This window comes from Ursus maritimus, unplaced genomic scaffold, assembly GCF_017311325.1.
Source record: "Ursus maritimus isolate PB19 unplaced genomic scaffold, ASM1731132v1 scaffold_3, whole genome shotgun sequence".
NCBI lineage: Eukaryota > Metazoa > Chordata > Mammalia > Carnivora > Ursidae > Ursus > Ursus maritimus.
In genome coordinates, this window is record NW_024425563.1 from 86,581,653 (window position 1) to 86,653,741 (window position 72,089).

A 72,089-nucleotide genomic window follows, 5' to 3' on the forward strand; every position below is an offset into this window, starting at 1 on the left:
TGATAAAGCAAAAGCGTAATTTTATGTTGTATAACCTTAGGCCTCTAACTTCCACAAAGCTCAAAAGAGAGGACATTAGCAGTACCGTGGATTCTTTCCATGTGATCACTCCCAATTACTTCCCCATCTCCCTGCCCAAACTTAATCAATATCCTGACTTATAACAACATAGGTCACATTTGTCCATGTTTGAATTTTATAAAAATATAATGAAACAATATGCATTATGTCTGGCTTCTTTCATTCCACATCAGGAGGCTCATCTATGCTGTTTTGAGTAGCTGTAAGTCAGCTTTCTATACTGCTATATTGTATCCCCTTGTATGAGTATTCCATGATTTCATTTTCCATTCTACTGTTGATGGACATTTGGCTTGTTTCCAGACAAGCTATTGTAATGAAGGCTACTATGAACTTTCCCATTCCACTGTGCTTAGACAGAAGCGTATCTGCTACAGCGTGTTAATGTTTAGTTAGCTGCCTTAGTCTCAAACCCTGGCTGCACAGTACAATCACCTTGGCATCTGGATGCCTGTTCCACAGATCATTCTAGTTTGACCTTTGGTTAAGAACCACTGAGCTAGATGTTGAAATCCCCAGACAAAAGGAGGAGAGGAATCCAGTTCAAGGAATTCTGAATGGTTTCCATAAGGAGAACAATAAAATGCAATATAAAAATTAGGCTGTGTCCATACTGACACTGTCTTTCCTTTTTTTCCTTTGAGCTCCTGAACAAAAAGACGACATGTACTGGCTTTATGATACTGCAAATGGCTTCCAGATTATTTTGAACATTCCCCAAATTCTCAAAGTAAAGAATTTAGACATGTTTTGAAGATGTGTGTGTCATGATTTGGCACACTTTGGATTGGGGTTTAGGGCATCAAAAATCTAGACAAACACTAGTTTGGTTTCCCAGCTCTATAAATACTGAGACTTGAAAAGGCAAGAGTTAATTTTCCGTGGTCCAGATCACAGCCCAGAATTGAATGAGATCTGCTTAATAGTTATTGTAACAACTGAAAATTTGGTTGGTGCTATTTAATTCCCTGGTTTCTTGAAACTGTTTTTTGGCTCCATGCCCAGAAGCTGTCTTGAATATATTTCAGAGAATGAAAAACAAAAACGAACAATGTGGCTCTAGAAAGTATAGGAACAGATAGCAGTGAAATATCACAAAGCTCTAAAAATATGTTCTCCTTCAAGCTCAATCTCTAACATACATTGATAGATAGGAGAAAACAGAAGCCACAATATAATTCTTTTGTGATATGTACAGAAACAATATTATTTATGTGTAGTCAGGCAGTTGCTTTTAATTTGTAGTATGGGTGTCTTAAGGTCCCACCTGACCCAAAATATTGCTTCACCAGGCTTCCCTCTCACCTAACTTGACATGAACTCAACCACTTGACCAAGAAACATTTTTAAACTCTCACCACGTGTGAGGAGGACTTATGAAAGTTTCTAGAGGCATACAAAGACCTCATCCTCGCCTTCAAGGAACTTACAATGTTTGGGGGCAGAAAAGACCCACACTCATACATATACAAAGAAAACTGAGATTACAAGGTCAAGTTTGATATATCAAAGGAAGCCCACTGAGCTGAGCTGATCCATAAGGGCTTCTCAGAGACAATAGCATAAACTGAATCTAAAAGGATGGTCAGACTTCAAATTGGCTGGCAGGCAGGCAGGATGAAGGCACTGCAGACAAGGACAAAGGCCTTGGTGGGGCAGAAAGGGGCAGATGGGGGCACCTGGGTAGCGCAGTCATTAAGGTGTCTGCCTTCGGCTCAGGGCATGATCCTGGCATCCCAGGATCAAGTCCCACATCAGGCTCCGCCGCTGGGAGCCTGCTTCTTCCTCTCCCACTCCCCCTGCTGTGTTCCCTCTCTCGCTGGCTGTCTCTCTGTCACATAAATAATAAATAAAATCTTTAAAAAAAAAAAAAAGATTTAAAAAAAAAGGGGCAGATGTTCAGAGACCAATGAGAACAATCCTGTTGGAGTCTGAGATTCTTCTAAAGCAGTGATTATTACAGATTTGTGATGATAACTAAGGCAGAGTGAAGACCAGTTCCATACTCTTGTGTAAGAAGATCTTACTGACAGCAAAGAATTGGAGACCATTAGCTAGACAATCAAGATGCTAACCACTAAGCGATTTGGTAGAAACAAAACAATCAAGAAAGAAAATCCTAAGCAAAATTCTCTAAGTATATGAATTAATACCCAAAATTGCAGCAATTGAAATCGATGACCAATGACCACTCTAGTGATGCTCTGTTAATGGGGCATTGTTTTCAGCTGCTCAAGCAGGAAACAGAACTCATCATCTGTCCCTCCCTCATCCTCTTTTCTGTGATCCGTCCAGCAGCAGGTGCTCTCGGCTCCGCCTCCACCCTATGCCAAGCCAGCTGGTCTCCACCTTCCACCTAGTCTTCCCGCTTTCTTTCTTAACCTCCTTGCCACCCTCATCCTTCCCACGCAAACCCAATTCCTTCTTTTTATTGTAGCTGAATGTCATCTAAAAATTCTGAATCTAAGCAGTTCATTTTCCTGCTTAAAACATTCCTATCATCCCCACTGTACACAAAATAACATACAGAACCTGTAACATGACCACAGGACCTTGGCGGTCCTGCAATGCCACCCCTCTGCCATCTTTCCTCATGCCCTTTTTCACTAGGTGATTGGGACTTTCTCGTCTCCTGGTTTCTTAAACTAGATTCAATTTCCCCAGGCTCCACTTAGAATGCATTTTGTATCCGTTCTTTTCCTGATTAGCTCCTGGCATAGGTCAAAGCTTGAACAACAGCCTGCTTTGACCAATCCTCCCATCTAAATTTTCTCCCCTGTGTCATTCCTTCTCATAGCCTTTCGTCTTTTATTTCATGGCACTTACACAATTTGTAATTAAAACATGCAACTTTTGTGTTAAAGTTTGACGCATCATGAAAATACGGACCATGTATGTTTGATTCATCACTGTGCACCTGAGCCCAGCAGCACCTGACACCCGAGGTGTTCCACATATAGATTCACAATGCATGCAATGGGAGAATTTCAACTACCTCTCTGGGCGCTACCCTACAATACAGATTCTAGGCTTTGATGATCTCTACCACCAAATTACGTGGCTCGTTTGACTGATTACTTGTAAGTATTCGTATATAGAAAAGGGAAGGGTCACATCCCTCAAGCACAGAAGACAAAATTTGCATTTGTGATAGCTTCAAACTCCCACGGATGACATTTTGACCTACAAAAAGGGCTTACCCTTGAGATACAGTACGTATGGAAGTAGTGGGAAATAAAAGGAAATCAAAACAATACTACAGTGTTTTTTGACTGTAATGTGCCAGGCTTTCTGCCACACCTTTTACAGGCATTCTCTATAATCTCACAGCTATCCTGAATTTAGGTATAATAATCTCCATTTACAAATGAGAAGAGTAAACTCTGAGAGATTATTTGCCCAAAACCTCAGAGCTAGTTGGCAGATGGAATTGATGGAGCAAGGTCTTTTTTAAAATCCACATTTTGCCCAATATAATCTTTGTGAAATTAGAAAACCAGTGTGGAGTTTCCACTTCTATAGATATTTCCCCTTCTGGTTGAAAGGACATTTAGCAATTCTCATCTTATTTTTCGTAAGAACCATAAATGCATTTTGAATAATAAAAAATACAATTCACAAATAAACATTTTCTGATCCCAAAGTTTTGGCTGGAGAAACTTTAGGATTCAAAAAAATCAAATTAAGATAAATTAATAAAGAGTATGTATCTGACCCAAATGATAAAAAATAGCCTTTGACCCATATACTTGGGAAATGCATGTGGCTCCCTGGTATGTGCCAGCGAGTCTGTGGGCTGGGTGAGCAAACATTTAAGCATGAGTAAGAGCAATAATGGCCCCTTTGGAAGTCCTAAATGCACTAGCATGCACTAAAACCATAAATATTCAACGAGATGCAGTACTGGAAAAGAGAGAAACCCAAGTTGACCTGGCATGAAGCAGATGGGACTGAGAGCTTTTGAAACTTCTTCAGACTAGGACATTCTAAGATTCCTGGAAAGGAGATAGTCTGCAAAAATCCAGGAGTCCTGCCAGGTAATCCTGACTTGGGGAATACAATTAAATTCCTTTCTTTACGAGTCTTAAACCAAAGTTCTAAACACCACCAGACTATGTTACAGAGAAATGCCATATTCCCGTTAGAGGGAAAAGTCTTCCTATAAGAATTAAGAGAAACAGAACTACTATAAGCAGGGATTTTATATATTTTATTTATTCTCTGAAGGTGGAATTATTTCTCACTTATGGATGAGGAAGCTGTGGTCTAGATAATTTAATTAATTAACCCAAATTCAAAAAACTTGTAACAGGGCTGGGATTTGAACATAGACTAATTGATTTCAGATACCTCTTTCTTTGGTAGTCAACTGTTGTGCATGGCTGAAGAAAGATTGGTGGATTTATCATCTAATGGGGAAAACTACAGAATCACAAGATTCTGCAGTTAAAAGATAATGTAATTTCAGCACTATGTCATATTTATCTTTGCATCTCTTAACAGTGCCGGATGCCTTATAGATAGATACTCAATGTGTTGGTAGGATGATGGATGGATGGATGGATGGATGGTTGGATGGATGGATGGATGGATGGATGGATGGATGGATGAACTCCCTATTCCTGGGCTATTCCAATTGCCTATCTTTTCCATCTTGAGAGACAATTTCCCAGAGGACAGCAGACAGTAGCCAATAGAATAATATTGTGTCTCTTCCTCTGGGCAAATGCACAGAGGTAAAATAGAAAAAATGTTTAACAATTTATCACTAATTTTTTTAACCACTTTTCTGGGAAGTTAAATAGTCATGTTGATTATTGTAGCTGTTTATGTCCTGTGAATAAAAAGAGCATCTCACCACTTAATTTAAAAAGGTGAACTATACCTTATCCGCAGCTGCTATAGTACAGTGAATGTAGGGAGTTTACTGCGCCTCCTTCTGTTAGGCTGTCCCACCTCCCTTTCTGGTCTCACTCCCTTTGGCAAAGTTCTACACCTAGCATTAGTCCTGGGAAGCCAGCTGTCTTCTCTCTTTCACTCAGTGCCACAGGTTAAATTCTTGCCAAAGCCATCCCCAAGGTGCCCAACCAATTCTGAATGTATCTAAGGTGGGCTTCATGTAAATATCACCATAGATGCTAAAGAACGTTCAATGAGATTCAGCCAGTATTATTCTTTCCTAGTCTTGCCATTGTCTAACACAGACTGGGTACAAGCAATGGGGAAAAGAGACAGCAACTGAGGCCATCATTAGAAGAGCTCCATCTTCATTCTGGTCTCGGCTCCCTTGTGGTCAGCAGAGAGGGTGTTCTTGGGAACAGGCCAGCATCACTATGCTTGCATGTGCATATGTCCTCTCTTCCCCCTCTCCCCCCACCGACATCCACATCTCATCATCATCCTTATTTCTCCCAGGAGACTGTGTTTCCTTCCTTGGTACTTATGTTGGGTCTCTGCAGACTAGATTATTCTCTCTTGGCCAAGGAGAGTCTTATTTCACAGTCTTTTCCAGGAGGAAGTTTTAAATTCTGCTCAGGAAGTGCTTGAGAATGGTAATAAATCTCATCTCTGAGTCTTTTTTTCTTAAAAAAAGTTCCAAGTCATCAATTTGAGATGGTATAATTAGTCATTCTTCTTAGTTACTTGATATTCACAAGCAATATTGTAAGTTCATCCAATGGCAAAGCCTGTGGGTCAGGAGACATGAGAACTAATCGTACCATTCTAAATAGCTCCAGCATCCCAACTATCATTTCCTGCTGGAATCGGAGCAGGCGGAGCATGTGGCCATAGCCAGAGTTGGCAAAAGGGTGGGGGTGGTCAAGAACCCTTTCACCATCACATTCAGGGAAGGAACATGTTGATAAGAGGCAACTCCTATCCCAAGGCTGATTTTGCCTTAAGGAATATAGGTAGGAGACACTCTTTGAAAAGGTAAACCATTTGTCCAATTCTAGGTGAAGGATGGAATGTCTTGTGAAAAACTGAGGGGAATTCACCTCAGAAAATGAGAAGATTATTTAAAGTAGAAAATTACAATAAAACTGTGTGTGTGTATGGAGAGAGACTCTAAATCCTCAATAATAAATAGTCTTCAGAGCACCAAATATGATCTTTCTAACCTTAAAGTTAGAGAGAAGCTATCTCTTGATTTACTCCAAATAGCCAATTATCAGATAAATCTTTTCTCTAGGTCACCACCTTGGTAGAACAACTGATGCTGGCCCTATCATGGGTGAAGAGTGGTCCCCGATAAAGACAGATCCAAGTCCTAACTCCTATACCTACAAATGTGACCGTATTTGGAAATAGGATTTTGCAGACATAATTAAGGATCTTGAGATCATCCTAGATTCAGGGCGGGCCCCAAATCCGATGATTGGTGTCCTTGTAAGAGAAAGGAAAGGGGGATTTAACACACAGACATGGGTAAGAAGAACTGTGAAGACGGAGGCAGACATTGGAGTTAGGCCAGAAGCCAAGGAATGCCAAGAGTGGCCAGCAGCCACCAGAACCTAGAGGAGAAGCACGGAATGGATACATTCGCACAGCCTCCAGAAAGAACTGACCTTGATGACACTTTTATTTTGGACTTCTGTCCTCTAGAATTGTAAGAGAATAAACGTCTGTTGTTTTAAGCCCTCCAGTTTTTTAATTAATGGTAGCAGCCCCAGGAAACAATACAGGCCCCAAACCTCAGGTCTGACTATAGAAGTGAATAGGAAATGACATACAGAAAATACTACTTTGAACTACTGCAGGAACCTGTTTTACCAGGATTTATACAATACTTGAACAAGAATAATTTCTATATTAGACAGAAGGATATGTCTAAATTCTAGCAATCTTATCTGAAAACTTTATGGCATTGAAGTAAGAGGCCAGTGAAAAGACTTATGCTCATACCCTTGGTTGACTTCAGGATGCCTGAGTGGGCCCATTAGGGTTTTATTTGCAGGAAAGCCCCAAAAGCTTGATGAGGACAGTGGTTGGAACCCAGTGGTGCTCGCAGGCATCCTGTAGGATGAATACTTCAAGTGGGTGGAGACTGGGAGCTGCTTCCTCTCCTCTAGGACTATATCCTGGCTGGAGAAGGTACTTGCATTAGGAGAGGAGGAGGAAGTGATGGAGAACAGGCTTAGCCTGCAAAGGGGGACAGTGATGGAATGCAGCCCGGTCTTGTAACTTCTACCTTATTTACTGGCCCTTCCCCTTGTGTCAGGTAGAGAGGGCACAACAGTAGACTGAAATGCATCAAATGATTGATTCAGTGGACAAGTGGAACCAGTGGAAAAGAGGCCGTGAGTATACAGTGGTGCTGCTGGGGACGGATGGGCAGTGGGAGGAGGGTGATTTCCTCACTCGGGGCTTGATGGCCATTGGAGCAGAACACACACTCTATCACGTTATCCCCACATTCGAACATGTGCAGCTAGGCTGACCTGCCGAAACACAGTTCACATTCCATGCTGCTGAGCAAAGCCTGAAGATACCTGCTCCTATGTGACTAAGTCTATAAAATAAATTGTCCTTTAATGTTTAGGGCCTGATGGGTATCTTAAGCCATCTGGCTGGAAAATAAAAAACCTGGAACTCAATCTGACTCCCTCTCTCCTTTGTATCTAGCACCCCTTGGCCAGGTCTTCTTCATTCTGCCTCCATGGTATGTTTAGATCTACCCCTTCCACTCTACTCACGAGTCTATTTCAAGTCTCCCAGTGGGGTTTAGCAACAGCCTCCTTACTCATCTCGCTGCCTCTAGGATCACTCCTTCTAGACTCATCTTTCCCAGGGCTGCCAGAGGGATTCTGCAAAAAAGCAAGTCTGAGCATGTCCCAGCTCTGAGAACCTTCCAGCAGCTGTCAGTTGGCTCCAGCATGTGCTCCCCAAGTCTTGAAAGGTTGAAAGAATCCCCCCACCAGCCCCATTCTTGGGACCAGCCTGACTCTCTATCTCACCTCCTACCTCCTGCCAATTCCCAACTCCTGATACATCTTCCAAATGTTACCCTCCAGCAATATTAATAATCATCTTCTGAACACGCTGTCTCATGTCTATGATTTTTCACATACTTTCCCTGAGTCGGAAAATGCCCTTCTGACTTGCCAACCTGACAAACTCTAGTTAGCTTTCCAAACTCAGCTAAGACCAGACACTTCTCTTAGCTCTCCATCCCACCTCCATCCCACTCTGAATAAATGAACCTCTCCTCCCTCGCTACTACCTCTTTCATTTAAACATTATTCTAGGTGCATGTCACATGGCTTGAGAATTTGAACTTTTTTTATATGCTTCACTTTCCTGTAGAACTGAGGTTTCCTGGGGCACCTGGGTGGCTCAGTCACTTAAGAGTCTGCCTTTGGCCTCAGGTCATGATCCCAGGGTCCTGTCGGACTCTCTGCTCAGCGGGGAGCCTGCTTCTCCCTCTCCCTGCCACTCCCCCAGCTTGTGCGCTTTCTTCCTCTCTCTCTCTCCCCCCCACAACCAAATCAACCAATCAACCCATCAATCTTTAAAAAAAAAAAAAGGAACTGAGGTTTCTTAAGAGTACTGCATACTTACTATGTGATAAATGTTTCTGTCAGTCAAGGAATTTCTACAGTTTCAAGGAACTCCAGACCTCACCTGGTCCTGTTTGTCAGCCAGTTGTATCAGAGTATCAGGATTTGGGGCCTGGGCATCAGCATTTTTAAAGCTAACTGGAAGAAAGGACTTCAAAACCACTGGTAGTCAAGTTTTAAAAACTCTGATCTTATCTATTCACCTATGAGTGGATAGTAACTTTCTGTATACATTCCAGGAAGACAGACATGTCATTACTTTTTTATCTTTTTAATCTATGGGGACACAATGCTAGACCCTCCCTTACCCTATAAAATAGCGTTCCTCTTTAAAATAAACAAATAAAATCAGGATTTAAAAGAAACTTGTGGCTATCAGAATTTATTTTTCAAATACAAGATTGTTTTTGTAATCTTAAAACAGTTTTGAAGTCCTTTTCTGAGCAGCTGATCTTTTATCCCCTGTTTGGCATGATGTTTTCTTAATTTGCTATCTGTTTGAAAAATACTTTCAGCATTACTGTTTCCTAAGAAGTATGGGGTCATGACAGAATGAGCTGGCTAGCAGTTTATTTTTAGCCTAGTGATTCTCATCCAAGATCCATAGCAAGTGGTAATGCTCAACTTCTTTCTCCTAACCTGACACTTTCTATGCCCGTGGGCAAATCATCCTTTTCAGGGAACATCCCATCTCTGAAATGTTTTCATGGCTACAAATATTTCTTAGCTTGCAAGCCGAAGTGAAGCCTTTACCACCCCTACATACAAAACTTTGAGAGGTCCTTTCAGCATGTTGTGTTCTGTATTACGAACAAGGGCATCTGTGTAGGAGGCCATCTGGAAGGAATGATGATTACGAAGATCACTCGGGAATGTTCTGAATCTGAAAAATTGCATGAAAATCCTAAGTTCTGTCATTAATTTAAGAAAACATCACCTTTTTCCTACAAACTTAAATCACTTTTATTTAAAATCTCAGGCCCAAACCAGAATTCATCTGTCTTTTACAATCATCTCCAAAACACATGCCTGGAACAGAACGGAAGCACAGAATGCTGTCTGACTTCTCATTCGCTCCAGGTGTACCGTCACCCATTCCTTCATGATCTTTCTTGCATCCATCCTTTCCTCCATTTCTCCACTGTTCCCCTCATTGCCCCCAAATGTTATCTCCCATTTCTCTACAGCTTCTCTCCCTTCAGCCATGACCAGGACTCACCCTCCTAGCTATAGGAACAAGTCCAGCTAGCTCTCTTTCTTGCTTTCTATGCTGCTGTGACAAATTACCACAAATTTAGCAAATTAAAACCATACACCATTATTCTCTTATGGTTCCGGGGGGTCAGAAGTCCAAAATGACTCTGATGAGGCTAAAACTGAGGTGTGGAGAGGGCTGCATTCCTTCTGGAAGCTCCACAAAGAAACCATTTCCTTTTCTCTTCCAGTTTCTGGAGGCGGCCAGCATTCCTTGGCTCATTGTCCCTTCTTCCTTCTTCAAAGCTCATCGTTCCCATTTCTGCTTCTGTCATTCCATCTTCTTCTACCTCCGACTCTCCTGTCACCCTCCTTTAAAGGCCCTTGTGACTACACTGGGCTCATCCAGATCCTCAAACACAATCTCCACGTGTGAAAGTCCTCAGCTGAATTACATCAGCAAAGTCCTCTTTGACATATAAAGCAACATGTTCACAGCTTTCAGAGATTAGAATGCGAATGCCTTGGGGAGAAGGAGCACTTTTCTCTCTTCTACATGTTCTGAAGATTTCTAGCCAAGAACCATTCTGATCACTTCCTCCTTTTACTGCTAAAATGAACTAAGTTGAATTGTGCCCCCCACCCCTGCCAAATTCATGTCTACTTACAACCTCGGAATGTGACTTTTGGAAATAGGGTCTTTGTAGGCGTAATCAGCTAAGATACAATGAAATCATACTGGACTGGAGTGGGCCCTAAATCCACATGACTGACACCGTTTCAAAAAGAGAAGATTTGGACACAGAGACACAGGGAAGACTTCACGTGACAGCAGAGGTAGAAACAGGAGCAATGAAGCTACAAACCTGAGGATTACTGGCAACCACCGGAAGCTAGACAGAGCCAAAATGGGATTCTTTTCTAGAACTTCAGAGGCAGCATGGCCCTCCCAACAACTTGATTTCAGACTGTTGGTCTCCAGAACTGGGGAGAATAAGTTTCTATTGTTTCAAGTCTCCAGTTTGTGGTACTCTGTTACAGTGGCTCTAAGAAACTAATACAGATGTGTTGAAAAAGAGGTCCCCTATTTTGTTCATGTGCCAGGTTTCACTGGGAGATAGTCTGACATGGTAGCTGACCAGCCCCTAAATGCTTTCTTTGTTCCATTTATAACGTATAAGGATCTTTGTAGATTATTGCCTCTGTGTCTGGGGCTTCTTCATTTGAGGCCCACAGATCGTCTTCTAGCACACAGGAAGTCAAGAGTGTCTAAGTCAGGGGTCAGCAAACAGTTTCTATAAAGGGACAGATAGTAAATATTTTAGGCTTTGTGGACCAAGAAGCAAAATCAATAATGTTATAGAGATACTTAGATAGAGAGAAAGAAACAAATTTCCACACGTTTTTTACCGACAAAATTTAAAACATAATAATAACTTGGTACATTTTTTTGGTAACAAGCCTAGAACGTAATTTTTTGTATAGGTCTATAATGAGTAGAAAAAATTCTTTCTGGGGTGCTAACATTTCATTTAATTGGGGCTCAAATGTAACTGGCGCATCATCATTGCTAACGCTCATCTGGTAACACCGATCTGTAACGAGATTTTACCTCACTATTTCGATTCAAAAATGAATATTGCATCTTTGAAAATGTCTTCTCACACAGGAAAGTCTTGACAAATACTGATATCAATTCATGAGCAGACAATTTTAATTGAGCATACTGACTGCTTGAAAGGCATTTATAGAGTTCTACTAAATTTTTTCTGTTGATATTTGTCTTTTAGCATATCATTACTTTGCAGATTAATCACTTCCAATTGAAGGTAAGATGGAAACTCCTCAATTGCTCAGTTAAATTGATTCTGAAATATGGAAATCTTTGCACTTGCATTTGGGTCCAAAACCTGCTGCTGGAACCCAAGTTTGAACTCAGAAAACATACCCACTGCAAATTTGCATGGAACTGAAGATCTCACTTCTTGTTTTATCTTTTGACACCACTGTAAGTGCATAAGGCAGCCCGAGGCGAACGATGTTAATTGTCAAAATGACTTAGAGCACTCTAAGTTTCTCATACCAGCGTTTGGCTTTGTGATTTCAGTTTGAATTCATTAAAAAACATCAAGAAAGCAGCAAAAACTAATTTTCAGAGCCACTCAGTGTTCAAGAGTGGCAGCTGAAGGCAGTGCTTCTCATTTCAAAAAATTTCAATCTCAGCCCCGAGCTCAAAAAATTGCAATAAAACCTTACCACTGCCATTGAACTGCTGTTTGGCACAAGTCAGGGTATTCAGTTTCTTTTTCTGGCAAAAATTTATGGACCCAACTATGGTTACATCCATGAGAGTAAATGAGTTCAGCAATGGCGCTACTGGATGGAGCTACCCATGATAGATTCAAGTATTTTCTGCCAAGTACCAGCTAATGAATAACACAATAAATAACCACAGGCTCTGAACACTTCACAGTCATTCCATTGCACTGAAAGGCTAAAAGTCTCAAGTTTATTTTCTCTGGACACACTTCTTTGCTGCAATCAATCATAATTTAGTTAACTCACCACTGGAAAGCAGCTTTCCTTGCTTGGCTAACAAGTGGGACACTCAGAAATGTTCTTTGGTAATAGGCTCGTTTTCATTGTATTATTTATTTATTTTTAAAAGATTTTATTTATTTATTTGACAGAGAGAGCACAAACGGGGAGGGGCAGGCAGAGAGAGAAAGAGAGAGAGAGAGAGAAAAGCAGGCTCCCCGCTGAGCAGGGAGCCCAATGTGGGGCTCAATCCCAGGGTCCCAGGATCGTAACCTGAGCCAAAGGCAGACACCCAACCAACTGAGCCACCCAGGAGCCCCCCACTGTTTTATTTTTGTGAAGAAATTCTACTGTGATGAGAAACTGTGTTACGTTTTTCTAATTTTTCTAACCATTGCTTTCCTCTGAGCTAAAGATACTGTGATGATGAGTCTGGCTGACAAGACACTGAATTCTTTTAGTATAACTATGTCATTGCGCAATACACAGAATGCTTTGCCGCCTAATTCTGTGAGAAAATCATGCGAACTCCATTTTGTCTTACAAGCATGATTCGAAGTCCACTTTTCGTTTCTTGTTTTGACTTAATGGATATTTATGGTAAATGTAAATGAATAAATGAGGGGAAGAGAAAGAAAGAAGGAAAGGAAAGAAAGGAGGAAAAGAAGGAAGAAAGAAACAAAAGAAGAAGGAAGGTAGGTGGCAGGGAGGGAGGAAGGGCAAAAGGGAGGGACAGATGTCATCATATGACATTTAAAATTCTGTGGAGCTGTAACTGCACCACTGCAATCTGCAGGGTCCCAAGCATCAGTCCAAAGTGATGAGAGTGCCACACAGACTCTCACAGGACAACTACTCAATTCTGCCAGTATAGCTTGAGAGCATACAGACAAAATGTAAACAAATGAATATGGCTAGTCCCAATAAAACAGTACTTGTGGACAATGAAATTTGAATTTCATGTAACTTTCATGTGTCATACAATTTTTTTATTTTCTAATCATTTATATATATAAGTCACTCTCAGCCTGTCAACCACATAAAAGCAGATGGTATACAAGATGTGGCTGGTGGGTTAGAGTTTGGTGACTCCTCTGTAGGTTCTTCGGTCATTTCCAAAGTTCATCCAGCTCAATATCCTAAGATGCCCTTGAGAGAGCAGTCACTGTCGTCACTTCCTTTGCACCGGGCACCTGTATACTACTGTTACTTGACTATTTCAAACAAAGAGCTATGAGATTTGTTTTAAAACTGAACTTTGTTTTTTACCATTTTGTCTATTTGTTTAAACTTTTGCTGAATTTATTCTTTATTTTATTTCTGTTTGCTAATTGTTTACTTTTTTTTTTTTTTAAGTGACAGCACAGGGGGCGCCCGGGTAGCTCTGTTGGTTAAGGGTCTGCCTTCGGCTTGGGTTCTGGGATTGAGCCCTCGGTTGGGCTCCCTGTTCAGCTGGGAGTCTGCTTCTCCCTCTCCCTCTGCCTGCTGCTCCACCTACCTGTGCTCTCTCTCTCTGTGTCAAATAAATAAATAAAATCTCTAAATAAATAAATTAAATAAATAAATAAATAAATAAATAAATAAATAAATAAAGTGACAGCACAGAGTTGGAAGCCATAGTGCAGTACATTACCTGGGATTTACACAAAGGAGGTTTCCTTTTTGAGCTATTTCATGTCCCAAAATACACATCCCATGACAGTCCCAGAAGGTTCCCAGTCCCAACTTGCAAAGAATTTGAAAGCCATCACTCCCGCCCTCACAACAAGATAAAAACTGAACTGAAAACGAATGACTTCTTAGATCCATCAGAAGACTGAGGTCACATGGCAAACACTAACCAAGCTAACACTAGAGAGACGGGAGAATACAAAGAACCAAGGTTGAGATCAGGTTACTGGGAGCAGAAGACATTAGAGCTAGTAACTGGTAGGAACATTTAAACCATAATTGATGCATTCCTGGAGGCTGAGTGTGGACTAACTTCAGACTTAAAAACCCTGGGGGCTTAGTCTTAGGAAACCTCCACATTTTCATGGGTCTATCTCTAGAAGCCCAACATGCTCTCAAGATAAAAATGGGAGAAAAAAGTTCTCTTGTATCTTTCTGGCACAGAGGGAAGAAGCAAACATTTTTGAACTACACCCTGATTTTCTCCATAACAAAGGCCAACCCTAAAGGGAAACTATCAGAGGCTTAGCCACCTGGTGAGAGGGCAATTAAGACAACTCCTGTCCCCTCTAGCCTTCCTATCTCCTCTAAGAGGAGAAAAAAGGCTGAGAAATGCTTCAGAGGGTCATAACCTAGAGACTGGGACCACTAAAAAAAATTGAGATTTAATATAAAATTATAACATTTTCCTGCTCTCTTTTACCACATCACCTGGGCTCTAATATAATAAAAATAGATTACAACAGAGAGAAACACAAGACACAAACTCTGTTTATGAAGAAAGTCTTAGGGAAACCCAAAGACAATAAGTTGGGGTGGGGGATGGGCACCAAGTGGGGAAACAAAGAAACTTAAACCTCTGGAACCTATAGCTACAGAAAACATTAAACACAGCCAGTCTAAAAAGACAAAACAAGCATCAGAACCTGAATTAAAGATGGCATCGATTTTGGAATTTAAAGGTAGGGAGTTTAACTATGACTAATATGTCAAGGACTCTAATGGAAAAAGAAAAAGCAGACAACATCCAAGAACAGATGGGTAATGTAAACAGAAATGAAAATTGTAAGAAAGAAAGAAAACACCTTATCTATAGAGAAAAAAAGATAAGAATTACATAGGATATCTCTTCAGAAACCATGCAAGCAAGAAGACAGTGTAATGGAATATTTAAAGTGTTGAAAGGACAATTGAGAATTTTATATCCAGCAACATTATCTTTCAAAATTGAAGGAAAAACACTTTCTCAAACAAAAATGGAGGGACTTTATCACTACTAGGCCTGCTTTCAAGAAATGTTAAAGGTCTTTAGAGAAAAGGAAAACTACATAGATCAGAAAGTCAAATCTACATTAAAAGAAGATTAGAGAAGGAATAAAAGAAGATAAAATAAAGTCTTTCATTTTTCTCATTCCTAATCAATCTAATAGATAACCTTTCATTTAAAGTAATAACAGCAGCAATATATTGGGTGATTATAGCATGTGGATAAGTGAAGCAGATGACATCAGTATTAAAAGGGACGGGAGGGAGGAATCGGGAACGCTCTGTTGTAAGTTACCTGCACTACCTGTGAAGTCGTATAGTGTTATTTAAAAGTGGACTTTGATTAGTTGTAAATGTGTAACGCAAACAAAAAGGAAACTATTACAACTTTTTAAAACAGAAGTATAATCAAGACGCTAAGAGAAAGAAAAAAAGGAAATAATATAAACTACTCAATTAGAATCAGATAAGGCAGAAAAAAGGGAAAGATTAAAAAGAAGCAAAGTATAAATGCAGTAAATACAAAAAAAGTTACAAATGTTATATTAATCCAACTATATCAACAATCACATCAAATGTGAATGGTCTAAATATCCCAATTAAGAATCAGAGATTGTCAGAGGAAATACAAAAACAAGATCCAACTACACATTGTCTTCAAGAAACTCACTTCAAATATAAAGATACAGATAGATTAAAGGTAAAAGGATGAAGATATACCATGGTAACACTAATTAAAAGAAAGCTGGAGGGGCGCCTGGGTGGCACAGCGGTTAAGCAGCTGCCTTCAGCTCAGGGTGTGATCCCGGCGTTATGGGATCAAGCCCCACATCAGGCTCCTCTGCTATGAGCCTGCTTCTTCCTCTCCCACTCCCCCTGCTCGTGTTCCCTCTCTCACTGGCTGTCTCTATCTCTGTCAAATAAATAAATAAAATCTTTAAAAAAAAAAAAAAAAGAAAGCTGGAGTAATTATATTAATTTCAGGCAAAGCAGACTTCAGAACAAAAAAATTCAGAGAGTAAAGAGGGTCATCATATAATGATAAAGGGGTCAGTTCTCCAAGAAGATGTAACAATCCCTAACTTATCTATACCCAACAATAGAGTATCAAAAAATTTAATGGAAAAACTCATAGAACTTCAAGGAGAAAGAGAAAAATCCATTATTATAGTTGGAGACTTCAACACCCCTCTGTCAGTGATTGGCAGCTCCAGAAGCATATAGGTAAGGATACAGGTGAACTAAACAACAGCATCAATTAACCAGATCCAACCGATATGTACAGAATATTTCATCCAATAGTTGATCAAACATTTTTCTCAAGTTCGCACAAAACATTCACCAAGACAGACCACATTCTGGGCCATAAAACATGTCTGAGCAAATTTGGAACAGAAACCATACAAAATATGTTCTCAGGCCACACTGGAATTAAACTGGAAATCAATAACCAAAAGATACCTGGAAAAATCCCCAAATATTTGGAGATTGAACAACACACTACTAAATAACACACAGGTCAAAGAAGGAATTTAAAAGTAGTTTGGACTTGACTGCAGCTGTAGCAACTCCTTACTAGACACATCTCTGGAGGCAAGGGAAACAAAAGCAAAAGTGAACTACTGGGACTTCACCAAGACAAAAGCTTCTGCACAGTGAAAGAAACAATCAACAAAACAAAAAGGCAGCCTGTGGAATGGAGAAGATATTTGCAAATGACATGATGGATAAAGGGCTAGTATCCAGAATCTATAAAGAACTTACCAAACTCAACACCCAAAAATAAATAAGCCAGTTAAGACGTGGGCAGAAGACATGAACAGACATTTCTCCAAAAAAAGGCATACAAATGGCAAACACACACGTGAAAAAATGCTCCATATGACTCAACATCAGGGAAATACAAATCAAAACCACAAGATACCACCTCACACCTGTCAGAATGGCTAAAATTAACAACACAAAAACAACAGATGTTGGTGAGGATGCAGAAAAAGGGGAACCCTCTTACACTGTTGGTGGGAATGCAAACTGGTGCAGCCACTGTGGAAAACAGTATGGAGGTTCCTCAAAAAGTTAAAAATAGAGCTACCCAATGACCCAGTAATTGCACTACTAGGTATTTATCCAAAAGATACAAAAATACTGATTCAAATGGGCACATGCACCCCAATATTTACAGCAGCAATGTCCACAATAGCCAAACTATGGAAAGAGCCCAGATGTCCATCGACAGATGAATGGATAAAGAAGATGTGGTGTATATATATATATACAATGGAATATTACTCGGCCATCAGAAAGAATGAAATCTTGCCATCCGCAATAACTGGATAGAACTAGAGGGTATTATGCTAAGCAAAATAAGTCAGAGAAAGACAAATATCAGATGATTTCACTCATGTAATTTAAGAAACAAAACAGATGAACATAGGGGAAGGGAAGGAAAAATGAAATATGATAAAAAACAGTGAGGGAGACAAACCCTAAGAAACTCTTGACTACAGAGAACAAACTGAAGGTTGATGGAGGGAAGTGGGCGGGGCATGGGCTAAATGGGTGATGGGGATTAAGGGGGCACTTGTTGTGATGAGCACTGGGTATTACATTAAGTGATGAATCACTAAATTCTACTCCCGAAACTAATACTGCACTATATGTTGACTAACTTTAAATAAAATCTTGGAAGAAAAAAAAGTAGTTTGGACTACATGAAAATGAAAATACAATGTATTAAAATGTGTGAGAGGCAGTGAAAGCTAAGAGTGAAACTTACAGCATTGAATGCATATATTAGAAAAGAAGAAAGATCTTACAGGAGTAGCCTAAATTTCCACCTTAGGAAACTAGAGGAGGAGGTACAAATGAAGGCTGAACCAAGCAGAAGAAAATAAATAATAAAAATTAGAACAGGTATCAGTAAAATGAAAGACAGGAAATTAGAAAAGAAAATCAACAGAGGCCCCGAGTTGGGCTCCCTGCTCAAAGAAGAGTCTGCTTCTCCCTCTTCCTCTCCCTCGCCCTTCCCCCCACCCACTTGTGTGCTCTCTCTCTCAAATAAATAAATCAAATCTTTAAAAAAAAAAAAAAAAGAAAGTCAATAGAGAATCAAAAGCTGGTTCTTTGAAAAGATCAATAATATTAATAAACCCCTAGGAAGGCTATCCAAAAAAAAAAAAAAAGGCACAAATTGCTAATATCAGAAATGAAAGCGGGGGAACCACTACTAATTCCATAGACATCAAAAGGATAATAAAAAATGTTATGAACAACTCTATGCCCCCAAATGTCATAACTTAGATGAAAGAGATCAATTCTTTAAAAGACACAAACTACTAAAACTCACACAAGGAAAAATAGATTAATTAGATAGGTCTATACATATTAAAAAATACAATCAAGAATTAATAACCTTCCAAAAAGAAAAGTACCAGGTCCGGATGCTTTCACTGATGAATTCTACCAAACATTTAAAGGAAAAATGACGCTAGTCCTCTACAATCTCCTCCCGAAAATAAAAGCAGAGGGAATACGTCCTAACTCATTCTAGGAGGCCAGCATTCACAAAACAAGATAAAGACATTATAAGAAAGGAAAACCAGAGACCAGTATCGTTCATTTACACAGATGCAAAATCCCCAATAAAATGTTAGCAAATCAAATCCAACAATACATAAAAAGCATTATACACCCATAACCAAGTCTGCAAGACTGCCTCAATATCCAAAAATCAATTAGTGTAATCCATCACAACAACAGGCTAAAGAAGAAAAATCATATGATCTTAACAAGAGATGCAAAGAAAACAACTGGCAAAACCTAACACCCATTGATAAAAAGTAAAAAAATACTCTCAGTAAACTAGGAATACAGGGAGACGTAACTTGATAAAGGACATGTCTATTTAAAACACACACACACACACACACACACACACACACACACACAGCCTAAGACTCCAGGTCATGGTGAAAAATGATCTGAAATCACACTGTCGCTAATTACAAAGAGGCCAGCTAGGTGGAAGACACTAGGAAAGATCACCTTTCCTGTAATAACTTCCTGGGCTTACTTACCAAACAAAAAACACCTGTTGGTTCCACCATTTTGTATGCTACCATTTCTTAGAGTGGGATCAATAGCCCCCCAGTAAACAAGTCCCTACCCTCATCCCTCAAATCACTTCTTTGGATTCTCCATGCAGTGATCCCTTCTTTATTATTACTATTAATAATTTTCATTTATTTATGAGAGAGAAAGAATGAGCCAGGGGAGGGTCAGATGGAGAGGGAGAAGCAGTGTCCCCACTGAGCAGGATTATGACCTGAGCCAAAGGCAGAAGCTTAACCCAGGCACCCCAGTGATCTCTTCTTACATATCTTTTTACTTCCTGTGATATTAGACACCCACTCCTCCCAAACCTTAAGCCCTCTTTACCAACGTCTCCATTTAACTTAAACTCATTCCCAAGATACAACCTTATTATGGGCCTTCTCTACGTAAAAACACAATCCACCTGATTTTGAATAAAAACAACTCAAAAGCAGGATGCTTGCTCATCCTTCCCTATCCCTGCGTCTGGAGCCTGTACTGATGAAGATGATGACGCTGTAACATATCTAGAGCAGCTCTGATCTGTTGACTCCTCCTGGTCCTGCTGCAACACTATTGATTAATTAACAGTTTGTGATCCCATCTTTAACTGGGAGCAAGTATTCAGACTATACTAAATCTCACAGTACTGAATGGTACATTCATATTGTCAGAGGGAAGTCATGTGCCACCTCAGAGTTCACTCAGAGCTACTCAGAGTTAATAATGAATTACTCATGGCCAAAATAGTCCCTGGAAAGGGCATTTCTGTCTTTATATTCTGTTTCTTTTTTTCCTTTTTATATTCTGATTTTTTTTTTTTTTTTTTTTTGCAAATCCAGAAGTGCATAATGGATGATGCTACAAATCTTAAGTTTTTAGTCATTTATTTAGACATGAGTTTCAAAACCATGGCTGTCTAGACAGTAAAAAATGGCTGGCTGCTCAGAGTTTCCAATTTCCATAAATGCGAATTAATAGGAAGAGAAAGCTAAGGACACAAGCCTGACAGCATGATGTTGCTGGAACCCCAAGGATGGGCCATCGCCTAGTTGAGAGTCAGCAGGAACAAGTTAGCTTTAGACGGTTAATCTACAGGAGCTTCTTAAATATAGCTTCCATATGGACTCCACATAAGAAATAAACGGCAAGAGAAGTAAAACAGAATCACAGCAATCAAAGCAGTCTGTGGAGTAGAGAAGACACCCAAAGAGATAATGTATGGTTGTACAAGTTGTACACTTACAGCTTTTGGGGTTACCATTCACACTGTAGTCCATATAAATCATGCCTTCTAGAATTGTGCAGTGCACAACTTGTGCAACTATAAGCAACAACCTGAAAACATCCTGATGCTAGTATTTAATAACAAATGCATGGCCATAAAGAGCACGAATTTATGTCTAAGGTTATAAGCTTTATAAATTGGATTTATTTAAAAGAAAAAATTCAATAAATTGGACTTCAACAATATTTAAACTTTTGATGTGTAAAAGACACTGTTAAAAGAACAAAAAGACAAGCTACAGACTGGGAGAATATTTGCAAACCATATACCCAACAAAGGTCCCATATCCAGAATATCATATATTGAAGTTCGTGAAAAGATGCTCAACATCATTAGGCTTTAGGGGAAACGCAAATTAAAACCACAATGAGATACCACTATACACCTACTGAAATAATTTCTTTTTAAGGCAATACCAAATACTTGCAAGGATGCAGACCAGCTGCAACCTTCATGCACTGCTGGTGGGAACACAAAATGCTACATCCATCCACCTTGGAAAATAGTTTGGCAGTTTCTCATAAAGTTAAACATACACATCATATGACCCATTAATCCCACTCCTAGCTATTTACTCTAAGATGTGAAAACGTATGTTTATACAAAAACACGCACACAAACGTTTACAGCAGTTCTACTCCTAACTGCCAAAACGGAATAACACAAATGTCCTTCAGGAAATAGCTACACGAAGCCCAGTATGTCCATACAATGAAATACTAAGAAATTGATATACTGTAAAAGGCATTCTGTTGAATGAAAGAAACCCATCTCAAAAAGTTAACTAAAGTAAGGTTCCATTTATATGACATTACAGATGGAGATGGGCGGTTGTCAGGACTTAGCGGTGGGGCAGGGGTTGACCACAACATGAGGGAATTCTGGGAGGTGACGGAACTGTTCCACAGTATGACTGGGGTGGTGTCTACGTGACTCTATACATTTGTTAAAACTCAAAGCACTATACGCCAAAAAGAAAGTTATTTTCATAGAATATTAATTAAATGACAAAAACATTTTTTTTTAAATCCCAAGCTTCCTCATCTCTCCATTTCCTGCCCCTCACATCAGCCCTGTCATTTTCAGTTCTCCTGGCCAACTTTAATAACTCCTTACTGGATTTCCTCCCAATTACAATCTTCAAATCTGTTTTTCTAATTAATTAATTACAAAATTAACTACTGTACAAAAGGTTATGAAGAAAAAAAAAAGTCAGTCACAGATCTAAACAGCTGCACCCCCTTTAGACTAAGCATGTACCCACTCCCTATGGTATCTCTGAAACTGAGACCCAATGTGAAATCAAAATAAGCAGCCAAAGTAACATGGGTTTGTGGTATGTTACACACTTACCCCATAGTTCAACAAAAGCAAAGAAAACTTGACTGTCATTCTGGAAAGAGTTTTTTTCTTATACCCAGCCCATCTTGGTCACTTCTGGTTCATTTCTGGTCTCCTGCTCTGAACATGGTGCCCACTGCCTCTAGTAGGTGCTAACCTAATTCTAGCTGAGTTGAATTTCTAGCTGTTTCAACTCAGTAGCTTCTTTATCCTGTTGGCTTTGTCATGCGACGTGGAGCAAAAGTCAGTGAAAGAATTAATACCCCAGGCCAGGCATGACAATACTACGCCTGGCAAAGAGCAACACCTCCCAGAGAGAGCAACTATTAAAAAATGAACTGTCTGTTTAGGAAACATGAGCCAGAAGAAAGAAGAAATAGAACTTCCCAAAGGAATGCTTAAAAAAAAAAAAAAAGCAAAAAAAAAAAAAAAAAAAAAGCACCAGAGTTAAAAAGTGAAGAAAAGTAAAACAAAAGAATTTCATCTCAATGTTATTGCAGGTGTTTCTGGTTTGACTAGATGAACCTGAGGCGAATGATTTCAAAAGTACAACAAAAAAACGTTTTTAAATGTGCATTGTTATAATTTAGCAGGAAATCAGAGCTGCAGAAAACTACCTTTATGTGGGAATAATTAGTACACCAGAGCTACTCAGAGGAAACTCACTCACTGCTCTAACTGACGCTCAGGTGGTGCTGATGATTCTATCACCCAAAACTAATTAAAGGTCTTAAAAAGGAGGAGGGAACCCGCACAGGAAAACAGAGATGACTGAACAGATGGGGTGGCTCAAGGGCTCAGTGAAACGGGAAGCCTTCATGGCAAAGTGAACAATTAGCCTGAGAATGCAGGCAGTTCAGGCACACACACAGGCCTCCAGGTCCCCTGGCCTGAGAGATGGGGATACACGGAGCAAAGGGATGAACTGACTGACAGCGACTGACCACTTCCTCTGGGTGCGTGAGCGGACAGGAGCCGCCCAAATGCCCCCCTGGGCAGAAGAAGAATTGAGGCCATAGGAGGCTTTGTAATCTGCTCAAGGTCACACAGCTAAGAAAGTTCCGGAGATGGCCTTTAAACACAGGCACTCTGACTCCTTAGTCCATGACCTTCACCATCACATGCTATGTGTCAAGTATGCAAAACCAGGGGTGCCTGGGTGGCACAGCGGTTAAGCGCCTGCCTTCGGCTCAGGGCGTGATCCCGGTGTTACGGGATCGAGCCCCACATCAGGCTCCTCCGCTATGAGCCTGCTTCTTCCTCTCCCACTCCCCCTGCTTGTGTTCCCTCTCTCGCTGGCTGTCTCTATCTCTGCCAAATAAATAAATAACAGATTTAAAAAAAAAAAAAGTATGCAAAACCAAGCCTTGGTAACCCTTTTACCATCTTTGATAACCAGTTTCACAAGTACAAGTCTTGGCCTCTGTTCAGAAAATTTCTACCTGCAACCCTCTCTTTCAGAATTTACTCGTTTTCAGAGCTCTGGTCTTTGAGCTGGGATAATATGCAAAATACATTTAAAAATCAGTAATTGGTTAACATATTAGTATATTATCCCTTGATCTTAGCAATGTATTTACAACTCTCAGAAATATAACGTTATAATAAAAGAGCTCTAATTTCACACATGGAAGCAAAACCCTGGAGGAGAAATTTTGGGGCCAGCACACGATTTTCTTTAGTCATTCATCCTCACCCCATAAAAGCCAGAAAATAGAAGAAACAGAACTTCCCAATGGATGCTTTAAAAAACTGCACTGCAGTTAAAAATCGAATTTTTTTTTTTTTTTTTTTTTTTTTTTTACTGTGTTAGGTTTGCTAGTAAGTTTCCTTTAGGTTGCAAGAAACAGAGATCCACTCAAGTTGTCTTAAGTAATGAGGGTTTATTGTAAGGGTAGATGCGGAAGTAGAAGGTACAGGATTCTCAACTTCTGGACTAAACCACATGGAAAAAGAGGAACCACAACACAGGCTTTTTTATATTTAGGAGAAGGAAGGGAAAAACGAAGGGGGGAAATCAGAGGGGGAGACCAACCATGAGAGACTATGGACTCCAGGAAGCAAACTGAGGGTTTTGGGGGGGGAGGGGCTAGCCTGTTGATGGGTATTAAGGAGGGCACGTACTGCATGGAGCACTGGGTATTATACACAAACAATGAATCATGGAACACTACATCCAAAACTAATGATGTACTACATGGTGACTAACATAATTTAAATATATATATATTAATATATATAAATTATATACAAATTATACGTAAATATATATTTATATACATATAAATATATGCAAATATAAATTATATGTTATAGTTATATATACAAATGTTTTATTATATAATAAAATAAAAATATATAATATATGTGATATAAATATATATATTAATAAAAGGTCTATTCAGCAAATAGTGCTAGAAAAACTGAATGCCACACAGGAAAAAAAATAAATCTCAACATTACTTCAGATCATACACAAAAATTAATTGAAAATGTATCATAGACCAAAACCTGAAAGCTAAAACTATACAATTTCTACATAAAACCATCCTACAGAAAATTTCTACCATAAATCATTGTGACTTTGGGACAAAGACTTCCTAGATAAGACACGAAAAACATAAACCATATTCGTTTCTTGTGACAAATGAACCATATTTACATTAATACAGGGAAAGTGGGTTGGGGTGTATGAGATCTCTTTGTGTTATTTTCACAATTTCTTTTATAAATCTAAAACTATTCAAACTAAGAAGTTCATTACAAAAAAGTATGAACCATAAAATTAAAAATAGCTAAGCTGATAAAATAAAAACTTGTGCTCATTAAAAAGACACTATTAGGAAACTGAAAAGACAAGCCATAAACTAGGAAAACTATCTGCAAATCACATATCTGACAAAGGAATTATATACAGCATATATAAAGAACTCTCAAAACTCAATAAAAAACCAACTACATTTTAAGAGCTTTAAAATAGACATTTCACTAGAGAAAATATATGGATCGCTTATAAGCACATGGAAAGATACTTGGCATTAATTACTAGGAAAATGAGAGTTTTGGATATAGTGTTCCATGATTCATTGTTTGTTCATTACACACCTACTAGAATGGCTAAAATTTTTAAACAGACAATTCCATGAGTGTAGAGGATGAAAGCAATTGGAACTCTCATTACTGGTAGGAATGCAAAATGGTATAGACACTCTTTAACAGAGATAGCATTATCTTAAACTTACACTCACCCTATGACCCAGTAATCTTCCCATGGTGTCTACCCAAGAGAAATAAAAATGTTATGTCGTCTACTCAATGGTTCACCATCCCCAGAACCTGGAAACAATTCAAATGTCTGTGGCCCAGTGATTGAACAAATGTCTATACAATGTCATGGCGCTCTACAACAGAAGGAGTGAAGGGACGCCTGGGTGGCTCGGCTGGTTAAGCAACCAACCCCTGATTTCAGCTCAGGTCATGATCTCAGGGTTGTGAGACCAAGCCCCACATGGGGCTCCGTGCTGGGCATGTGTGGAGCCTGCTTAGGATTCTCTCCCGCTCCCTCTGCCCCTCCCCCTTCCTTCCCTCTTTAAAAAAAAAAAAGAAAGAAAGAAAGGAATGAAATACTGATGTGCACAATACAGGTAAATCTCAGAGATGAAGGAAGCCAGATGCACGGGGCAACATACTGCAGGATTCTATCTACCTGACATTCTGGAAAACACAAAACTGTAGTTTGCCAAGGACTGAGAGCAGAGGAAGAGTATTGGCTACAAAGGACAAGAGGAAACTTTTTGGGGTGGTAGAGTCTGTATCTCGACTGTGGTGGTTATTAAATGACTGTACACATTTGTCAAAACTAATCAAAGTATATACCTGAACAGGGAACATTATACTGTATGTAAATCATACCTCAGACTACTTTGGTTAAAAGAAAACTGGGAATGTATCTCCTATATTACTACTTCACATACTTTACATACTTCTTCCCTTTTTTCATTTAACATCAGAGCACCAAATGGGCTATAGAAACGGGACTTTAACGACCACATGCAATTTCACGGTGTGGGTATATTGTGACATGATCATTGTCCCACTACTGGATGTTGTTCGTTTCCAGTTTTCCTATGTATGATCTTACATGAACATCTCTGTACACCAGTTTAGTCTTTAATCTCTGATTATTGCATTAGAACAAAATTCCAGATGTGAAATTACTGAGCTGAAGCATGTGCAGCAGATTAAGTTTCTGAATATTTATTGTCAATTTGCTCTCCAGAAAAGGCGGAGAACAGCTTCCATGCCCATCATGTAACAGTGGGTCTATCTTAGAAGTCTTCAATACATCTTTTTATAAAATATGAAGCAATCATACAAGACTTACTCTACACATCTGAGGGACACAGCACCCCGTCAGATCTAGAACGCCAAACTGAAACATCAGAAAAAGGTCTATGGGGGAGTGAGAAAATGAACAAATCTACAGAAAAGAGGACCCTCTGTGAAATTTCCAGGAGCCCTTTTTAAGCACAGTTTTCTCTAACAACATTTTTTCTCAAGAAGAGAGATTAGTTTTTCCATTTATAATATATTATTTTGTGTAATAGAGAACAATTAGCAAAATAATTGATCGGAATCCTTTTTTTTAAAAAAGATAGTATTTATTTGAGAGAGCACAGGAACGGGGGGAGCAGCAGAGGGAGAGGGAGAAGCAGGCCCCTGTTAGAATCCTAATTATGCTCCTATTTTCAAGAGCAATCATGTACTTCAACCAAGATCTCCCTCTCCTTTTACCCATCAGTGCTACTCAGTCAGAATGCTGGAATTTTGGGGCACCTGGGTGGCTCAGCCAGTTAAGCATCTGCCTTCGGCTCAGGTCATGATCCCAGGTTCCTGGGACTGAGGCCCGCATCGGGCTCCTTGCTCAGTGGGGAGCCTGCTTAAAAAAAAAAAAAAAAAACCAAAAAAAAAAAAAAAAAAGAACGTTGGAATTCTGATAATCATCTTTCACCATAACAAATACCGCATTCCACAACAGAATCCTAGACTGACAATATTTTTTCCATGTGCTGGTTCCTATCTTCAAAGCACAGTTTATGCTAATAGAGGACTCCTTTATATTAGAAACAGAAAAACCTTATGCATTAATTTTCTAGTGATGTCTCTATTCAGACATTAGCTCTGCCATTACTAAGATAAACATGGCTTACCAAACACTGTAACTAACAAGTGACCAAAACAAAAGACCTAAACCCGGACAATGTTAAATTCAGTTTCAAAATGTCCTCATGGTGAATGAATCACATTTCTGAACCTTGGCCATCTGATCCTGGAGTTCCAATCATCATTTTCCATCACTGCCTTGAAAGATGAACACTGTCTGTCTGAATAATTCTATCGGAAACCCTCTTCTCTCAATGACTCATGCAGATGGGAATTTTGATTGTACAGAATTCATGTAAAACTTTAACCTGCGTCATGAAATTCTAGAATAGAAAGAACCCTATGTCGCTAAAATCCTCACAGTGGGTTGGTAGTTGTGCTGACTGTGAACTCAGCTTCCAAACCCTTCACTTTCTGTACTCACCCCATCCCGCCTTGCTCTCTGCTCCACTCCGACTGGAATAATTCATTTGACTGTACGTTTCAGGTTTCTCCTGCCAGAATGCTCCATCTCTGAAATGAATAAAAAATCACACCAATAAATACAGAAAAACAAAATGATCGTTGCCAGAGGGGAGGAAGATAGGAGGATGGGCGAAATGGGTGAAGGGGAGTGGGAGGCACAGGCTTCCAGTGATGGAATGAATAAGTCATGACGATAGAAGGTACAGTGCAGAGAATATAGTCAATGATACTGTATCAGCGTTGCGTGGGGACAGATGGTAGCCATGCTTGTGGTGAGCACAGCATCATGGACAGAGTTGTCAAATCACGATGTTGCATACCTGAAACTAGTTTAACACTGTGTATCAACTATACTCAAAAAAAAAAAAAAAAAATCACACCATGAAGGTGCCATTCCAGACCATCTTTAATATTCCATTACGTCTTCTGGGATTCAGAGACAAAAGCCAACTTCTAAAATCAAAGAAACATATTTAGAAGGATTTTTTTAAACAATGCACTTCAAGTTCTAGGTCTCATTTTATTATTTATTAACATTATTATTTTTTTAGGACTTCCTTTTATTTTTAGGAAAATGCCCCATGATTTGAATCATTTAAAAATGATTTGAATAGGCAATCAGAATAAATATCACACCCCCCTACTGTGATCTCCTTTCCTTCTCTCTCTCTCTCTCTCTCTCTCACACACACACACACACACACACACACACACACGCATATCTATTTCCCACAGACTGTCAGGAACATACACAAGGTGCCCTATCCCCGAGGCCATTGCCAGTACACAAAATCCACCAGCACTCAGGACCAGACATCCTGACCAAGGCCAGCCCAGAACAAAATAGAAGGAAACAAAGCGTCCCTCAAACCCACTCTCCTGCCGCTTCCCTGTTCTCTCTGCTGCCAGGTCTCCCTGCCTCCCACCCGACTTCGCTATCACAGCCCATTCTATAAGCACCTGAGAAACCTACCTTGTGTTTGATTCCTGCAGCAAAACACAATAAATGTCCAAAAAGGGCTAAGCCCTCCTAGGCAAATGAGTCAGCAGAAAAAAACACTAGACTGAGAACGAGACTATGAGAATTCTCATTCCAGCTGTACTGCTTCCTCGCTGAGGACAGACAGTGAGGCTCTCAGCCAACAGCAGTCTAGCTCCACATTCGGAGGCCCTAGAGCCCAACTGCATTTGCTCCCAGGTTTGGGGACTCATCCAACAACTTTGTCTCTTGAGCCCCCTCTGGACTGTTTCCCTCTAAAATATCTAGCTCCAGAGTAAACTAACTTTTGAAAAAAAAAGTATGCACGATTCACCAAGATAATAGACCCATCTGGGAGCCCGTTCACTATAATCATCCATATCCCCGAAGCACTGAATTCCACCCTGTACATAATTAGAGAGAAGAAGCAGGCAGACACCTGCCAAATGACAAAGAAAAAGCAACAGGTGGTTATGCAGTGACCTGCCTGGTAGAGTAGCTGCAAGCACCGGACACAAGAGTCACCCCCCAGCACCACCGAGGCAAGCGTTTACCTCTACAACGGGTCCTGGCACAGAGAGGCCCTCAATCAATGTTTGCTGAGTGGCTGCATAAAGCCATGCGTGAATAAATCACCAGAAGAAAGCCTGCAAAGTCTGGCAGAGGAAAATCTACCTGTTCCATGGTGTGATAAAGAAAGTGCCCTTAGCAATAGCAGCCAGAGGGTCAACAGTATAGGGCAGGAGGAGGAGTGGATTCTGTCGATGGTGTTTTCTCCCCTGATCGCTGGGGCAGCCAAGCCAGCCTCTGGCCGTGAAGTGGATACCATGCTCCAGGGACAAGAGGTTCTGGCGCAAAGGGACACAAGTGGCAACTTCCCCCTTTGCCAGAGCATCAGCTTCCATTCAAAGACCCTCCGAGTGCCCCCTCTGCCTCTCTTACCTCCCCGCTTATCCCCACACATCCCATCCTTACTGCAGCACACCCCTGCTTCCACGTCTATACTCCCTTTTGTTTTGTTGTGTTTGTCAGCTCCGTAGTTCATCAAAGTGAAACCTGTATTTCTCAGAGTATACAGCATAAGTGTTCGGTATTTGTGAAATGAGTAGAACTTTACGAAGGTGTTCAGGAGGCAGAAGGGAACTGGGATACACTCAGAACCTAGCCCACGTGCTCCCCTGTAGCGGCCTACGGAGCTGATGTCGTCATCAATCAGGACAGGTGTGTGCAGTGGGGCGTGCAGGGTTCCAGGACACAGCAGCTTTGGGACGGCATCTGTGCGGTGGGGGGAAGAAGGGTTTCAAACAGCACATGATCCCACTGATTACATCTGTGGTCTGCTTTTTTACTGGCCTACAAGTAATTTGAGACAAACGTTATATTAAATAACCTTCTCTTTCACCTGCTAAGACAGCTACAGCAGGAAGCACATACGATGGCTTCAGACGTAAGCCAGACTGCCCTGAGAGCCTCAGCCAAACTAAACAATCTCATCACAGAGGCATGGAATCACACTCCTGGTCATTCATTTATAAACTTACTCACTTCACAAATACTGCACACCAATGCTGTATACCATGAGAAATACAACGGTGAACAGAATAGCGTTCTTAAATTGGTTGTTTCCACCTTGGGATCTCATTGTCCTATAGTATCCAGTCATATTACCGCCCAGGGCACGATTACTTTATTTCACTTCCAAAGATGTTTATAACGATTAGCGGAAGGAGGGCATATGACAGATGCAGGTTCAAATCCTAGCTCTACTGCATAGATGTGATATTTGGCCGATTTCTCAACCTTTCTAAGTTTTAGTTTGTCTATTAAATGGGAATAATAATAGCTATCTCATAGGACTATGAGTTTTGCTTGAAAGAAAAACAAACCTAAAGTGCAGAGAATAGTACCTGGTAATCAAAGTGAGTTTGTTCCTTCTATCCTATGATTTCTGACCATCTTGCGATCAGTTTGTACCGAGGGCAAGTCCTACGCATCCCTGTGCCTTAGTGCCCCCTTTTGTACTTACCACCATCAGTCAACTTGACCTCATTCTCCCAAAGAACCTTGACGCTAACATGGTGCTTTACACACCGTGGCTGTTCTTTGCTTCCAACACATGCCAATATGAAAATTTTAAGTAAGCAAGCAGAGACTTCCTAAAGTTTTTTAATTACTACTAATAAAGGCTGACACTTACTGACTTGAAGCTCACAGAGTTCCGGGCACGACTCTAGGTCTTTTGCCTGTGTTACCTCACTGAATCCACTAAGAGCGCTATGAGGTGGGTGCTATGTTGTGCCTATTTTTACAGCTGAGGAAACTGAGTAGCTTGGCCAAAGATCTGCCACTAGTCAGAGAGCGAGGCAGGATTTTAGAACCCAGGCAGCCTGGCTCCAGGGGCCACCGTCTCCATCACTGTACTGTATTGCTTCTTAAGGGACCCGAGGAGAGTGATTATGAAGTGTTACTGGGAAGCAAGTAAGATGGTAAGAGGTGGCAAGGTTTTCAGCCAATTCATTTGACCACAAAATGCAAAGAATTAATCAAAAGTTTATTATACAGGTGTTTGTAAAGAGAGAGAGAGAGAGGATCTCCATTACAGATGGCTCTGTTACACATAAAAAGGAAGTGACTCCAATGGTTCTGTAAAATTGCGAAGCCTATGTTCTGGGTTTGTCTGAACTCCGTAAGCGCACTGTCTTCATTCCATATCTACCAGGTCTTCAGCACATGGCTGGCACCGTTGTGATAATACAAAAGACAGAGGTGAGTCCTACCAGTGAGGGACACCTGGTCTAGGAGGGGCACGAGAGCTCCATGATGGGGTTAATCGCAACACAACTGGTGTGAAGAAGTATTGTGGACACACAAAGGTGAAGTGAGTATCCCCCAAGACCATTTACTTAACAAAGCAAAGGAACAAGTCCTCTTGGAGTTCTAGAAGCATCCTTCATGTGGGTTCTCATGAGTGTATTATTCACTAATTCCACAACAATGGAGAGCTGAGCCCTGCTGAGCCAAGAGACAGGACCTTCCTCTGCTCACGCTCAGTTGGCTTCAAGTAAACCTGAGTATTCTGCACTTCTGCAGTCTCCCTCTCCCACCACCCAACCTCCAGTCCTCTCCATGCAACATGTAAGGTCAAATCAGACAGTTCCCTCCAGAGACAGTGTCTCCACCATGTTATGCATTATTTCAATGGAATCCTGCCCTAAGGGCTGGACAAGGAACTCCAAGATAGAAATGCAAAGTCTCCTCAAATGCTAGGTTTTATGAGATGTTAAATTCACTGGGCTCGGGTTAGCAATAGTCAATGTTATTCCCAATCTTAGAGCTGGTTTTGTACAAACGATGGAGAGAAAAGGAATTAATACATAAAAGACTTTTTAAACAGCTCAGCTTTATAAATGGCAAGAAGAAAATATAGGGGGAAAATGTCTTTTCATTTCATGTTAAAAGCCGAAGAAAAAAACTTCTCCAGCTTTGAAGAACAAAGGAGTAGCAGTATACAAAGCAAACTTTAAAGATAAGTTTTATAATCTTATTAGCAGCAACTTTTTAGTACAAAATTTATAGATTATGGTATTTCTCGTAACTCCTTGCTGCCCTAGGGAAAAAATACTTAATTGCCTAATTTTATCTGAGTTCATGGCTATCTCTCCTTTTATTTTTTTAAAGAACAGCTTATTTTAATTAATCACATTAAAAGTTTATCTTTTTTGATGACAGAAATCTGATTTACACCCCTGACCTTCTTGTTCCCTTGTTCCCTCCTGGCAGTACCTAGCATGCTGCCTTCCTTATGTGCAAAGAAGAAAAAAAGAAAAAGAAAAAGACATTGGTTTACTTATTCACCTTCCACAGAGAGAACTAACTCCTATCAGAAATAATAAGATATTTGGGTACTGAACCTGTCAGCACTCTTAAATGTTCATATTCAATTTGAGGAAAAGTTTATTTGACAAGTTTGGCCAAATGCCTAACAGAACAATGCAAAGGAAGTAAAGAAAGCTCTGGAGAAAACAGCAGTGAAAGGTAATGAAAAACTGGAGAGCAGGATTCAGATCTCAAAAAATCTTGAAATTTATACTCACAAAGACCTTACAGAACTTTGCTAACCAGGTTAATAACAGGGCTTTGAAGACCCAAAGAGCTAAAACTTTCTAAGGCAGGGTTTCTTGAAGCATGATACCCCTCCCCCCTCAACAGAACCGTGGAGTGCTTAATAAAGGTACAGATTCCAAGGTCTCACCCCTACATTTTTAGGTAATTCACCATTTTGGGGTAAGATACCCAAAACTGGTACCAGCATTCCCACCTGCAAAGGATACACAAGCCCCATTTTTTTTTTTATCATAAAGTTTAGGTTCATTTGATAAATGGATGAAGATGACAAAAATACATCAGCTGGCAGGGAGAAGCGAAACCTTGAAATGCTTGAAACTCAGACTGCCCCTTTCTCAGGCAGGGCACAGACACTGCTCGATGGCCCCCAAACCAGGTGCTTCTGTGAGAACTAGCCCCGCTCCTCAGGCCACAGCCAACCATAAAGATTATCAGGGAAACGATCTGTATCCGAATCTGCTCGAGACTCACCGGAGACTCACAGCAGATGCTCACTGCTGAAGGGGCTGGGAGGGAGACAAAGGGAGAGAAGCAGACAAGCCCAAGTGGCCAAGAACGGGATGGAGTCCACCCTAACTGCTACCATGACCACATCGAAGTTTCCAGAGCTGATGCTACACCTGGGCCACTATCGTTCTATAATGACATCACAGTGGTTATATGATGGTAAAATTAAACCCAATGAAACTTGTTAACTTAGCAAACATTAGAAAATGTCACCAAGAAGACAAAGTAAAATCCTTTGTTTTTACTTTGATAATTATTAATAGATATGTAAAAGTTACAGCGCCTCCTGGGAGGCAAGGTTCTTGCCAATCAACAGAACTATGTCCACAAGAGCACCTTCCGAGGGTCCATTCTGAAAGTATACTGAACAGCGTAGATCTTTAATGTGATCTGAAAAGTCTGGACTGGTTTCTCCACAATCCGTAAGTATCAGATTCTTAGAATTCTTCTAAATTTGATGCATTGATAAGCAAAGGAAACCTGGGAGGGATTTTGGTGAAGCCATGTGCCCTTAAAAATACTACAGCTAATTTTTGACTTGGAGAAGAAGAAAAGGGATGACTTCCAAAGACATTACCCATTCCACCTCACCGACTAGCTGTGGGCCTGAAATGCTCATGCACGTAATGCACCCGGAAGAGGGCAAATGGTAAATGACCAGTAAATATTGGTATTATTAGTATTAATGATTGCTAACATTTTTTCTAATATTTTACAGTAAATCATAAAGAAGTTGGCGGTTCTGCCATTCCCTGCGGTGTGCTGCGGATGACATTACTGCCTGAATGTAATGCAGCCTGCCACCTTTTTGTAAGTAAAACTCTCTTTGTGTAAGCCACTGGTGGCAGCTTTCTGTGACTTTCAGCTGAACACATCCCTAATGATACTACTTGCATTTAGTCAGTACCATTGAAATATAGCCTTAGATTTCAGTAGCACAAATACAATCAACAATATAACCTTTATTGAAGGTGAAATTATTAACTTAACAACAAAACCTAACAGATGGGGTGCCTGGGTGGCTCAGTCGGTTAAGCATCTGCCTTCAGCTCAGGTCATGATCCCAGGGTCCCAGGATCGAGCCCCACATCAGGCTCCCTGCTTAGCAAGGAGTCTGCTTCTCCCTCTCCCACTGCCCCTCCTCCTGCTTGTGCTCTCTCACTCACTCTCTCAAATAAATAAAATCTTTAAAGAAAACAAAAAACAGATGACATTTGAAAAAAAGATGCCAGAAAAGTTTCCTAAATGAAGTAGAGTCTTGGAGAAACCCAATATCCTGTGACATAAGCACACCCTCACAGAGTCAACTGTAGGGCCTATGGTTCTCTTTGTTACTACACAACTGGAAGGTCAGGAGTATTGTTCTTCATCAGTCTTAGCAGATGGTACAGAAGGGTTTACTTAGAAGAATCCCAGAGTGTAACATCAACGAGGGCTTTTGACCCACAAACCCCTACAATCAGTAAGTACACTGAGAGAACCATGCGGCTGCAGACACAGACTACCTTTCATGAGAAAGAAGGAATGACTTAGAGGGTGAAAGCAAGATCCCAGCAGGAGTTAGAATCATAGAAAATTATTCCCAGGCCTTGAGTCCCTGTGAAGGGACTGCCTCTCTGTGCCCGCTGAATTTCATTTCTTTTTTTTTTTTTTTTAAAGATTTTATTTATTTGACAGAGATAGAGACAGCCAGTGAGAGAGGGAACACAAGCAGGGGGAATGGGAGAGGAAGAAGCAGGCTCACAGCAGAGGAGCCTGATGTGGGGCTCGATCCCGTAATGCCGGGATCACGCCCTGAGCCGAAGGCAGGCGCTTAACCGCTGTGCCACCCAGGCGCCCCCCGCTGAATTTCAGAATTGCTATGGACCAGTGATTCATGAGAACCTCCTACTTCCCTCCTTTTTGAACAGTAGTGTCTACTCTGCTTATCCTGTGCCTGTTCCACCACTAAGTGTTGGTTGTACCCTTAATTCATAGGTCTTCAGATTGAGAGAAATGTATGAAACTGCACCAGGAAACTCATCCACACCTGGACCTAATTTAGATGACAGCATTCTGATCTTTGAGCTTATGTTATAAAGGGTTGGGCCTTGGGGATTGTTGGGGCCAGCTGAAGACATTTTGCATGTAGGATGAAAGTAAGTCATTTGAGGCCAGAGGGCAGACTCTGTCCGTCCAAACTACGTTAATAAATCCTCTTTTAAAGCCCTTCAAAAAGTAGACCTTCATTCCATTTGACTTGAGCGGAGGCTGGATTTAGTGAATGATTCTGAAAACAACAGGAGAAGGTGAAAGTCACAGTGAGTTAGAATCACTATAAAGAGTAGATATGGTAGTTCCAGTGGTGTTATAGTGTGGGGCCATTTGGGAAGGGACAACTAGTCATTACAACCTAGAATTCTAAACCTATCAAAATTGTCAATTTAATGTGAGAACAGAATAAAGATATTTTCAGACATGCAAAGTCTCAGAACATTTGACTCTATTCATTCTATTTTAGAAAGTTATCTGAGGATGTACTCCTGCAAAACAAGGGGAGGAGAAATAACAAAAAAATATAATTAAGAATAGTTAACATTAACTGAGTGCTTATTTTTTGTGCCAGGCACTCAGTTCTGAGTGCTTTTCACACATTACTGCATTTAACCATACAACAAGCCTATGAAGTATATACTATTACTATTATTATCTTACAGATGAGAAAATTGTGTTATAAAGAAGCCAAATAACTTATCTAAGGTCACACAGTTGGTGAGTGATAGAACTAAGGTTTAATCCTAGGCAGTCTGGCTCAAGAGCCCAGACTCTTCAATACTCCCTACCTTCCCCGAGACTCATGTTATCATAACTAAGGAACCAAACTGGGACAGCCGCAAAGGAAAGCCCAGTACGAGAGCTATGAAGCAGATCTACCGAGTCACCAGGCTAACCTGGGGCAAGAAGACAGAAGGGTCCAATAAGACAACTCTAAGGGAGAAATGAGATGTCTTCATACGTGGCATGATTTGAGAACACTGGAAGAGTGCAAGAAAACAAAGAAATGCAATCAGAAAATTAAGGAAAGCCAAAAAATATGCATAAGATGGTCTTAGTCTGAATGAGCCAACCAAAATATGGCATGGGTTTTCTTTGTTTTGCTTTTTCTAAAGATTTTGTTTATTTGAGAGAAACCACACATGCGAGAGTGAAAGCATGAGCAGGGTGGGGGGAGGAGCTGAGGGACAGGGAAAAGCAGGCTCTCCACTGAACAGGGAGCCCTATGCGGGGCTCAATCCCAGGATCCCCTGTCACCCAGGTACCCCTGCCTGGTTTAAAGCACTGATGGAGCACAAAGAAAAAGAATCCATTTCACCTTGATGCTAGAGCTGTCCTCATTCAAGAGGTCCAAGGGTTGTAAGAAAAGATCAGTAATTCTAAGATTTGAATACTATTTACATAATTCAGTAATGTGAACCATTTATTGGTTTTCAAGTTTTAGAATCAACCTATGAACAATCTGAGAGAGACTTGATTGCAGGGCAAAAAAATGATGTTGACATGACAACGAAGTCCAAAGTTGGGGCACCTGGGTGGCTCAGCTGGTTAAGCATCTGCCTTTGACTCAGGTCATGATCTCAGAGTCCTGGGTCAAACTCCCTGTTCAGCAGAAAGTCTACTTCTCCCTCTCCCTCTGTCTCCCTCTCCCTCTCCCTCAAGTAAATAAAATCTTAAAAAAAAAAAAAAAAGTAAGTCCAAAGCTGATGGAGGTGGGAGAGAAAGTGCCAAAAGGATAAGGAAGACCTTTATCTTACAAGGTAGGGAATGAAAACTGATACAAGTAAGAGAAATTTAAGTATCTAGTTTAAAACTACATCTTGTGATGGTTAATTTCATGTTTCATGTGACTAAGCCACAGGGTGCCCAGATATTTGGTAAACATTATTTCTAGTGAGTCTATGAGGATGTTTCTGGGTACAATTAACCACTGAATCAGTAGACTAAGCGAAACAGATTGCCCTCCCAAATACAGGTGGGCCTCGTCTCATCTATTGAAGACCTGAGTAGAACAAAAGGCTGTGTAAAAAGAACCCACTCTCTCTGTCTTCAAGCAGGGATATTGGTCTTTTGCTGCCTTCAGACAGACTTGGACTGCAACATATATCATAAGCTCTTCTGATTCGTAGGCTTTTGGACTCAGACTGGAACTACACCATTGGCTCTGCTGGGTCTGCCCCTCTCAGCCTCCATGATCATGTGAGCCTATTCCTATTGATCCTGATTCTCTGGAGAACCCTACCTAATACATATATGGAACCTCATCCATTTGCCCACAGATCCAGTTCCCACACTTCTCCTACAAACTCTATTTCCTAGGTTCCTTGCCAACTGGCTATAGAGTGGTTTGACCAACGGAAGCTTGACTGGAGAGAGGGAGGAAGGTATAAGCTCAAATAGTTCCCCCTCTCCCATTCCATTTTCTAGCAAGGATTTTATCTCCTCAGAGATTCTAGCGCCTCTCCAAGCAGCCTCTCGTCCTATATTCCCAGCTCCTACCAGGCATGGTTCTATGTTTCTGCAGCCCTGGGGCTGGAAACAGCTTTCTGATGATGCTAATTCCTGATTGCTTCACCATCCTTCGTTTGGCTTCTGGGGCGTCCCATCACATGTGTAACTGTTTAAAATACCTATAGTGACTCATTTTCTGGCTAGACCCTGACTGAAACAGTAATAAAGACAAGAATTCAGTAATATAAGTATATCGGAAGGTGAAGAGAGAGAAGAAAGGTGGTGTGAGTGAACTATATATCGTCTTCATAGAGGAAGTCAGCAGATGGTGCCTACAACTGATAAATCATAAATAGCAGTAAGTATACTATTTAGAATTACGAAGATAACCAACAAAAGAATAAAAACCTGAAACAGTTAAAAGCGTTGCCTCAAATTATTGAGACAGTAAAGAGACCTGTGGTTGCCAGGGACTGGGGGTGTGGGGGTGGGGAGGAAGAGATGAACAGATGAAGCATAGCACATTTTTACGGCAGTGAAACTAGACTGTATGATAGTGAAATGCTTAGAAACATGACATTATACATTAGTCAAAACTCACAAAACTTCACAACACGAACAGTGCACTCTAAGATAAACTATGGACTTCAATTAATAATAGTCTTAATATTGGCTCATCAATTGTAACAAATGCACTACACTAATGCAAGATGTTTATAATAGGGGGAAATATGTGTTGGCGGGGGGCAGGAGGGAGAACAGGGGAACTCTCTGTACTTTCCAGTCAATTTGTCTGTAAACCTAAAACTGTTTTAAAAACTAAACTCCCTTAATGAAAAAGGAAGGAAGGAAGGGAGGGAGGAGGAGGAGGAGGGAGGGAGGGAGGAAGGAAGGGAGCTATCTAAAAGCCATGGAGGAAACTTAAATGCATATTACTAAGGGAAGGAAGCCCATCTGAAAAAGCTACATGCTTTATGATTCCAACTATAATGACATTCTGAAAAAAGCAAAACTACGGAGACAGTTAAAGAGACCAGTGGTTTTCAGGGTTTAGGGGGAGAGAGGAAGTGGTGAATAGGTGGAGCACAGGGCATTTTTAGGGTGGTGTAACTATTCTGAATAATACTGTAATGGTAGATACATGACATTACGTATTTGTCAAAACTTAAGAAACTATACAACGCATGGAGTCAATCCTAACATTAATGATAATGTGCCAATAATGGCTTACCCATCAGTTGTAACAAAGAAACCCACGTGAATGCATGGTGTAACTGTAGAAACTCGTGGGGGTGGGGAGACTGTACTTTCTTTGCAATTGATCTTTAAACTTAAAACTGTCCTTTAAAAAACAGCCTGTTTGAAAAAAGCCTGAGTTGTTTTTTTTTTTAAAGTGTTGCCTCTAAGGGAAGAGGTGTTTGTGGGTGAAACAGAGCCTTTTGTTTTTCTTACTGCAGTCCTTCTGTGCAATTTAAGGTGTTGTGTTTGTTTTTTGGTTGGTTTGTTTTTTTCCATTTGTATACATTACTCAGATTGAAATTTTTAATTAAAAAAATCTGTTTATCTGCCGGGATAGCTAAAATGAAAAAGACCAAAGACAGCAAGTGTCACAAGGCTATGAAGTATCCAGAACTCTCGGGCACTACTATAGAAGTCCATGTAAATTGTTATAACCACTATGGAAAACTGTTTGGCAGTATCTTACCAAAACTGATCATTTGTAAAACATGTGACCCAGCGAATTCACTTCTAGATTAATACTATTTTAAAAAAAGGTTCACCAAAGGACATGTTCTAATGTTCACTGAAGCTTTATTCGTAATTGCCCTAAAACAGAATCTATCTAAATGCCCACCAAGAGTTGCAGAAACATTGTAGATTATTCACACAATGGAATTCTGCACACCAACAAGAATAAAAGATTTAATGCTACATACAATAACATGAATATCACAAACATAATTTTGAGTGAAAGAAGCTAGGACACATAATTCCATTTCTATAAAGTCCAAAAACAGGCAAAAGTTATCTATGTTGTAAGAGGTCAGAATAAATGTTATCCTCAAGGGGATACAGATAGTGACTGAAAGAGGCATGGGGGGGGGTCCCCTGGGGTACTGGTAATGCTCTGTTGTTGTTTTTAATGAGTGCTGGTTCTACGAGTATATTGAATTTATGCAATTTCATCAAGCCATGCTTACAATACTTTTAATATATGTACATTTTATATGTATACCATGCTTCAATAATTTCATTAACCTGAGAATGCAGACCCCCTAAGTCACACCCTTTTTTCTCTATTCTATTAACCTTTAAAATTAAAAATATATATACTTGTAAAAAATCCCAGGAGAGAGAAATATATATACATTTTACATAGTTAATTTCAGTACTTGGAAGAATCTCAACATTAACATTTCTATGAATACTTTCAAAAGCAAGAGAAGTCCAGTTTTGAGTCCAGTAGAGTATTTATTCGAACTTGCTGGGAAGCCATACTGTTTGGTGTTGTTATGAGTACTGCCTTCCAGTTGGGCTCTGGATATGTTCATCATGTTATAAATTACAGTTTAGGGTGACATTTACCAAGACAAGTGAGCGCTGACAATGAGAAGTCATTGCTCTTGCGAAATCTGCAATCAGGCTCAGTTCTGGGCTTCTTACCACTGGATAATGTCCATCTAGGGAAATTCTTTTTGTGTTAATTTCAGAAACTGCAACTTTGGCTTGCTCACCAAGTTAGAATACATTGTTATTCTTTGTGCTGGGAGGAATCAGAGCTAAATCACAAGCACGAGACCCAAAATCTAAAGATGAGTGTGTCAATGCTTCAAATATAAGGATATTTTTTTACTTTTGGTAATAAAGTAATAACATTCTGCTGTTTCAAACCTAACTACTGCACTCATTCATTTCCTTTGACACAGGAAGTACAAAGCTCACACAAATTGATTCTACGTTAGTTCTGTAGTGTAAATTAACATGGTTTTTAAGCGAGCCTTACTGAGCTTACTCTAAGTGAAAATTTAGTGTTGAAATTTGGCAAGTTCTTGATCAGTAACTATTACTTTTATTAAGTCTCAGCATATACATAACAGCATATTTCAAGTATCTTTCAGAGATATGATAAGAGGGCCCAACATTTTTAAGAAAGCCTGGAAAACCTCCAACAGTGAAAACTACCTAATAAATCAACTTAATCCAACCTCCTGCTGCCCCTGAATTAAATGTAATTCACCCACAAATTACCTTCTCATAATTTGTCTTTTGGGTTTCCCAGACCACACTCTACTTTCAGGATGCTAAACTCCCAAAGGACCACTCAGCATATATACTTATTCTCAGCACACATGCCTCCAATTAATAGCATTTATTAAGCATTTCCTATGTGTTCCCCCATTAACACTTTTTAATCCTTTCAATGACCCAATAGTTTCCTTTACTAACCACATTTGATACTTAAGGAAACTAAAGCACAGAACGTTCTTGTAACTTACCTAAAGTTCTAATGCTTGTTTAAGTGGTAAAGCTTTAATCCCATCCCAGGCAATGCGACCCATAGCCATTACACCACCGCCGCCGATTATTGGTAGGAACTCAGATAACAAAGGGAAATTCAGACCACAACGTACTATTAATCCTTGCCTTTGCTAGCACTCCACTTCTACCCTCTAGACTGCAATGAAAATTCTGGCTCTACTCTATTCTATAGAACAGCCCTACAGCTGCTACTCACATAGAGCATGCCTACTTTCTTCCGTAATATGCAAAAACATGAGCATTAGACCTTTTATCACTACCACGGGGGGGGGGGGGGGGAGATCGGGGTCAGGACTCAAAAGTGAATTTTGAGGCATTTTTAAAGTCTTTATTGATGGCAAACTGGGTAATGGCTTGCGTTTGGGCATGAAGGACTGTTCTGGAGACTGACTAGATCGTCGGAGTTGATGTAACACTGACTCCGAACATAGCAGAAAACATTATCTCAGGACTTCCTGGATTCTGAAGTCCACAAAAGAAATCAAAATATATCACACTGTAAAAATCCTTCCCAATTCACATGCAAACATAAAATACCGTTTCAAAAACTTTCAACATCATTAGAAAAACCAGACACTGTATATTCTCTAAAATTTATTTACAGTTAATAAATTAAAAAGAAAAGTACAACCAGATTGTAAATCTTAATCATATGCGCACATCAAACTGTCCAAGAAAACAATTCAGTTCCATTACAAACAATTGCCTTCTAATGCACTTAAGACATAACAGTCTATCAAAAAATATTTTAAACACATCAATAAAGTAAATATATGTATATATGTCCATTAAAAAACACCAATGTAAAGAGTGCTGTGGCAATCCTTAAAACAACAAAAACTTTGAGTTCAAAATTACTCAGATTTTTTGTATTCAAATATTTTTCATGTGTTTTTATTGAATAGTTTCCAGAAAAATAGTACTATTATTTGCACATAGCAAATCAGTATGTGTCAGCCACCAGCTTAAATTACACTTGTCCAATCGGGTACTCCAACTTGGACAAAATAAATACACACCACAACAGTGACACTTTGCACTAACAACAATGAAGCTTGCCTTCAACAATCAGAACATTACTGGATTCGGTAAGGAAAAATAAGTTGCTGGTTGACAAGCAGGAGGATAAAAATGACATCAGGAATTCAAAAGGTTATTTGAGGTGCCGCTCACCACATTTAGGCACTCGAGATTCAATAAGAGCATAGCAAGGTGATAAACTTCCTCCTAGCTTCCCCCTTTACTTGTGCCATGTGAGATATAAAGGGAAGAGAATGAATAAAGATCATGAGACTTCCAAAAAACTATATACAAGCTAAGCTACAGACTCACTTTAGAAGACAGTTAAATGAATGCCTCATCATAAAGGCCACCGTGCCAAGTTCCTTTTCACATTCTGCCCAAAAGTATCCATAAAATACTTTCATTTTCCTATTATATACTAATCAACTATATTAGTTGTTTCTTCACATTTTATACGTTGTAAAACAACTAACTTTAGCAAGGTTTTGCTAAAGAAAACTTGGCAAAAATAAAGATTTGTTTACATATTATTTCGCCAACTAGAAATGGCATGATTTTTCAATAGACCAGATAAATAGCATAGTGAATTTAGGATGGGCAATCAGATCCAAACTGAAATCAGATAGCCCAAATAATCCGAAGCATTATGCAAGTTCAAGTGCACTAAAGTAACAAGGCATAAGAGGAAAAAAATAAGATTCTCAGTTAAAATAAATGCATGGTGTCAATGGTTATGTTTCAATTTTGTGCTGAGCAAAGTTATCCTCCCAGCTACATCTAATTTCAAAATCCTCTGGGAAGCTATCTAGATAAGCTATATGTTGAAATTACATTCTAATATGGCCATTGGATTTATTTTTTAATTATAAAATTATATACAATAGTGAAGTGGTACAAATACATATTTTTTCCTCAGGTGCTAATTAGCTAAAAAAGTTAACAATTTGGGAAGAGGGGAAGAAAACCCTATGCATTTAAGTACAATTGGCAATGGAAGCTAATAACCAAAAGAATATATATAAGCTTCCTATCACACAAATATAATTTAACACTCTCCATTTTCTAAGTAATTATTCACTTTTATTTACTCATGTGACAGTATTTGTAACAACACATTATCATTGAGTAGTGAATAAAAGAATATGAGGCTTACTGGGAAACTGGCATAAAGTCATATATATCTTTTTTCTTTTCTTCTTCTTTTTTTTTTTTTTTTACAAAACAGGAACACTGAAATTAAAGTCACAAAACTCCTACTATGAACTATTAAACTTGAAAAATTCATTTCAGAAAGCTATGCCATTTGAATTCTAAAAACACAAGAGTCAAAATCGCAACTCTCATTATTCCCCTAAGAAGCTGCCAAGCAGAGAGAAACCTTAATATTGAAGATTTCATATGTCATGTTCCAGCCTGGTATGGATGGTTCCATGGCAGAATACTTAAATTTGAAATAATAGTGGTACAAAATCACTACTTGACCCTTTAGATATTGCAGTAAAATCTGGCTGCGGCACCACTGGCTAAAAACCATTAAGTCTTGCTGCCACCAATGACCAAAGGCACTTGGATAGTCAAGAATCCCACACTGGGCCGTATGATATAAACACTATTATAAAAGTGTAAAAGAAGGGTCAGTACTCTTGTGTGGCTCGCCTGTTTAATTCCTGTGGTCTTCAGCTGTCAAACAAAAGACCAATAACTGCAAACATAATTATGAATGGAAATAAGATAATAAAGGAAACACGTGAAGCTAAACAGTCAACTAATTATCATGATGTCTTTAAGAGTGATGGACAGTGATCTGGACATTTCTTGTTATCCAACAACAAAAACAAAAATAAGGAAGGAAAATCTATTTTGCCCAAAGTTAACTTCCACCAGTTATCTGATACCAAGAAATGCCCCACCCCTCTAGATCATTAATACTTTTGAGAATTCCAATGGGTATTCTGTGTGGCATTTTAATCACAGCATTTACACATACTCATTTTGTCTACGTGATTTCCATTTTAAAATAAATTATCCTTGAAATATTCCCAGATCTGTATGTTAGGCTAGTACAAAGAGGCCAAATCATTTCCAATCGGATTCCATCCATCTCTTTAACCAATACCAGTTCTTTATAATTCATTCTTTTTTTATCACAAGCCATGTGGTTTCAGTGCACTTTACATTTTATTCAATTAAAAAGAATTTAACAAGTCAACTTTTCCTAAACAAAACTTCATGAGTTTCTACCATTTCCTTTAGGAGCTCAGTAAATATAAACATTAAATTTCAATATAAAATCTTTAGAAACAACCTCAAAAATGTTTAAACAATTGTACGTTGCATCTCTTTGTTTGTAATCACTGAGCCCATGAAATTCAAAGCCATACAAATCCTTACACTATTAACAGTCATAAGCTTGAATTTCTTAGAAAATATCCTTGGTCAAAGCTTTGGAATCCAGTTGAAATTCGGAAACGACTGGGATTCAGAATACCCTGAGCACAAACTAGTGCAACACCTTTCAAAAAAACATATTCAATCTTCCTCCAGAAAGAGGGGTGGCAGTCAAAAAAGAGAAAAGGGGGAGCAGGGAGGTGGATGAACAGCAAGTAAATTCTAGCTTTATTACACAAGCACGAAACCAAATTCCTTTGGAAAAAGAATGACTTCGGAGGACTTCCAGACCAGTGAGGTAGAGAGTCCAAAAGGGAGAAAACGGATCTGCCCCTATAGTCCTGGAGACGTCTCAATCTGGGGTTAGGAAGAAAGGGGACCTCCCTTGCGGGTCCATCTGTCTCCTCCCTCCGAAAACCCGGTGCTGGGAGGCAGCAGAGGGCACACCTGCCCCGGAGTCCCAGACGGCGGCGCCGCATCCCGGGGACGCGGGCCGGGAAAGACCATCCGGTGCTTCTTCGCCCGTAAAGTGCACTAGGGGACGCGGTCCAGGCCGGATCTGTAAACACTCGACTGTCACTTGTTTATCCCTCCAGGCGGAAGCCGTCCCGGGGCGGAGGGGCGGCGGCGGCGCCGGGGCCCCGACTCACGCCCGGGGCACCGGGAAGCGGCGAAGCCTCACCACGGGTTCCAGGTTCACTCGCAGAACTTGGCGCGCTCGGCGCCGCGCCGCCGCCAGGCTGCGCTCGCCCCACACGTCGCCGCCGACGCGGATGGTGGGGAAGGTGGTCAGCGTCGGGGTGGCCGCCCTCCAGATTTCCTCCAGGGTGCGGCCCCCGAAGCAGGGCCCGGGGGCCGCGGGCTTGGCGGGGCAGCTGTCCTCGGGGGCCGGCGGCGGCGGGGACGGCGGGGACCCCCTCCGGCGGGCGGCGGCCGCCCGGGCTCCGCGGCGCCTCCTCCTGGCCGGCGGCCTGCGCGTCTGGCCGCGGGCGGCGGGGGGTGGCGGGGGGTCGGGGACCAGGGCCCGGCAGGAGGAGTAGCCGTAGACGTCCTTGCTGCGCAGGATGTGCGGGGAGAACTGGTGCTTGAGGCTGCAGAGGAAGCTCCAGAGCTCCGCGTCCGAGCTCATGAACTCCGTGCTGCGGGGCATGAACAGCTTGAAGGCGTCGCCCAGCGCCTTGGTGCTGTCGGCCAGCGACAGTTGCGACCGCGAGTACACCACCTTCTCCTCCCGCGCCTCCAGCTCGGCCCCTCCTCCGGCCCTAAAGCCGCCGCCCGGGGCAGCCGGGGCCGGGGCCGCCGGGGGCCGGCGCCGCCGCCTCTTCACGCTGCGCCGCATCGGAGGCCGCTCGGGGCCGCCCGCGCTCGCTGGGTCTCGCCGCCGCCGCCCCCGCCCGTGTCCGGCTCCGCGGCGGCGGCCGCTGCTGGCGCCTCCGGGCCGGCGCGTCTCTCGCTACTTTTCTCGCCTCGGCCGCCGCCCCTCCCCCTCCGAGGGCGGAAGACGCGGGTGAATATCCTGCCGCCCGGTACAAGATGGCGGCCGGCGCCCACCCCTGGGCTTTGTCATTGGACGGCGCCTGGCCCCCTGGTTTCTTTCTTCTCCTCTCTAGCCTCCTTTCGCCCTCTGCCTTTCTTTAAATGCGCCCGCCTCGGGCCCCTCCCACCACAGCCCCGACTCCACCCATTGGGTGCTCTCAGAAGAGGGGCGGGGACTAATGGGGGAGAGGCCAGTTCCTGGAAGATGGTGCTGGGGTGGGTGGTGGTGGTGGCCCTTGAACGCCAGTCAACAGTTGGGTGGGTGTGTGGGGAGGATGCCATGTCTACAGTAAGAGGTGGACTTCAGCTCCACCTTGGGGAGAGTCCCTCACAGAGTGAGTGGGTGCGTTTGTGGATGGAGCTGGGTGCATAACAAAGGGAGAACTGCCCAAAGGCTGTCCCTCCTATCACAGCAAGGGAATTTGGGGGTAAATCTGGAAGGAATGGGTCTTTCCTTCCAAACCTTCAAAGACCTCTTTTGGCATCTTCAACTCTTCCCTCTTTTGGCCCTGATCCATCTCAAGCAACCAACAATAATCCAGAATCATTCAGGTAATACGGGAAGCATTGGTGAGACTATGTCCTTCTAGACAATGGAACCATCTTCATATTTAAGAGATACTCTGCTTATCGGGAAAGCAAAGCCTATTATGCTTGTAACACGAAATAATTCTCTTTGCTCAAGTTGATCAGAGATCAATTACAACAAAGCCATTCTCCTTAACGAAAATATCCATGTTTTCAAATATGTAGTTCTTTCGAAGTGACTGCACTTCACTTTTCACTTTAGTTTCAATATGTTCATTTGCAGCACCATCTCTATCATTCAGAAGAGACGCAGCATCCCAATCAAAAATGTTCTCTTGATAATAATACATTAAGAACACATTCCCTTCTGTGTTTGAGGGGAGAACTATGAAGGTTTAGAGAATGGCGGTCATTTGCTAGTCCTCTTTTCTATCCTGACGGGCACTCTAATGGGCACTCCGTGTTTTTTAAGTAAATCAGTAAAATACTGATTATTTGCAATGAAGTGAGAAAGAAGGATATAGTGAAATTGCTTAGAACAGCATAATTTTATATTTCACATTTATTATGCAATTTTCTCTTAACTCCCTTAAATTTTTAAGGTTAAAAAAAACTCTCAATACTTAAGCTTTAAGGTAAGCATGCAAATTTTATCCTTCAGTGAGCATCTTACTTTGCAGTAGAAAACTGATAAAACACAGTTTAGTGATTTGCATACAGTTGCTAATAGTTCCCTCCAATATCTGAGCTGGAAGATACCAAATTCGGTCTCCTTATTTCACAGATGAAGAAATCTGGACCCACAGAGGTTCAGTAATAACGGCTTGTTGATAGCAGGACCAGGACTGTGGTTTAGGTTATTGCATTCCTAACCTAGTGATCTTTATATTTCACTGGAGGCTTTTCAAATTGTGCTGCCCAGACTCAGAGGTTCAATAGAAAATGCTTAATGCATGAGTGAAGTGACCAAGGGACACAGCTGTACCCCTCTTTCTACTTCAACTCTACCCAGAATGGAGCAGTTTTTATCAGTCTTGTATTGGGCTAAACAGATATTTTGTTTGAACCAGATAATATTTTGATTGTTTAATTTCAATAAACACTAAACCAAAACGATTTGCAAGTTGTTTCTATACACCGGAGCACGCTCCCCACACAATGGGTTTATGGCACAAACAGAACTTCGTGTCAGGAGACCAGTCCTCTGCCTACCAAAAATCATGGCAACTTTCTGAAGAGAAAATCATTTTCCTAAAAAAGCACACCTGATCTCAGACCAAGATTAAGGAGCCAGTTACCAGCTTCCTAAGTCCTTATAAAAAAAAATATTACAACTTTTTATATCACAATTAGTTTTCTTGATCGTTCTGGTAACACACAGTAATGTGAAATTTGAATAACTTCCATTGGAATGCCCCTGCAGACTGACATAGAAAATCTCAGAGTGAGCCAGCAGAATGATAAGGGGACTTCATAATAAAAGAAGAGGGTAAAATAAGGATTTATGTATTCCTGGCTTCTCATTTTGTTTTACTCCCTTTCTTCCATGTTAATCATATTCTAAGTACGTCAGGGTCTTTTGCCACATAAATACTTAACAGGCATCTATACAAACTTACGGATTTGATTTCAATTAAGAGGCTAGGCTAGATCTTTCTTTAATGCAATTTTGATTCTAAGAAAACATGAGATTTCAACAAACTGCAAAGTATTAAACAGTTCTTTTACAATACATGCTCATTTAACTTAGTTAAAATGAAACCATTTTATGTAATATTTTTAGGAATTAGTATCATGTTAAATTGCTTAAATTATCATATACTTTTAAACATGGCATTTGTCTGCTCTATTCTTCTGTTTTCTCTCTTTCTTTTTCTCTTACATTTCTTTTGGACCTCTAGCTTTAGATTAACTGAAATTCTTACCCATTCTCTATAAGTAAGTAAAATTTACTCATAAAGATAATACATTTCTTCTGTTCCTGGGACTGTCCTGAGACACTATAAAGTTTATGGAAAGTTGTCAAATTAAATTTTTGTTCTTAAGGAATGACTGTCTGAAATCCTGAGTTTATTCCTTTACCTTTCAAGGGGCACGATGTTTCCTATATCAGATAACTAAGTAGTGGATAATGAGAATGAACAGAAAAAACACTAGCTATATCTGTATATTTTCTGAATATATAAGTAATATAGCTTAAAAAATAAATCCAAGCAGAATAAAGTGGTTGGAGAAAACTAAAATAAAATACATCTCCTAGTGACCTAGACCTCTGCTTTAAGACCCCACATCTATAAAACAATTTGCTTCTTGAAGAGTGGTCAGAAAATAAAAAGTGTATGTTAAGTGAATATAGTCAACTAATTCATGACAAAGGAGACAAGAATATATCACAATAAGGAAAAGATAATCTCTTCAATATAGAGTATTGGGAAAACTGGACCACTTTCTTACACCATACACAAAAATAAACTTAGAATGAAATAAAGACCTAAATGTGAGACATGAAACCATAAAACTCCTAGAAGAAAACATAGGCAATAATCTCTTTGACATCAGCCTTACAAACATTTTTCTAGATATGTCTTCTCCTCAGGCAAGGGAAATAAAAGCAAAATTAAACTACTGGGACTATATCCAAATAAAAAGCTTTTGCACAGCAAAGGAAACCATCAACAAAACAAAAACACAACCCACAAAATGGGAGAAGATATTTGTAAATGATAAATCTGATAAAGGGTTAATATCCAAAATATATAAAGAACTTACACAAATCAATAGCAAAAAAACAATCCAGTGAAAAATATGGGCAGAGGACCCGAACACACTTTTCCCAAAGAAGACATACGATGGCCAATACACACATGAAAAGATGCTCATCATCACTAATTATCAGGGAAATTCAAATCAAAACCACAATAAGATATCACCTCACACCTGTCAGAATGGCCGGTATCAGAAAGACGACAAATAACAAGTGTGGTGAGGATGTGGAGAAAAAAGAACCATGCACCTTTAGTGGGATTGCAAGCTGGTGCAACCACTGTGGAAAACAATGTGTAGGTTCCTCAAAAAAATTAAAAACAGAAATATCATACCATTCAGTAATTCTGCTACTGTGTTTTTAACCAAAGAAAACAAAAACACTAATTTGAAAATATATATGCACCCCTATGTTTATTTCAGCATTATTTACAACAGCCAAGATACGGAAGCAACCCAAGTGTCCACTGTAGATGAACGGATAAAAAAGAAATGGTATGTATATACACTGGAATATTACTCAACCATTAAAAAGAATAACATGTTGTCATTTGCAACAATATAGATTTACCAAGAAGGCATTATGCTAACTGAAATAAGTTAGACCAAGAAAGACAAATACCATATGACTTCACTTATATGTGGAATCTAAAAAAATAAAACAAATGAACAAACAAAAAAGCAAAACTACACCCATAAATACAGAGAACTGCTGGTTGCCAGAAGGAAGGGTGGGGGATGGGCAAAATGGGTGAAGGGAGTGGGAGGTACAGGCTTCTAGTTATGGAATAAGTCATGAAGATGAAAAGTACAGCATAGGGAATATAATCGTTGGTACTGTAATAGTCTTGTATTGTGACAGGTGACAGCTACACTTGTGGTGAGCACAGCATAATGTATAGAGTTGTCAAATCACTTTTTTGTACACCTAAAACTAATATAACATTGTATATCAACTACACATCAGTTTTTTTAAAAGCTATGTTTTAAAAATATATATAAGTGGTTGTGAACATCAGTTTTGGAATCAAGTAGATTTTTATTTTTAAAAAATCCTCAGGAAAAAAATATCCTGAGACATATTTTTTAACCTTTCTAAGCCTTATTTCCTCATCTATAAAATGGATATAATCTCTATTTTAATTGATTGTTTTGAAGACTGGATGAGATAACACTCATAAACCACTTACTATAGTGCCTGGGTCACAGTAAGCATCCAATAAATAATAGCTATCCTTATTTTTCTTATCAAGTCGTAAGTATTTTACTTGATTTAACCAATATATTTCAAACCCTGTATTGTGGTGGGAGCCTAGAGATTTTTTTTAAGTAATAAATTGTTGAGAGGAAAGTCAAATACTATTGCTAGAAGGAAATTTAAAGATCATCTAATGAGCTCAACACTCTTAATCCAGATGAGAATACTGAGATGCCAAGAAATCTACCCAAGTTCACATGGCTGGATAGTGGAAGACTGTGAACTAGAACCTAGATTTCTGTTAGTCTAGAGTCATTTCTAATGTTCTTGTATTTAGTCCAAAGAGATAGCATTAATTTTTAGTTCAAATGAAATTAAACAGAGCATGACTCATCAAGAAAAATTTCAGCCTTTTCATTAGAACCATTCTAAAGTAATTTAGACTTTTCTACAAAAGTTATTTCAAAGCTCTGATATGCTCTAATTAATACTGCTAATGTGAAATACAGAAAGACCATATTAACTGAGAGGCTAGGACTTCTACTTCCAGGAGGATAAAATACATTGACTTTACCTATTCCTCCTGCTACTTACAACTTTAAACTCTGGACATGCAATGAACATAAGAAGACTGAAAAATGGAGAGGAGAAAGCAGACAGGCTAGGGACCTCAGAGCCCAAAGAATAACACAGCAATGAGTTCTCTGGATTTTCTTTTTTTTCTCTTTTCCACACACATCTCAGACTGACTGCTGGAGAAGCCAATGACCCAGAAATGCCAACAGATGTAGATATAAAAAGCCCCAACAAAATTTTGTTCTAACTATAGGTCCAGGAAAGGAGCAGCCTGGCAAGACAAAACACTTTTAGAAAATAATCCATCTACTACAGCAAAACACCACCCAAAAAAACGATGGCTTTTACCCTCACCAGCTGTAAAAGGCACCCACTAACCCTGCTGCAGTGTCAGAGAAAGCTAAGTAGGGGATCACAACTCTCATCCCTGCTGGGCAGTAAAGAGGCACTCCTTCCCCATAGTGTCAGTGTAGACAATGGGGAGAGCAGTAACAAGATCCTTCTATCCCTCCCAGCCAGGGATAGATCAGTAAAGGTCTGGTGGGGAGCTAGCATGCCTACTCCAATCCAGCAGAATTGAGACGTCTCTTTCCCTGACTTGGGTGACACCGGAGACACGGTAGGAAACCTGGACCTCTACTCAGCAGTACAGAGGCAGTATCCCTCCCATTCTATTGGGACAGTGTTGGAGAAAACCAGCTAAAACAGTTTAAATAATATCCAGAGTATCATGACACAATATCCAAAAGATCCAGGTTTCTATTAAAATCACTTATCATACCAAGAACCAGAAAGATCTCAAATGGAATATAAAAAAGACAATCAATAGATGCCAACACTGAGATGAGAAAGATGTTAGCATTATATACAATTATATACATTAGAATTATATACAATTGTATACACACAAGAATATATATACAATTACTTAAATCGCCATCATAAAGACACTTTAACAAGCAATTATGAGCATTCTTGAAACAAAAAAAGAAAAAGCTGCTATAAAGAAATAAAACATCTCAGCAAAGAAAAAGGAAATATAAAGAAGAATCAAGTGGACATTTTAGAACTGAAAAATACAATAATTGAAATAAAGAGCTTAGTAAATGGTCTGATCTCACTAGAAGAATAGAGGATGGAGGAAAGAATTGGTGAACTTGAAGACAGAACAATAAATATTCTCCAATCTGAACAACAGAGAGAAAATCAGACTAAAAAACCAAACAGAACAGAGCCTCAGGGACCTGTGGAACTATAAGATCTGATATTTGTGTCATCAGAGGCCTGCAAGGAGAGGAGAAAGAAAGTGGGACTGAAAAATTATGTGAAATAATGTGAAATAATGGCTGAAAATGTTCCAAATTTGGCAAAGACACAAACCTACAGATTCAAGAAGCTAAACAAACCTAAATAAGATAAAGCCCAAAAAATCCACATCAAGTCACATCATTGTCAAACTTCTGAAAACCAAAGACAATGAAAACATCCTGAATATAATGAGATAAATATGACACCTTAACTGTAAGGGAGAAACCATTTGAATGACCAGATTCCTCAAGAAAAACCATGGAGACCAGAAGAAAGTGGCTCAACATTTTTCAAGTGCTGAAAGAAAAGAGCTGTCAACCCAGATTCCTATGCCCAGTGAAAATACCCTTCTACAATAAAGAGGAAATGGCTCTTTTCCTCACATGAAGCAAAATAATGGCTAAAGGAAGTTCTCTAACAGAAGAGAACCAATAAAAGAAGGAACCTTGGGGGGGTGCCCGGGTAGCGCAGTCGTTAAGCGTCTGCCTTCAGCTCAGGGCGTGATCCCAGCTTTCCGGGATCAAGTCCCACATCAGGCTCCTCCGCTGGGAGCCTGCTTCTTCCTCTCCCTCTCCCCTGCTGTGTTCCCTCTCTCGCTGGCTGTCTCTCTGTCACATAAATAAATAAAATCTTTAAAAAAAAAAAAAAAAGAAGGAACCTTGGAACATCAGGAAGGAAATAAGAACTACAGTAAGCAGATATATGTGTAAACATGACAGACTTTTTCTTTTCCTATTGAGTTCGCTAAATTAGGTTGGATGGTTATTATGAACTGGATATGCTCTTCCAAATTCATAAGCTGAAGCCCTAACCACTAAGGTGACCCCCTCCAGGGTTTCTAAGCAGGTATTAAGGTTAAAAAAGTGTGGGGCCCTATTCCCATGGGGCTGGTATCCTTGTAAGAGGAAGAGACACCAGAGTTGTCTCTCTCTACCATGTGAGGACAGAGAGAGAAAGCAACCATCAGCAAATCAGGAAAAGAGCTCTCGTGAGGAATTGAATCAGATGGGATCTTGATCTTGGACTTGTCAGACTCCAGAACTGTGAGAAAAGTAATTTCTGTTGTTGAAGCCACACTGTCTGTGGTATTTCGTTATGGCAGCCCAAGTAGACTCATACACAACAGTTGAAGTAAAAATGATAATACTTTTCAATGTGGTTCTAAATGTATGTAAAGGAAATATTTAAAACAAATACATTAGTAACAGGGAGGATAAAGAGACATAAAGGGAGGTAAGTTTTCTATATTTCACTGGAACTGGTAAAATGACACCGACAGACTGCAGTACGTTACGTATATATGGCATCATGCCTAGAGCAGCCACTAAAAGCCTACAGAAAAAGACATACTCAAAACACTGTAGATAAATTGTGCTCACTATGGTGGCACATACGCTAAAATTGGAACAATAAAGGTAAGATTAAGAATGTACAATGGGAAAAAGTCTCTTCAACAAATGGTGTTGGGAAAACTGGACAGCAAGCAAAAGAATGAAACTGGACCACTTTCTTACATTATACACAAAAATTAACTCAGAATGGATTAAAGACCTAAATGTGAGACCTGAAACCATAAAATGCTCCTAGAAGAAACCAAAGGCAGTAATCTCTTTGATATCAGCCGGAGAAACACTTTCCTAGATATGTGTCCTCAGGTGAGGGAAACAGAAGCAAAATTAAACTATTGGGACTACAGCAAAATAGAAAGTTTTTTTTTTTTTTAAACACAGCAAAGGAAACCATCGACAAAATAAAACAAAACAAAAACCCATTAAATGGGAAAGATATTTGCAAATGATATATCCAATAAGGGATTAATATCTAAAATATGCAAAGAAACTATATAACTCAACACCAAAAAATAATCTAACTAAAAAATGGCAGAAGCCATGAATAGATAATGTTCCAAAGAAGATGTACAACAGCCAACAGACACATAAAAAGATGCTCAACATCACTCATCATCAGGGAAATACGAATCCAAACCACAATGAGATATCAGCTCATACTTGTCAGAACGGCTAGTAACAAAAAGACAAGAAACAAGTGTTGGTGAAGATGTGGGGAAAAAAGGAGCCCTCATGCACTGTTGGTAGGACTGCAAACTGGTGCAACCACTGTGAGAGACAATACGTAGGTTCCTCAAAAAACTTTGAAAACAGAAATATCATACAATCTAGTAATTCCACTACTAGGTATTTACCCAAAGAAAACAAAACATTAATTTGAAAAGATATATGCACTCCTATGTTTATTTCAGCATTATTTACAACAGCCAAGTATGGAAGCAATGTATCCACCCATATATGAATGGATAAAAAAAAAAAAAAAAAAAAAAAAAAAAAAAAACACACACACACACACACACACACACACACACACAAACCCATGTGCTAGAATATCACTCAGCCATAAAAAAAGAATGAGATCTTGCTATTTGCAACAACACAGATGGATCTAGAGGGTATAGAATAATGCTCACTGCAATAAATCCAACAGAGAAATGCAAATACCCTATGATTTTATTCATATGTGACTTTAAAAAACAAAGCAAACAAAGAAAAAAAAAAGAGATGAACAAAAAATTGACTCTCAAAGAAAAATGTTGGTTTCCAGAAGGAAGGTGGGCAAGGGTGAAATAGGTGAAGGGGATTAAGAGCACACTTGTGTACTGAGTAATGCATAGAATTGTTGAATCCTTATATTGTACACTTGAAACTAACATAACACTGTATGCTAGTTATACTTGAATTAAAAAATAAATTTTTAAAATTATAGATAAATCAAAATAGAACTCTAAAAAAATGTTTAACCCAGAGAAAGGCAGGAAATGAAAATAAAGAAATGAAAAATAGACAACAGGCAGTTAAATAAATAAGACAGTAAATCTACAACATAACATTGTATATTAACATTTACTGATGAATGATTGATCAAATCAGAAATTGTCCAAATGGAAAATGGACCAAGAAACTGGTCCAACATAAAATTAGCCAGGCCTGAAATTAACTAAAATTCTTTGTTCCTTGTATCTAGTTAAAAGATTTTTCTTTTGTTTATTTAATATCTACTTTTCTTTCTTTTTTTTTTTTTTAATTTATTTGACAGAGATAGAGACAGCCAGTGAGAGAGGGAACACAAGCAGGAGATGTGGGAGAGGAAGAAGCAGGCTCCCAGCAGAGGAGCCTGATGTGGGGCTCGATCCAAGAACACCAGGATCATGCCCTGAGCCAAAGGCAGACGCTTAACGACTGAGCCACCCAGGTGCCCCAATATCTACTTTCATTTTATTTTTATCCACTGTCGGTCTTCTAGAACTTCACAGAACCAATCTCAAAAACTAAATTTTAGATTGTCAAAACTTCAAAGTAAGCAACTTCTTCATACTATTAACTCATATAAATTTAAAGTCAAATAAAAATCTTAAATTTTTTTCCCACGTGAACTTCTCCAAAATTACGCGTGCTGTATACTATACTGTACTTGGAAGACTTTACACTTATCCTTACTAAATTTCATTTTATTAGCTTCTGTCCAATACTCCTACCTATTGTGATACTTTGGAATCTGGATTCTGTTATGTCTGATTTCAGTTAATCCTTTTAGAAAATTAAACAAGCATCCTTCCACCTTAACAAAGCCATTTATTAGCACAGCTTGACGAGAAAGGCCTACGTCATTCTAATGGGGAGTTCTCCATGCTGACACATGTCCACTTTTTGAGTATGGGTGATTCATTAGCCTCAAGCCTGCCTTGTATTATCGTCATCTAACTCACACTCTCTTATTCAGGAAGATATTATTAAGAACTTTGTCACATTTTGCTGAAATCAAAATATACATGTCTGCGGGCTTTTCCCTCATCTACAAAACCTGGTATCCCTATCCAAAAAATTAAGTCATCACCATTTTTTATAAGCTCTCCAACTGTTCCATCTCAGTTGTAGATTCCACTTGTTCTACTCCTTTCCTTAGTAACTTTGGAACTCAGCTGTAATTACATGTAAAAATAATCAGCGACTTAGAGAGTATTAGTAACAGACTGGAAAAATATTAACGTATTGAATCATAAATATGGAAAAAGAGAACGAAGTATTAAAATGAACTAGATGAACTGTTCAGTCAATGAATTAGTGGCATAACTTTAAAAACAATATTGTTGGGACACCTTGGTGGCTCAGTTGGTTGGGTGTCTGCCTTCGGTTCAGGTCAGGATCTCAGGGCTCTGGGATCGAGTCCTGCATTGGGCTCAATGCTCTCAGGGGAGAGCCTGCTTCTCCCTGTGCCTGCAGCTCCCCTTGCTTGTGCTCTTTCTGACACATAAAATCTTAAAAAAAAAAAATCAAAAAACAAACAAAAAACAATACTGCTTCTTAGGCACATAAATAGGTTTATGAAGTAATTTTTTGTGTGTGTAATTTTACTTAATACTGCCCAAACTAAACTCCTAACACGCAGTTCCAATCCTACCCCTTTAATACTCAGAAATCCTCAGTGGACCTCCACTGACTTCCAAATTAAGAATAAACTCTGTAGCCTGATATTTAGAACTTTCAAATTACGACCCTAACGAACCTCCAAGACTGACTTATCCCTAGAACAAAGCAAAACCTTCTGCCAAACTTCACCACAATATATTCCTAGAATGCCTATTCAATCAATCTTTCAAATAATTTGAGGGTCTACTATCTACCAAGCTGCATGCCGGAAACGAACAATAAGCAGAACTGTATCAGAACCTACAGCACAAGGCTTCCAGACTAGTATTACTAGTGTCTTATCGCTGCTTTAACAAATTACCACAAACCTGGTGCCTTAAAACACCACCAATGTATTAGTGTAAAGTACTGGGGTCTGCAGTGTGACGCTCGACTCACTGGGCTACAATTAAGGTGCCAGCAGGGCTGCATGCCTCCCTGGAGGTTTTAGGGTTGGCTCTATTTCCTTGCTCTCTCCAGCTTCTTCTGGGAGTCAGCCTCACTCCCTAGTTTACATCCTCTTCCACCACCTTCAAAGGCAGCAACGTTACATCTCTAATTCTTCTTCAATATTCACATCTTCTGGCTCTTCTGCTTCCTTCTTGAACTTTTCAGGACCCTTGTGATTACACTGAGCCTACCAAGATGATGACCCCTCCAGGGTCATCTCCCAACTTCACAGTCCGCTGATGAGCAACTCCAGTTTCATCTGCAACCTTAATTTCCCTGTGCCATGTAACTGAACATATTTGTATGTTCCACAGACTAGGGTGTGAACATATTGGGGGGACCATTACTCTGCATATGTGATTACAGGTTTAACTAGTAATAACACAGGTTTAACATACACTGAATATTCATATAGCCAGTATTTACCAGCCACTCAGCGGTGAATTCAAAACAAAACAAAACAAAACCATTTACCCCTCTCATACTAACCACAGAGTCACTTCATTTCATCTTCTCGACAGTTCCATGACGTAAATACTATTCTATATGTCCCATTTTACAAAGAGCAGTCTAGAACCATTCTTTCCCATCTAAGTTTCTTTGCTCATTTTCCCCATCTTCCTCCTTGTATCCATCTTTTGAGGCGCCTCAGTACAGTCATGTGACCTCCTATGTGGTCTCTTCCTGTATCACTTTGCTTTTATCTCCCTTGTAACATGCCTCATCTATTCGCCACCATACTCTCACCTCCAGGAAAACCACTAATACTGAGGGATTCCCTGAATTGTGTCGCAACAGAAGAACAGTTGTGAACCATCTAGATTATAAACTCCTTCACAGCAAGACACATTAAAAGGCAGAAACATTAAAAGGTATGTCTTTCTCATCTTTCTACTTGTCATTTATTTGTCATGTATATGGCAATAACGTCTTAATATTTTTCTCAGCATATAGTACTTTATAGTGTAAAAATACTTTAGCTATTTGATCCTCAAAGAGCCAGGTGAGGGAAACAAGAAAAAAATATTATACTCATTTTATGGACGAGGAAATGGAAGCCCAAGAAATGTAACTATTGTGTTCAAGAGTAAAATGATAAAGCTGGATCCTGAACCAGTTTGCTGATAGACCAGTATTCTTTTCTGCACTGTTTCTCCCTGTTCATGGTAAAAACAATCAACAATTATTTTGAAGCAATTCTTTTTTTTTTTTTTTTTAGATTTATTTTTGAAAGAGAGAGAGAGCACACGAGCACAGGAGTGGGGGGAGGGGCAGAGGGAGAAGGAGAAGCAGACTCCTTGCTGAGCGCGGAGCCTCAATCCCAGGACCCTGGGATCATGACCTGAGCTAAAGGCAGACACTCAGCTGACTGAGCCACCCAGGTAACCCTTGTAGCAATTCTTTTAATGTCTAAGATTATAGAATCTTCTTTGGCTATCTTTGTAACTTTGCCTTTCCCGTTCTCATTTTATTCTAATTTTAGCCTTCAGTGACATGAATAAACTAGAGAGCCCTTTCTCTCTCAAATCTTTGAACAAAAGGGATAGAAAATAAATTACTTTTCAAAGATGAGAGACATAAAAAGTAAAACATTATGGAGTAGTGGTTCTCAACTAGCTGGGGCAACAAGCCCATGCAGCTAATGCAGTGGCCCGGGGTCCATGGCCAGGTCCCCTAACAACTGTGTCCAGTGTGGGAGGCACCTGCCTGGGTGGACACAGAGGCTCCTCAACTGGGGTGAGAGCTTCCATAGCAATGGCTTCCCTTGGCGGTGGCTGCCACACCCTAGCCTGGGCACTGGAGAATTCTCAAGGAATAACATTTTGGTGTGATTTGGGAAAAGGGAAGAAAGGGAAAAGATAGACTGATCCTAGTTTGTGGGCCTTTGTAAGAGCTACCAAAGAACCTTAGGGTGTAAGCTCAAGTCTGCGCTGTCTCAGGCACTTAGAATTTGCCTGCCACTCAGGGGTGAATTCAGAACAAAACAAAACAAAACCATTTACCCCTCTCATTGCCGCTGCCCTTTAAGCCCTACCCTCACACAAGAACTAGTCCCTCGAGAGACAAACTCAGCCCCTTTGCTGGAGGAGCTTCTTCTTAGCCCTGCACAGAGGGCGGTCCACAGCAGACTTTGCTTGGAAGCTTATTTTTACTACCTGACCATTATAATCCTCAGTTTACCCAACCCAACCCAACCTCTAAGGGACACGATGCACTAGTTTTTTCTGCTTTGTACTCCAGAGGGGGAACCACGATGGCTGAACTTTTTGTAGCCCTCTTCCAAGTGTGAAGTGAAACCCTGGGGATGAAATGCAAGCTAGGGATGGTGGGGAGGGCGAGAGTCCAGATCCTCAATGGCATTGCTGATAATCGAATCAACCCCGAGACTGCCCACCTCCAGACATCTAGTTAAGGAATCAGTAGACGTCCTTGTGACTTCAACTACTATTATGTGAAGCCAAACACATCCTAACTGATACAGACTGCCTGGTTATTGGGAATGAGCTCCATCCCCACCCCCACAGATGTCCCCTAACACACCTGCCCCCACTGACTACCAATGTTAGAACTTCTGCCAAAACTGTTTTTTTGTTTCCAAATACATGGGAATGCAAACTGGTGCAGCAGCTGTGGAAAACAGTATGGAGTTTCCTCAAAAAGTTAAAATTAGAACTACCCTCTGATCCAGCAATTGCACTACTGGGTATTTACCCAAGGAATAGAAAAACACTAATTCAAAGGGATACATGCACCCCAGTGTTTATAGCAGCATTATTGATGATAGCCAAATTATGGAAGCAGCCCACATACTCACGGACTGATGAATGGATAAAAAAGCTCAGTTTTATGTAAAATACACACACACAAACACACAAACACACGCCACAATGGAATATTAGCCATAAAAAAGAATGAAATCTTGCCATTGGCAATGGCATGGATGGAGCTAGACAGTATGAGCTAAGCAAAGTCAGTCAGAAAAAGACAAATACCATGTGATTTCACTCATACGTGGAATTTAAGACACAAAACAAACAATGAAAGAAAAGACACACCAAAAAACAGACTCTTAACTATAGAGAACAAACTGATGGTTACCAGAGAGGAGGTGGGCGGGGGGTTAAATATGTGGTTGTGGGGAGCGCCTGGGTGGCTCAGTCGTTAAGCGTCTGCCTTCGGCTCAGGGCGTGATCCCAGCATTATGGGATCGAGCCCCACATCAGGCTCCTCCGCTGGGAGCCTGCTTCTTCCTGTCCCACTCCGCCTGCCTGTGTTCCCTCTCCCTCTGGCTGTCTCTCTGTCAAATAAATAAATAAAATCTTCAAAAAAAAAAATACGTGGTGGGGACTAAGAAGCCTATTTGCTGTGATGAGCACCGAGTGATGTATAGAAGTGTTCCATCACTATATTGTTCATCTGAAATTAACATAATGCTGTATGTTAACCAACTGGAATTTAAATAAAAACTATTTTTTAAAAAAAGAAGAAAAACAAAATAGGTGGAAATTTCCCTTTTGAGAAATTTCCCTACATTAGAATCTCATAGCAAATAATCACTGTCTCAAGCAATAAATGATTAACTTAGAAAATATGTTAGGGAAGAAAACACCAGAAAGACCACAGGGTTTTATCATGTGTAAAATATTCCACTCAAATTACTTAACTCTGATTTTTGGAGATTTGTAGCAAGACTTACTGGAACTGTTTTCCCCAAATTGTGGCCCGGTCACTATTTGAGCAACCCTCTCGCACTCTGTCTAGCAACTAGGCTTAACTCAGTGACCCTTCCTTTCCCTACAGGTGAAAAAGATCCAGGGTCCTCTCTCGTACTGTTTTTACAGTTTCCATCACACTGCGCCCACCAATGATTTTTCAAACTAATCACACAGTAGCATATATGGTAGTGAACTTTAATATAGAATGCATTTATGGCAAAGATAGTATCACAGTAACATTAATGTTATTTAAAATTTACTCAGTAACATCAATATTCAATTATCTATTTTCATGTTTCCTCAGTTCTGTCCAATTTTATGTTCTCATATTGCTTTTCCACTTAATATACAATTATTTCTCCATATTTTTATACAGTCTTAATATTTGATGCCTCCCGTTTTCATCACAAAATATTTCTCTCATCAGGATGTTCAAATATAATATTTATAGGATATTTAGGACATAAGGACATTGTTTTCGGTTTTTCAGGATTATAAACAATGTTCAAATGCACCTTTTCAACATTTTTTCTTCTTTTCATTACTTTCCTAGGATAAACGTCCTGGGTCAAGAAGCAAGAAAAAAGTGTACACTCCTTAATACATATTATTATATTGATTTCTAAGAAGATCATACCAACTTACAATACTTGAGCAACATATGAGTATGGTTTTATCCAACCTTTCTAGCACTAGATGTTTTATATATTTTAAGTATTTTTGCCTATAATTATTATTTGATTTCCATTTATCTTATTCCTAGTAAGAGTGAATATTTTATATCTCTTCTATTTATCGTTGATTTTTCTCTTCATGCTCTTTCACAATTATTGATTTACCATGGTTTCTTGGTGGTAAATATTTAAAGGAAAACATATTGGTCTGTTATGCTGTTAAATAAACTCTTTTATTACATATCATTGTATATATTCCAAAGTTAGTAAAATTTTCACTGAAATTTAGAATTAAGGTCTACAGAGGTAATATTTTCTTGAAAGGTTTCTTATTATCACACTTACATAGGCATATACCTTGTTGTAAGGTTTCTGTTTAGGCTGTGAACAAGCAGTTTCCTATGCTCTGGCTTGTACCGTCTTCAATATTTTGATCTGTGATTCAACAGGATGCTAAGTGTGGCAGGCTTATCAAACACAGATCCCATGAAGTCATAAGATAGCTAATACTCTTCTAAATCCTCTGAAACAATGAACCAATTCTAAAACATGTCATTTCATAGAAATAAGTCTAAAGTTTAAACCCGGGGTCTAATAACTATAAAAATAGAACATAAAAGAACCCTATCTTAATAGCAGCACATGTGTAAAGGAACGAGGGGGTTCAGCTGGCAGCAGGGTTAATAGGAGTCCATGGCAGACATTTGCTGCCCGAGACCTTATCTGGTCCTACAATTGTCCAACAAATAATCACTCTGCTCTGTACGCCTTAGACCATTCCTGGAGTACTGTGTATGGTTCTGGGACACGGGTGCACTGGAGTGTATTTCCCAGAACAATAAGGAACATGAAGTGACTCAACACGAGGTCATGGAAAGAATGGGAAGTTGGCTTGGGATATTTTGCCTGGAGACTAGCAGTCTCATGTAGGATGTTATTACTGACTTGCAAGCACTTTAGTATCTGCATGTTCCCTGAGGATCTAATTAGGGAAGCAACCAGCCATGGAGCCATCGTATGGTCAGAGAAAAGCACCCTCACTGGACGGATGCATTTGAGACAACATCGCAATCACACTTTGGGGCAGAGGATGGCTGCATTTCAGTCCCCACTTGTTCCTCTGGTCACTTACTTTTGTGTACAAATTGTTTAACTTTATACAGTGGCCCTAGTGCTAAAGAAGGGTCAATGAATTACGGTCATGGACCGAATCCAGCCTGTCGCCTGTTTTGGTAAATAAGTTTGCTGAAGGCAACCGCACTCCTGTGCACTGCCTGTGGCTGCTTCCCCACCACCATGGCAGAGCTGAGTAGTGGCGAAGGGCTGTACGATCCGCACAGCCTAACAGATTTACCGTCTGGCTCTTTACAGAAAAAGTTCACCAACTCCTGCTCTATAATGCTGTTTAATTTTCTTCTCTCCACAAATACCAGGATTCGGGGTGGCCATTAAGGACTTAAAGGGGGAGTGCTCATTTTTAAGATGTTGGAAAAAAAATTTTTTTTTTTGAAACTTCCCAAAGATTAGGCTGTTTGGTTACCCTTCAGCAAAATGATGCTATTAGAGCACGTATGTGTTAGATGCTACCGCCTGTGAATAACAGGAATTCACTCGGCTTCGATTAAGCAGGCAGAGGTTACTGGAAGAGTAAGTAGCTTGGTATCTCTGAGAATCAGATGGCCTCAGATAAGGACCAGAAGCAGGGGCCAAGCCTTGGAAGGAATCTAGAAGTCCTTCCTTGATCTCCATTCCCTATCTCCGCTTCTCTCTCTGTAGCCAACTTACTTCACTCGTAATGATTTTTTAATTCAAAGGTATAATTATATAATTTTAAAACTCACTGTTCTATGAGACAAAGGAGCAGTTCCTGCCCCACTGCTTCTCACGCCTTGGGTGTCATTTCCCAGAAGCAACCATTTCCAACGTCTTCGGGCATTTCTTCCGCCCATGTTTCTAAATGACATGCTTATACTGTCATTTCTTGATTCTTCAGTTTAAATATTACTTTACGTATTTCTTACCATGGAAGATGGGGATGCTCCTTTCCTCCACCTCCTGTTTATATGACATATTTTTGCTAACCTGGTGTCTGACATTTACTTTGCTATGACTATGTGAATAAAGCAAACTTTCTAACAGTTAAACCCTTTCAAAAATGAAAGAAATATCTTATGAACTTACTGAGTTCCTGGAAACTGTCTCTGGAAGGCAGGTATTTTATTTACTTTTATATCTCCAGTACCTTCCACAGTGCCAGTATATGTGAAGTAATCTTTCCATGGGAATGTATATTGTGAAAGAATCTGGCATTTATTATTTCCCAAAAAAGCATCAAAGTAGTAATCATAGGGAAAAACCCTGTCTTCACGGGAGTAGCACTTTTATTTCCCTTCAAGAACTTTTCCTTGATTCACAACTTGGCTAAGAGGTTCAGGAGGCCTACCTTTCGGCCTGTCTTGACTTTGGCTTCTTCACTAAGCTTACTCGTTTCTAGACTTTGATTGAAAGTGAGAGACATGGGACTCTTCCTTGCACTTGAACACCTAGAGGCCACTGCAAGGTTATTAACTGGCCTAATTTCAATGCTGTTTTGTCTCAGGGAACAGGGGGGCCCAGAGAGAGGGAGAGAGATGAGGGAATGGCCGGTCCGTGGAGCCGTCACACACATCCAACATGTATTAAGTTCACTGTCTTATATGGGTGCAGTCGTGGCACCCCAACACAATTACAATAGTAATATCAAAGATCACACATAATGAAAGAGTCTGAAATATTTCAAGAATTCCCAAATTTGACACAGAGACACGAAATGAGCAAATGCTGTGGGAAAAATGGCGCCAATCAACTTGTTTCACACAGGGTTGCCACAAACCTCCAATCTGCTAAAAAAATAAAGCAATACCTGTGAAGCACAACATAGCAAAGCTCAGTAAAATGAAGTATGCCTATATAGACAGGAGCAGATAGGAGGAAGATAGCCACAACCTTCCAGGGCTTCCAGCGTCCAAAGGGCATCCTGAGGCCCTGAACGTGTGATCTAGCACACGACTCCAATAACGAGGACTGAGATGAAGTTACTAGCTTAAATTTAGGTTATTTTTACTTTGATCTACGGGGATGCCATATACATCTATAAAAACAATGCATGAATTTTTGTGACAACAAAGGTTACTAATGTTACAGAACCAGGAGCAGGGCAGGAAATCTGATTCTGTGCAGAACCAGATAAAAATTGTATGAAACTAAGAGGCCTACCAAAGTCAAGCCAGGGCCTTTATTTAATATTCAAGAATATCATCTTGACCTACGGGATTAACATGTTTGGGATCCTTATTATTACTGGGGTTTTATATTATAATTATTATTCACTTTGTTTTATAGTAGCGATGATTCCTTCATTCACCTGAAACTACACTGATTTCATGTATCAGTTCCTCGCTTAGAGTAAGATGGGGGAGGAGAAAGAAAGAGTGCTTTTATTCAGCACAGTGCTAGACTGAGTAGGCTACTTTACCACACTGATTTAAGTAAGAGTCCATGAGAACCAAGAAAAAAACCCATCAGAAACTTCTGTACTTGAAGCTACAGAGTTGGTCTTTGGTGAAAGGACATGGACTTTCCCAAAAAGATTTTCTGAAAGATGAATTCCTGTTTTGATATAGGATGTAGCCTTTGGTCAGGGGTTGCAAATCCACAGAAATACTTCATTAAAACTGACACAGATTTAATAACCATGAAAGTGTAAAAGAATTCTGGTGCTCTATTTTTGAAAAATCGTCACTTCCGTCATTACTTGGTCCTCATTCAACCAGATCACAAGGGCTGGACCTGAACAGGTTTTATAACCTGAGTCCTCAGAAATATTTAAATTCACAATCCTGGGATTCTGAATCTCAACGTTATCAGATCAAAGCTCATGGCCTTAATACTGGTATTGCTTCACCCCACTTCACTATTTATCTAGTCTTGGGTAGCTTCAGGAAAGCGAAGTTACATCTTGGTGCTTTGACAAATTTTACGCTGTCCAATGGATACAGCTTTGTCATGATGATGTTTAGCAATTTACTTTTTTGACTCTGTCTTCTTGAAACTTGTCTTCTGTTTTTATTTGCTTGTTTGCGAAACTTTTAGACTATATTTATGAAGCCAAAGTTACTATGGGACATCCATTTCATTATAAAAGTAGGACAAGACAACATAGAGAAAAGATTCTTTTGATAGGCTACAACAGGGAAGATATTAAGTAAATGATTAATTAATCTTAGAAAAAACTATAGTAGTACCATGTTACAAGACATTATTTCCCTGAATTCCCTGAGGACCTTTATAAATCACTAAAGATACTTAGACCTCACTCTGAAAACCAGAAACTACAACGCAGAGTCACATCAGTAATAGTATGCTGATGCCTCTTGCCCACCCCTGAAGTCAGGATACAGTGAACAATCAGAAGACGGATGGGTAGAAGTTATTCTTTAATGTATTTTAAATGCCAAAGAGAAAACTAAGCATTACTCCCACCTGAAATAGGTAGAATTATAGTTTAAAAAAAAAGAATTTTCTTATCTTGTTTTGTTAAGACTATTAGCACTGCTCCTTATGTAACTTTTTAATCCATATCTGAATTTTAGTACTTACAATGTTATTTTATAGTTGCTTACAGTTTCTTTTTCCTAAAAGTCTTAAAGACACAAATTAAATACAACTTCCTTTGAATCCCCAGCTTTTAACAGAGTACTTAGGTGTTCAGTAAATATTTACTGAATGGATAAATATTATCAATTCACTAATTATACAAGAGAAAACTTTTGCGGTGATTACCGTTATTACTCAAATCTTCAAATCTTAAAACTTGAGTTCTAAAACAATTACATAATTGGTCTCTTCCTTAGTTTCGTGTGTGTGTGTGTGTGTGTGTGTGTGTGTGTGTGTGTGTTTCCCCTACCATCTTCCTTTTACTTGTCATCTTCTAAAGATGTTTATGTGGCTGATGTCATTCTACAGAAGACTGAGTCTTAAGCTTGACAAAATGCCCAGCCAGGCCCATGAAGCTCACTGAAGTTACAGTTCACTGCAATAAGCATGAAAGGTAGATTCTTAGCCAAGAATACCAGGATTTCAGTTTGGCTTCATGACCCTTACAGTGGGAGATTTGGGTTGATGGCAATAACAATCTGCTTGTCCCGGGGAAGGTCCTACCTACCAGATGCAGGAAACACTGAGTGGAACCTCTTCTACCCTCCAATAATGTCACTCTAAAACTCCAGCGTAATTACCTTAAGTGACTTGGGGAAATAAAAAGCTGCTTTTCACAAGCCAGATGAGCCGGACCTCCCATGCAGATGGCTGACACTATTTCTTGGTGTGCCACCAGCACCTTCTTGCTACATTGTCCCTCTGTTATACAACAGTAGCCACACATGAAATACGCTAGCTGCACCTGTGATGGTGACCAGTCTGTGGGCACACCCCCATAATCAGAGCAGTGGTTCTCTTAGCATTCATCAGAATGACGTGAGGAATCTGCTGGACATATACTCCCAGACTCCACTCCTAGATATTCTAATTTAGGAAGTCCAGGATGAAGCCAGTTAACTTCCAATTTCGACAAGCCCCTCAAGTGATTCTGATGAAGGTGGCTCACAGCTAACACTAAGATGGTTTCACTAGGGATGATATTATGTTTTATTGTGCACCTTTTCTTTTTTTTTCATTTATTTTTTTAATTTAAATTCAATTAATTAACATATAATGTATTACTGGTTTCAGAGGTAGAAGTCAGTGATTGATCAGTCTTATGTAATACCCAATGCTCATTATATCACATGCCCTCCGTAATGTCTATCACCCAGTTACCCCATAACCCCACCTCCTTACCCTCCAGCAACTCTCAGTTTGTTTCCTATGATTAAGAGTCTCTTATTGTTTGTCTCCCTCTCTGGTTTCATCTTATTTTATTTTTTCCTCTTTTCCCCTATGATCCTGTTTTGTTTCTTAAATTCCACATATCGGTGAGATCATATGATAATTGTCTTTCTTTAATTGACTTATTTTGCTTAGCATAATACCCTCTAGTTCCACCCACATAATTGCAAATGGCAAGATTTCATTTTTTGATGGCTGTGTAGTATCCCATTGTGTATATATATACCACATCTTCTTTATCCATTTGTCTGTCGATGGACATCTGGGCTCTTTCCATAGTTCGGCTATTGTGGACATTGCTGCTATAAACATTGGGATGGGGTATCCCTTCAGGTCACTACATTTGTCTTTGGGGTAAATACCCAGTAGTGCAATTGCTGGGTCATAGGGTAGCTCTATTTTCAACTTTTTGAGGATCCTTCATACTGTTTCCCAGAGTGGCTATCCTAGTTTACATTCGCACCCCCAACAGTGTAGGAGGGCTCCCCTTTCTCTGCATCCTCGCCAACATGCCATTTCCTGATTTGTTAATTTTAGCCATTCTGACTGGTGTGAGGTGGTATCTCATTGTGGCTTTGATTTGTATTTCCCTGATGCCAAGTGATGTTGAGCATTTTTTCATGTGTCTGTTGGCCATTTAGATGTCTTCTTTGGCAAAATGTCTGTTCATGTCTTCTGCCCATTTCTTAACTGGAATATTTGTTTTGGGGGTGTTAAGTTTCATGAGATCTTTATAGATTTTGGATATTAAACCTTTATCAGATACGTCATTTGCAAATATAATCTCCCATTCTGTAGGCTGCCTTTTAGTTTTGTGGATTGTTTCCTTCACAGTGCAGAAGCTTTTTATCTTGATGAAGTCCCAACAGTTAATTTTTGGTTTTGTTTCCCTTGTCTCCAGAGATGTGTCTAGCAAGAAGTTGCTGCTGCCAAGGTCGAAGAGGTTGCTGCCTGTGTTCTCCTCTAGATTTTGATGGATTCCTGTCTCACATTTAGGTCTTTCATTGTATTATGCACCTTTTCAATGGCAGCAATCCACTGGCCATTTTCACTCCCACCTTCCAGATCTCCATATATTTTTTATGAATCTTTCTCTCATTGTAACTCAGTTTTCTATATAAGCACAAACATATAGCTATTTCCTTACTGTTTTTAGTATCTTCTATATAATTCTAGACCAGCAATTTTTATGATATGTTCCATGGAAATTCAGGATTGTATGAAGCTTTCCTATGGGGTTTTAAATTACTCATAGGAAAAGAAACGTTTTCCTTTGATGTATACTTTATTTGGAGACACACAAAATATGCACAATTTCGACCACCTTGAAAAGGACAAACAGAAAGCTGCTAGAATAGCTGACAACTTTATAATACATTTATGAATGTCTGCTTAGTTTAAAAAAATGCTTAAAAGCTTGAGATCAGTGTTTCCCATACAAAACTTCCAAGAAAATTCACAGGTGACAAAAGAGTAAGTCAGTTAAGATGATATCCTAGGTTCACTGCACACCAGCCAGTCTCCCCATAAATCTTTGATTGCTTTGTAGCTATATGCACTCTCCAATCAGACACAGACTCTAATCTTTATAGTGTTAAGGGTTTAGCCTTCATTTATAATATTTGAAGTATGGGAATTAAAGGCAGGGTAGAGTTTCCAGGAGCCTATATTTTCATTAAACCAAATTCTTCCATGCATCTGTGCTTCCTGTTTTCAAATGCTTTGCATTCTTTTGTGAGGGTCTGGTCCATTAAGATGTCTGAAATGTGCATCCTTTGGGTGTGCTTAAGTAAAAGCCCTGCATGGCTGGTCTGCCAGAGTCCATCCCCTGTGAATGAAGTTGAATGCACTTGAATAAGCAATGATGTATGAATACCTTAAAAAGAACAGCACTGGTGATGAAGTTTCAGCTCCATTCTAAGCAATGAACCCTCCAAGATGCAATGGAGCAATCTCCACCAAGTCAAATGGGAACAGAATGTAAACCATCCGAATCTGTTTAGACAGCCAGAGAAGGAGGACAATAAACCCACGCATATGATGAGGTTTTAGTGGGCCTTTAAGAACAAGTCATGCTAAATCAGCAAATATTTATTAAGCACATTCCATGTGCAAGACTATTAATGCAAATGTTTAATATTAATGCAAATGTATATAATATTATATATATATTTTATATACACACACTAAATATTTATATTACTGTAGGACCCAGAAATATATACCCCAATCTCTAGGCTTATCTGCAGGGGACTTGAAAAGAGATCTGTCTGGTCCAATGTGAGATGGTCCCATTGGACCCTGCTCAACCCCAAACCACTTCAAGACTCCTATGAGAATAATTGGCCAAAGGGTCAAATCCACTTGTAAGTCCTGCCAGTTCTCCCATTTCAGGCTCCACTAAAACTTCTTTTCCAGCTGTTCCTTCTGGTTGTCCTCTAACCTATTACAAATAGTAAGTCTAAGCACTGTTCCATGAAATATGTTAGTTGTGTGGGAGGAGAGAATGAGAGAAAGAGAAGAGAAAAAGAGTGTGTGCATGTGTGTGTGCGTGCGTGTGCATGCACAAGCCCTAACTTTTATACAAATATGTTCTAATGGTGAGTAATGGTCCAAAAAGTTTGAAGGCTACTGAACAAATGATCTACTAAAATCTTTTCCAAAACAAGATCCTGCAGCTCTCAAATTTTCTAATTTATACATGATTTTTAAATTACTTTGTAACAGTTATACTTGTATATAGTTTCAAAATTCAAATAATTCTACAAAATTTTAAGAAAACAATCAAAACTCCAAATGTTACCTCTTCCCTTCCCACTTCCATTCCCTAAGGAAAGTAGTAAATGTTTACATTAATCTACAGGTGAGAGATCACTTTTCTATTTATAGTTGTTATTCTAGTAGTTAGCGCAATATTTCTAAACAGTATGCTGTTACACTGTTTTATCTTTTTAATCTTAAACATTATCTATTGATTTTTCCACTGAAAGATGAGTCTAGCTCCCTTATACCACACACATGCGCACACACGCACACTCCCTTCTCCAAAATCTAACCCCATTCGTATCATGATTATGTTTAAATCAATTGTCACTACTTACATTATTTCCAGCTGAAAATATGGAGTAATTTGATTATATATCTTTGCTTATTTTTTATTGTCCCTGGAGTTATTCATAGCTTCTTTTTTTTCCTTCAAATTTTTATTTAAATTCTAGTTAGTTAACATATAGTGTAATATTGGTTTCAGGAGTAGAATTTAGTGATCCATCAGTTACATATAAATACCCAGTGATCAACACAACAAGTGCCCTCCTTAGCACCAATCACCCATTTTATCCATCCCCCACCCACCTCCCCTCTAGCAATCCTGTTTGTTCTCATAGTTATTAGTCTCTTATGGTTTGCTTCTCTTTTTTTCCCTCCCCTATGTTCATCTGTTTTGTGTCTCAAATTCCACATATGAGTGAAATCATATGGTATTTGTCTTTCTCTGACCAACTTATTTCACTTAGCATAATACACTCTAGCTTCATCCACGTCATTGCAAATGGCAAGATTTCATTCTTTTTTATGGCTGAGTAATATTCCATTATGTATGTATACCACATCTGCTTTATCCATTCATCAGTTGATGGACATTAGGGCTTTCCATAATTTGGCTATTGTTGATAATGCTGCTATAAACATCAGGGTGCATGTATCTCTGCAAATTAGCATTTTGGTGGCCTTTGGGTAAATACCTAGTATTGCAATTGCTGAGTCATAGGGTAGTTCTATTTTTAACTTTTTGAGGAACCTCCATACTGTTTTCCAGAATAGCTGTACCAGTCTGCATTCCCACCAATAGTGTAAGGGGGTTCCCCTATCTCCACATTCTCACCAACATCTGTTGTTTCCTGAACTGTTAATTTTAGCCATTCTGACAGGTGTGAGGTGGTATCTCATTTGTGGTTTTGATTTGTATTTCCTGATGATGAGTGGTGTTAAGCACCTTTTCAGGTGTCTGTTAGCCATCTGGATGTCTTCTTTGGAAAAATGGCCGTTCATGTCTTCTCCCGATTTCTTAACTGGATTGTTTATTTTGGGGGTGTTGAGTTTGATAAGTTCTTTATAGATTTTGGATATTAACCCTTTATCAGATATGTCATTTGCAAATATAAATCTCCCACTCTGTAGGATGTCTTTTAGGTTTGTTGATTGTTTCTTTCACTGTGCAGAAACATTTTA

At 39.7% G+C, this 72,089-nt stretch overlaps 1 protein-coding gene and 1 long non-coding RNA gene across 2 annotated transcripts; both read right to left on the reverse strand.

The window, feature by feature from the left end:
* Window positions 1-1,852: 1,852 nt before the first annotated feature.
* LOC121105863 lies at window positions 1,853-28,731 on the reverse strand. The gene is made up of 3 exons (XR_005838629.1): window positions 28,634-28,731; window positions 27,620-27,708; window positions 1,853-1,910 (listed from the first exon to the last, which is right to left on the reverse strand). It is a non-coding gene; the product is annotated as an uncharacterized LOC121105863 (long non-coding RNA).
* Window positions 28,732-41,877: 13,146 nt separating this feature from the next.
* CCDC71L (coiled-coil domain containing 71 like) lies at window positions 41,878-46,046 on the reverse strand. Its single transcript, XM_040644384.1, has one exon. The coding sequence runs from the start codon at window positions 46,044-46,046 to the stop codon at window positions 45,354-45,356; it is 693 nt and encodes a 230-aa protein (XP_040500318.1). The 3' UTR covers window positions 41,878-45,353.
* Between the last annotated feature and the right edge of the window lie 26,043 nt (window positions 46,047-72,089).

Coding starts and splice junctions, on each gene's coding strand:
- CCDC71L (XM_040644384.1), bottom strand. CDS start 46,046: ATGCGGCGCAGCGTGAAGAGGCGGCGGCGCCGGCCCCCGGCGGCCCCG.